Source organism: Lissotriton vulgaris, unplaced genomic scaffold (genome assembly GCF_964263255.1).
Source record: "Lissotriton vulgaris unplaced genomic scaffold, aLisVul1.2 SCAFFOLD_3888, whole genome shotgun sequence".
Taxonomy (NCBI): domain Eukaryota; kingdom Metazoa; phylum Chordata; class Amphibia; order Caudata; family Salamandridae; genus Lissotriton; species Lissotriton vulgaris.
Window position 1 is genome coordinate 125,916 of NW_028248917.1, and position 61,585 is coordinate 187,500.

At 45.1% G+C, this 61,585-nt stretch overlaps 1 pseudogene; it reads right to left on the minus strand.

Moving 5' to 3' along the window:
* Positions 1-2,578: 2,578 nt before the first annotated feature.
* Positions 2,579-3,812, minus strand: LOC147663768 (uncharacterized; annotated as a pseudogene).
* Positions 3,813-61,585: the final 57,773 nt, after the last annotated feature.

The following is a 61,585-nucleotide window of genomic DNA, read 5'->3' on the forward strand; positions in this document are numbered from 1 at the left end:
AGAAGGGTGCAAGGCAGAGGGGAGAAGGGTGCAAGGCGGAGGGGAGAAGGGTGCAAGGCAGAGGGGAGAAGGGTGCGAGGGGGAGAAGGGTGCAAGGCAGAGGGGAGAAGGGTGCAAGGTAGAGAAGGGTGCAAGGCAGAGGGGAGAAGGGTGCAAGGCTGAGGGGAGAAGGGTAAGGGTGCAAGGCAGAGAAGGGTGCAAGGCAGAGAAGGGTGCAAGGCAGAGGGGAGAAGGGTGCAAGGCAGAGGGGAGAAGGGCGCAAGGCGGAGGGGAGAAGGGTGCGAGGCAGAGAGGAGAAGGGTGCAAGGTGGAGAGGAGAAGGGTGCAAGGCAGAGGGGAGAATGGTGCAAGGTTGAAAAGGGTGCAAGGCAGAGGTGAAGTAGGGTACAAGGAAGAGAATGGTGCAACGGGGAAGGGGAGAAGGGTGCAAGGTGGAGGGGAGAAGGGTGCAAGGCGGAGAGGAGAAGGGTGCAATGCAGAGAGAAGTGTGCAAGGCAGAGGGGAGAATGGTGCAAGGCGGAGGTGGAGTTGAGTACAAGGAAGAGATTGGTGCAAGGGGGAGGAGGAGAAGGATGCAAGGGGGAGTGCGAGAAGGGTGCAAGGCGAAGGGAAGAAGGGGGCAAGGCAGAGGAGAAGGGTGCAATGGGGAGGGGGAGAAGGGTGCAAGGCAGAGGGGAGAAGGGTAAAAGGCAGAGGGGAGAAGGGTGCGAGGGGGAGAAGGGTGCAAGGTAGAGAGGAGAAGGGTGCAAGGCAGAGGGGAGAAGGGTGCAAGGCAGAGAAGGGTGCAAGGTGGAGGGGAGAAGGGTGCAGGGCAGAGGGGAGAAGGGTGCAGGGCAGAGGGGAGAAGGGTGCAGGGCAGAGGGGAGAAGGGTGCAGGGTAGAGGGGAGAAGGGTGCAGGGTAGAGGGGAGAAGGGTGCGAGGCGGAGAGGAGAAGGGTGCAAGGTGGAGAGGAGAAGGGTGCAATGCAGAGAGAAGGGTGCAAGGCAGAGGGGAGAATGGTGCAAGGTTGAAAAGGGTGCAAGGCGGAGGTGGAGTAGGGTACAAGGAAGAGAATGGTGCAACGGGGAGGGGGAGAAGGGTGCAAGGCGGAGGGGAGAAGGGTGCAAGGCAGAGAGGAGAAGGGTGCAAGGCAGAGGAGAGAAGGGTGCAAGGCATAGAAGGGTGCAATGCAGAGAGAAGGGTGCCAGGCAGAGGGGAGAATGGTGTAAGGTTGAAAAGGGTGCAAGGCGGGGGTGGAGTAGGGTACAAGGAAGAGATTGATGCAAGGGGGGGAGGAGGAGATGGATGCAAGGGGGAGTGCAAGAAGGGTGCAAGGAGGATGGTGATGAAGTAAAAAATGTTCCCCCCCCCCCCCCCCGGAAGCATTTCTGCAGACGCACACCACTTTGTGAGAGAGAGAGAGAGTGGAGAGAGAGAGACAGACAGAGAGGGAGAGTAGAGAGAGGAGAGAGTGGAGAGAGGGAATGGAGAGAGAAAGGAGGGAGAGAGAGAGAGAAAGGAGAGAGAGACAGAGGAGAGAGAGTGGAGAGAGAAGAATGGAGAGAAAGAGAGAGAGAGGAGCGAGTGGAGAGAGAGGAGAGGGAGAGAAGGGAGAGAGAGTGGAAGAAGACAGTGGAGAGAGAGGGGGAGACAATGGAGAGAGAGAGTAGAGAATAAGAGAGAGTGGAGAGAGAGGAGAGTAGAGAGAGTAGGGAGTAGAGTAGAGAGAGTAGAGGAGAGAGAGGAGAGTAGAAGGAGAGTAGAGAGAGAGAGTAAATAGAGGAGAGAGAGTAGAGAGAGAGTGAGAATAGAGAGAGAGAGAATAGAGAGAGAGAGAGAGAATAGAGAGAGAGTGAGAATAGAGAGAGGGAGAGAGAGTGGATAGAGAGGGAGTGGAGAGAGAGGGAGTGGAGAGAGAGAGAGAGGGAGTGGAGAGTAGAGAGGGAGAGGAGAGTGGGGAGCAAGGGAGTGGAGAGAGAGTAAAGAGCGAGAGTAGATCAAAGTTCATCTTTCTTTACAACCTTAAATAGGCCGATCTTTTGTTTGCAAAATTACATTAAATTGTATTAGACGTATACAATAATCCAGTGTACTAAACGTATCTTAGTGCTTTCATTGGGGACGTAGTCACTAGGTAGGACAAATATTGACAACCTATACTTATTGACTAAGGGCTCCCTGTTCTGTTGACAGGATAGATGATCATAAAGGCAAGATAGAGCACTTGCACTAAAGTTATCTGGGTGATGCCAGTGCCCAAAAAGGCTTAGCTCAATCACAAGTCACATATAGCCTCCCAATATAACCTATTCAAGGAAATAATGCAGTTCATCCTCTGTATTATGACCCAATTCAATACACAGCGCACTTTCACACATTAAAAGCACGCACTTAACTTTTTCATTTCCCCCCTCCCCACCCTATTTCCAAAAACAAAGGGAAAGGGGTAACGAAACAAACCACCTCTTGGAGCAACACCAGGGGCACACTAAGTCTCCTGCACGCACAATCCTCCCGCACACGTCTCGCCTCTGAACGTGAAACCGACACTAGTCTGCATCTGCTGCCTCGAGGGGTGGGGAGACCACGGCACCGAAACTAAAGACGCGCCCCGAGCACCGTGGGCACTCTGAAAGGAGCGAAAAAAAATACAATACAGCGCAATCTGCATATCCAGCCCGCCTCCTTCCGTCTCAAAGTCAATTCCCTGTTGCCGCCTCTCGGGCGAGCTGCTTCATGATCAATGCCAATGAACCACATATTGTCTGTATCTCTATGATGCTCTTTCATGTGAAAGGTCAATGGGTGTCTGAGATCCCTATTCCGTCTTGCGTGTACATGTTCCTGTATGCAAATTTTTAGGGCTCTTTTGGTACTTCCTACGTAGATTTTATTGCAACCACACCCAAGGATGTATGTCACGTACTTGGTGTTACAGTTAATCAAGTGGTCTATTTTGTACTTTTTTTTGGTATTGAAATAAAATTCCTTGGTTCTGTTTCTCCCCAGATTGCACATATTACAGTCATTGCATGTATAGAAACCCTTTGCTGTTGGCGTTAACCAACTTGTTTGCCTCGGGGACTCTATGTAACTTGGGCACAAGATGTTTCGAAGATTTTTGCCTCTTCTGTAGCATACTTTGGGTTTCATAGCCACTAAGTAAGCCCTGTAGGCTTGGTATATCTGCGAGAAAGTGCCAGTGCCTCCTCAAGATGTTATATACTTTACTGCTCCGATCGGTGAACTGGGTGCTAAAGGCCAAAGATCTGTTAGTGTTATTTTTTATAGATATGGGGGCTAAGGTGGTTTTTCTCATCACTTTCATCACCCTTTGGTTGGCCTTTCTGAGAGTGTCCAAAGGGTATCCCCTGTCACGGAAGCGTTTTTCTGTGTCTTTTACATTAGAAAGAAAAGTCTCCTCTGTGCTGCAATTGCGGCGCATTCGGATCATTTCCCCATAAGAGATATTGTCAATAACATGTGGGTGGGAGCTGTCATGATGTAATGTGCTGTTGCAGGCGGTCGGCTTGTGATGTGTGTGGCTGTGCATGATGTTATCCTCCACAAAAAACGTTACATCCAAAAAATCAATGGATTGTCGGTTGTGTACAATTGTAAAGCGAACATTGAATGGATTATCATTAAGGAAACCAAAGTATTCCATCAAACCCGGGGCAGGCCCATCCCAGATCATGATCACATCATCGATGTACCTGCCCCAGAATATTATGTTGTCCATCCATTTGGCCGCATGTCGTCCCCAGGCATGCTCCCGCTCAAACCAGCCCATGAAAAGGCAGACGTAAGCGGGAGCAAACCTGGAACCCATCGCTGTTCCCTGCGTCTGGAGATACCATTTGGAGTCATGTAGAAAAAAAAAATGGGACAATATGATCTGTCATTTCAAGTAGGACGCCATTATGTAATAAATGGTGTGCTGTCCTTTTGTCTAGAAAATATTCTAGTGCCATTATTCCGAATTCTTTTTGGATACAGGTATAAAGGCTGACGACGTCAAGGGTGACGAAGGTAAGAGTGTCAGACCAAGTAAAGCCCTCAAACATTCCCACGATGTCCTTTGTATCTCGTAAATAAGCGGGAAGATTTTGTACCATCGGTTGTATGAAGGTGTCCACGTATTCTGACAATTTTTCTGTCAGTGAGCTGACCCCTGAAATGATAGGGCGGCCAGGTGGAAAGAGGCCACCCTTATGGATTTTTGGTAGAATGTAGATACAGGGGAAAGAGGGGGCCACTACTGTGAGGTATCTACACTCCTCTTCACTGAGCATACCAATCGCCAGCCATTCCATCAATCTCATGTTAATGTGGGTGGTCAGGGCCTCTGTCGGATTACCCATCAGTCTAGTATAACAGGTGGTATCAGATAACTGACGATCTATTTCACCCATGTAATCTTCCCTGTCCATAAGAACCACGTTCCCACCTTTGTCTGCCTCACGAATAACAATGGTGGGATCTGATTGTAGATTTTAGAGCTTCAGCCTCTCTTATTGTGAGTTGTATTTACGGGGACCAGATCGTGAGGGGCTTTCCAATAGTTGGTAAAAACTCTGGGTGACCTTTTCCCGGAAAGTATCTATATTTGGGTGTGTGCCAGTTGGAGTAAATTTGGATTTAGGTTTTAGTCCACTTTCAATTGACATATTTTCCACAATATTCAGTTCACTTCTGACACACTCAATATCAACAAATGTCTCAAGTTCCACAGTCATCATTCCTTGAATAGTATTTATTTCGTTCACAGTATGTTCTGTAGCAGAGTTAACATTGTTTAAGTTCACAAGGTAAGGGGGGGGTTGAGTGAAAAATGATCTTTGAGTTTCAACAACCTTGTAAATTTCAATAAATCCACAAACAAATCAACATCCCCTCCAACTTGATTCGGACAAAAACCTAGTCCCTTACTTAGGACTGAAATATCATCATGCTTCAAGATTCTTTTGGACAGGTTGACAACTATAGGCATTTCTGACCTCTCCCAATCTGTCCTTGCTATTGTTGTTGATTCTCTGTCTTGGATCTCGTCAATCTCCCTACTGGTTCTAGATTTGGCTTTTTGTTGTTTCTGTTTACGTTCCTGCCAATTCCTCCCTCCCCTTCTTGTTTTTGATGTTCTTTGTGTATAGGTTGTGCCCCTAACCTCAATCTCTCCATCTCCAATAAAAAATCACTAGATCTTGTTTCTGTTTCAGATGTACCTAAGGGCTCAACTGAGGAGATGGAGCTGGCGGCCGATGATCTTGAGGTTATGCTGCTAGCAGTACTCAGTTCTAAGGTATCTTCCCTTAGTCTTTTACCCTCTCCAGGGATTTTCACATTGTCATACTTCTGGGAGACAGTATACACCCTCCCATCCTTATAATCTTTGTTGTCCCTTTTGATTTTTTTCAACTGCTTATCCCTTAGATAAATTTGGTGATTTTCCAAGACCCCATCCAATATAGCATAGTTCTTTTTTACTACGTCCTTCAATTCGGACAGTGCTATTTCCTTTTCTAGTTCCTCTATTTCCTGTTGGGCTTTCGCTCCCTTCTTTTCTGCATTTTTTATTAGAATGCGCATCATGATAAAGCAGGCATTCCGGAGATTATTTTCCCAATCTTCTAATTGCTCTTTGTCGAGGTCTTCAAACGTGGGGAAAATTAGTATTTTAAGCCCACGTGGTATTTTTTCATTATCTATATACTTTCCCAGGGTGGTACCGTCCCACCATCTGGACAGTTAGTTTTTCTTTAATTTCTCCAATTTCTGAAATTTCGCTTTTAAGCCTTCTGTTTTAGGAGTTACTATACTGGTAGTTTTGGCCCCAGATGTAAATAAGTCCTGCGTAAGTTCTTGCCGTCTGTCTTTGAAACTGAGCATAATTAAAAACCCCTATTTTCGGGGTTCTCACTTGGACAATTTCCAATAAATACAGGGTGTGTTAGTGCTAGCGAATGTGATATACAATTAAAACAACAAAGACCCAACGATGGAACCTTCTTTCTAGCAGCACCTAACTAACTATAACCCTGCGTATGTATCTTCCCCTAGAAATTAAATTGGGGTTTGTAGGCACACTGAATGGCACCCACCGCAACAGTGCCTATTCCCTAAGGAATTCAATTTGACATAAACAACAACAAAGGTGCACCACAAGATATAGCAAGGAATATATGTTGTACAATGAACCGCGAGCTATGGTATTTTCTTGAGTTTCAAAATCTTTTATTTCAAGGGTGTAAATGAAGCACCATACAGCCGACGCGTTTCGTCCCACACAGGGGACTTCTTCAGGGCTGTTAATACAAACATATGAACAATAGAAAATGTATGAAAAACACATTTGACAAAACATGTACAAACATTTACATTAACAATACATGTACATTACAAAAATATATAAAAAGCCTCCTTTAAAACATTTTTTACTGAAAAACGGCTTGAAACAGACAAGGCGTAAAGAAATGGAGGCCTAATTTTCCAAGACAAAACACTGATCGACAGACAGCGTAAATTTAAAGAACTCAAATGTCAGAGGGGTATAGAAACCAACCCCATTCCAAATACCCAGCTTTAGTCAGAGTCCAGACATTGTTGTTTATATTAACAAAAGAAAGTATTCTTTAAGCTAATAGGCATTTAAGGAAACAGGAGAATATAGAAATGGGGAGAGGAATGCGAGTAATAGTCAAAGAGACATGAGTCAAGGCTTAAGTCACATCTAAAAAGCAGCTAGAGTGCGAAAGCACAACAGAGCGGAGAAGGGGAACTAGGGCGGGGAAAGCAAAGAGTCAGCTGAAGAATACAAGTAGGTGAGGGTGTATACCTTAGATTCAAGATAATGGCTTCGGAAGTAGTTGTAGCGCAATGTTCAGAAAGTCTTGTTGCACCAAGTAATTGAACGAAGACGATATATATATTTGTATTTGTTTACAACATAAGAGGTAATCAAATGGAAAAACAAGGAGAAACAAATTAGTAGAGTCCTAATTGTAACGAAGGGGCTTAGTAGCCTCCTAGGGAAAGATGGGAAAAGTCATCAGAAAAAGACTTACAATCCAAATCTGGTCCAATGGGTTCCAGGATTGGAATGGTACTCGTATAATAGCGTAAATGCTCAATGTAGGAACTTGCCACCAAAGCAAAAAATGGGTTACAATAAACCAGAACGATCTGAGAAAATGAGAATCGTAAAGTTCAAGGATGCAACCAGCAATCATTCAGAACATACTTATACAGTGAGAGGAGAACATCAGAATAGTTAAACAATAATAGAGCTAAATAGGGGAAAGGATTAGGACAGTAGCAGTTTGAAATTGAAAACCTTATTACAGTATTAAAGTATTGATGCGCAATTGGGAGTGATATATGAAAGATTGCGCCTGCTACCTGTTCAGGTAGAAGTCTCTATAATTGGTCTGTTTCTACACAAGTGTTCCATACTACATCACTGTATTCTTTAGCAAGAGCACAATAAGTACACAAGGAAATTCAGCTAAGACCCCCAAGTAAAGAACCCGTTAAGTAAGTGGACCAGTCAAAGTTAACATCCACATTTCCACACTTGTGCTTACCTATCTCAGGAACTAAAATCCTCCGTGACTCCAGACGTGTATTGAGTCAGGGCAGGATAGATGAAGGACAAACGATGCCAGGTATGTATATATCTATAAAGATATGAGTGCTTGGTAAGTGCAAGAAAAGACTGTATAATCAGCAACATACGGGTAAGAGTTCCCCTGCTCTGCTCTGTTGTGCTTTCCCACTCTAGCTGCTTTTTAGATGTGACTTAAGCCTTGACTCACGTCTCTTTGACTATTACTCGCATTCCTCTCCCCATTTCTCTCTTCTCCTGTTTCCTTAAATGCCTATTAGCTTAAAGAATACTTTATTTTGTTAATATAAACAGCAATTTCTGGACTCTGACTAAAGCTGGGTATTTAAAATGGGGTTGGTTTCCATTCCCCTCTGACATTTACGTTCTTTAAATTTTTTTAATTTTTTTTAATTTTTAGAAGACCTTTATTGACAGGAAGATATATATACAACCATATGCGCAGCCCGAAGGCAATTCCATCAGGATCAAAAGCAGGAGCATTGTGGTCTAATTTTCAATTTAGTCAAGTCAAGTCAAAAACCACTTTATTCGATTTTGTTAAAAATCATAAAAGCATACTACAGCAGTTAAAAATCGTTCCAAGAACATATTTAAAAATAATTTTTTTACATATTAAATACAATTTAGTATAATAAAATTCCATATGTTACAGTACAAATTAGTATAAACATTTTTCATATGATACAGTGCATTTTTGGGACAGTAAAAAGGTCAGTTTGGAAAGACTCATCATGTGCAAAAAAGCAAAAGATACCAAATTCATAACAGTCCCCACAGTTAGGCTTGTACTTTCCTCCTCCTAATTCGAACAGCAGCGACGAGGTAATTTGCCACACTGAACATTACCAGGGGTGAGTCAAGCATTTGTAGGTACAAAAGAGCAGGTTTTGCTTGCATAAACGCTTTCCCCTTCAGTAAGGGTAACAGATACTTTTGCCTTGGAACATGATAATAAGGGCAGAATAACATAAGGTGCATATTATCTTGTATGGAAAAGTTGTCACATTCACATACAGGTGCATCCTCGAGCTTGAACCATCCCTGTTTGTTACAGAGAATCAAATAAATCTGGTTAAATCTAAACTTAACCAGAAGCCATCTGTGGAACGGGATATTGACTAGGGCAAGATACGGTTGGATGGCAATACAGGTAAGTGTCATATAATGCGCTCTGACCGTGGGTTTTATTAACTGGCGTTGTTCTCTCTCCAAAGACTTAAGTTTGTAGAAATTTTCCTTAACCCAAGCCAGGTCCGCTTTTTGTAAATCAAGCGGGGAGGAAAAAATCTCTGGGCGTCCCAGTTCTACAGAGCACTTGTTAATGTATGCCAGCCAAGCAATATCTTTAAACTTATCCAATTTTAAGCAGTCCAATAAAATTTTGTGGTTGAGGCCTAAGTTATTATTTGTCCACACTCTTATCCACAAAAGTATAGGTGCCATAGAGAGGACATCAGTAATGTATCCCACTCCAAGCTCCTGATGGACTGAAAAAGTGGCTGTTGATACGGGGAGTCCTAATATTGAACATAAAAACTTATTGACCTCCGTTTGGATGGTTTCAGTTTTAACATAACCCCATAATCCAGCCCCGTACCTAGCTATAGCCAATGATTTTGCTCTATACAAGGCTAAAAGTGCACCACTTGGTTTCCCCCCTAGTCTCCTTGAGAAGCTTAAAATAGCGTTAACGGAGCTTCTCACTGCTTTAGTCTTTGCTACTATCTGGGGGATCCAGCTGCCCTTAGTGTCGAAAATTACTCCCAGGTAAGTGAAAACTTTAACATTACTGATCACTTCCCCTTTGCAGAAAAAGGATTTAGTGTTATTTATAGCTGCCCCAAAGACCACTACATGGGATTTCGTATTATTGACCACAAGGTCAAGAGAGGACATGAAGTCACTAAATGCATTAAGAAGTCTCTGGAGGCCCAGATGTGTCCTAGCTATTAAGGCAGCATCATCTGCGTACAAGAGCACTGGGATGTATGTGTCTCCTGCACGCGGAATGTCCACAGATGCAGCCAGAAGAGTTTTTTCCAGAGAGTTTATATATAAAGTGAACAGCATAGGGGTAAGGATGCAACCTTGTCGCACACCCCGGCCTGATTTAAACCACGCTGTGCGATGTCCCTCTTGGTCCATTCTAATGGAAGCCTTGTGAAGTTCAGCCAAGAAGTAGACCAAAGGGGGGGTCCAAACCCATTTGTTGCAACATGGCCCACAACTTGGCTCTGTTCACAAGATCGAAAGCCGTGGACAAATCCATATAAGCAACGAAGATTGTCCATTTTTTGGCCTTAGTGTATTTAGAAATTATCATGTTCAAGTTCAAGCATTGGTCCTCTGTCCCTCTACCTAATTTTCAATTTAAATCTGAAGGATATTTAGCATCAGGAGATCAAAAACAGCACATTGGTTCCGTTCTCATGAAACAGGATTGATCAGAGTACTATGCAGAATATCGCCAGAACCATACCTAGCCGCAATTAGAGACCGTCATGGAAGGGGCACGGATCAGGAGGTACATTGAACCACAAATAATACTCAGAAAACAATAGTCCACAGTCAGGAGGTTAAAAATATAACCAGTCCGCATTAAGACACAGTGGATAAGACTTCCCGATCACACAAAACCCAATCCCACTAAAGAAAGACATATAAAAGAAAGAAAAAGAGAGAGAGGAGAAAAAGACAGAGGGCCATAGAACTAAGGTAACCTAAAGCATTCCCATCCCCGAATCCCACCCTGCATACCAGCGGAAGGCCACGGCCCACCCCCCCCCCCCATAGGCATGCCTGTCGCCCCAAGAAGAACCCCAAAAGAGGGAAAGCGGAGGAGGGCCATAGCACCGGCCCCTTGTACACCCCCAGCTCAGAAGCAGAGGCCCACTCAAAAGGAACGTGGGCCCCAACCCACGGTCACCCCAATCACAAACAGTCACCAGTATGAACGACAATCCACTTCGGCACAAAAGTCACAGGAAGGTAGTTCAGGTAATCAGAAATCAGCCCTGGCCAGTACGAAGAAAGGGCAGCAATCGATCCAACCGGCTTTCAGGTAGCAGCAACAAGGCAGCAGTGGCAGGCTGGGCCATCCCGGGTCGAGACAAAGACCAAAGCGACGTTGCAGGAGCAATGTCCCAGGACACGTCCAAGTTCCACAAGGAGGCAAGGCGACGGTAATACGGCAATCTATCCGCCGGCAGGTAAGTAGTTTTGGGAGCACAGTCACAGTTCGTATCAACTCGCTCCACGGCACCAGCTCCAAGTGTCCAGCACATCCGGGGGGTGACCATTGCAGCTACCGGGACAAAGGCAGAGTCTCGTTCTGTAGTGCACCCTGCTGCGTCCTGTGGTGCCTCGGCAATGGAGGAGGTCTGCTGTAAGATGGGTGCAGCCGCCCGCAAACCCTGCACTTCAGCGCGCCAGTCTAGAAGAGCCAGCCAGATGTCCTTTATTGTGGGCGCCATCATCGCACTTCCAGCACCTATGGACCCCGGGGCTCACACGGCGAGGAATCTATCACATCAGCTGTTCAGCGGCAGTAAGCAACACGCTGCATAAACCGGAGCCCGGGGGACACAGCACCACACGCCTCTTACCGAGTTGCGACACAATGTCTGCCGAGGCGAGCTGCTCCTCCGTCCGAGCCCCTTTTCAGATCACAGACGCCAGCAGGGTGTCCTACCACAGTGATCGATATCGCACTGCAGCGAGGAATCCAGGGAGCGACGTCGGGAGCAGTTTCGGTTTCGCTTCACGGGCACCAGTGCCTGGCAGCCGGGTGAGGCCGCTGTTGACGCGTTGCTGGGCGGCTGTTGTGCTACCCGAGGTCCCGGCGTGGCCAGCTGGGAAGGCCAGAAACTTGCAGGCGGCAGTGCGTGGCCATCTGAGGCGGTAGGATCGTCGGAGGAACGCGGTCGGGATCCACCACGATTCCGCTACAATAATCCGTGGCTGGGGTGCAGGATATTTGCCAGGAGATCGCCGCAGCTGAGGGCGAGCGGCAGAGCCGGGCGTCTATGCGGCCATTTTGGCCGCCGTCTTGGCTCCTCCTCCGTTCTTTAAATTTTAAGCTTCTGTCGATCAGTGTTTTGTCTTGGAAAATTAGGCTTCCATTTCTTTACGCCTTGTCTGTTTCAAGCAGTTTTTCAGTAAAAAATGTTTTAAAGGAGACTTTTTATATATGCTTGATGGTAATCTAGGCCGAGCTGTGGCAGCATTGAGGTCGCAGGTACGATTCTGGACCGCACTGCCATTATCGGTGGCGGGCAGGGTGGCCATCTCTAAGATGGTTGTCCTCCCAAGACTCCTCTACTACTTTACGAATTTGCCCTTTCTGGCGACGGCTGATGTGTTTCGAGCTTTGAACACCATGCTAACGGAACTGGTCTGGGGGCGGGGTAGACGCCACATCAGCCTGGTGAAACTGCAGCTACCCACAGCGGCCGGCGGGATGGGAGTCCCGGATTTACAGGCGTACTACTATGCATGTCAATTACATTGGCTGGCCTACTGGCTGGCGGGACACAACCTGCATGAAATAGGCATGTCCGAAGCGGATAGGGAATGGGGTGCAATACACACCCTATTGCTGCCAAACGCTGCGATCCCCGGTAAATCTCCTCCCTTGCTCAAGTTGGCCATTACCTGCTGGAGGAGGGCCATACGGTACTCGTCCCCCGCCACCTCCTATGCTCCCACGATACCACTGCTGGGGATCCCACTGGGGTCGGGAATATTGTCTACCAGGGCACTCACTACGTGGACCGACGCCGGGGTAACACAAGTGGGTGACCTATTCAGCGATGGGCATATGATGTCCTGTGAAGATTTTTGCACAACCCATCACACGCCTGGGGGGATGTTCTTGATACATGCAGGGGTGCGCAACTACATCACACGGCATTGGGCACCGGACGGCAACGAACCAAATATGAATCCACTACACACGATGCAATACCTGATGGGTTCAGGGAGTCACTTAACAAAATGGATTACGAGTGGTATACGTACTGGGAGGGCGATGTCGTTGCAGCCACTGCGAGACGCGTGGGAGAGAGATGCCGGCCGAGTGTTTCGAGATAAAGAGTGGGAGCGTGTCCTTGCATTCCCCAGGAAAGTTTCACGGAACCCAAAATTTAAATTCATCCAACTCATGATTCTACACCGCGCATACCTCACGCCCCACCGACTACACGTAATGTTCCCTGACACACCAGATTCATGCCCCCGGTGCGGCGTGGAAGATGCGAGGATAATACACATGCTATGGGAATGCCCGAAATTAGGATATTACTGGGCAATGATACACAACGCCTCACACAAAGTGTCCCCCAACAGAGAATACAACACTATATCCACTAGCTTACTAGGACTGGGACCCGTAGAGCGTAAGAAAAGTGTAGCCACACGGTTTGTTGACCTTGCATTGCTCATGGCCAAGCGCACTATTACCATGAGATGGAAATCGAGCAGGCCACCTGACCCAGACGTGTGGAGGGCGGAAGTAATAAGGTGGGGTAAGGCGGAGGGAATGGCACTACAGACAGAAGAGCGCAAAGGCTTGCGAAAGATTCCTATATCCCTTGAATGGAACACTGTTATGCTGTCCTTTGAAATGTCGGATGGGAATACTGCCTCTGAGGGGTCGATGATGGATGACTGAAATGTGGTGAGTGCATTGTGGACACCGCTTATTTGGACTCCACTACACGCCCGAATGGCAAGGGATGGCAGCTCATGCACAGACACAGGTGCATTGACTAGGGAGATATTCATATGAAACAGTGATGTACCTTACAGAGACCTGGAGGGCCTTGCGGCACAGGATTGGATTCACGAAGAATAGGTTTTAGGTTATACCGCCATGTCTAAACTTATGCTATGCCTGAATGGGAGTGCCTGGGGAGGGATGCTGGGTGGGGGAGTTGGGTAGAAGAGTTGGGAATAGTGTAACAGAATTAAACAAAAAACAGAAAAGCTGATATGAGCAAACACAGTACTATGGACGTACAACACTGGATACTCTGACGAATAACTAACTGTACTGTACTGATTATGTGATGTTATCCTGCTAATAAACAGTTAAAAAAAAAAGCAGACTTTTTATATATTTTTGTAATGTACATGTATTGTTAATGTAAATGTTTGTACATGTTTTGTCAAATGTGTTTTTTATATATTTTCTATTGTTCATATGTTCGTATTAACAGCCCTGAAGAAGTCTCCTGTGTGGGACGAAACATGTCGGCTGTATGGTGCTTCATTTACACCCTTGAAATAAAAGATTTTGAAACTCAAGAAAATACCATCGTTCGCGGTTCATTGTACAACATATATTGCATGCTATATCTTGTAGTGCACCTTTGTTGTTGTTTATGGCAAAGCTGAAAACTGTTTGCAAAAAAAAAGAACAGCTGCAAACTCGGACTGATGTTTGTGTCGGTGTGGAACAATATGCGTTTCATAAAACTGCCGTTGTTTGTTTACTTTGCTTGTTTTGCTGTCGAGCGAGGGGTTCGGTCTGCGCAGAGATTTTGAAATATTTAATCGTTCTCTGTGCATAGTAACATCTGATCAGCGTGTGAGGGTCCGCTCGGTTTTCTGTCCTGTGGGAGGAGCTGATAGGCAAACTGTGTCTTTTTGTCTAAAAACCCGAAGAACGAGTGTCGCATTTGTGTGCGCCAAATAGAACACCAGGTAGTGTACAGTAGCGTAGCAAGGGTGCCCATGAGTCCTGGTGCAAGCAAGGTGAATGTCCCCATTGACTACTGTTAAAATAGTAAAATAAAGCACTGTGGGTGTTCAGTCAGCCCCTCACGGCACTGGGCCCGCGGTGCTACTGCACCTTCTGCACTAATAGTCTCTGGGAAAGGTGTAGGGTGTTAAGTCATTTGCCCTGGTGCCAGCAAAGAAAACCAGGGTTGCAGGGTTGGGTTGCAGATTACTGCATTAGGCCGTTAACTCTGTTTGACCTTGGTGCCACCCCACCTGCTGCGCTGTTCATAGCCGTGCCAGCGACACTATGCCCGGCAGAAATTCATTTTCTTAGTCAAGGAAAAAAAAGGATATATTTTGCAAACTTATTTTTTGCAGCAGAAGCCATTCTTAGTTTGCAGTGAGTCCTGTGCCATTAGTGTGCATTTGTTTTTTAATTCAGAGCATGTTGCGTTTTTGGTCCTTTGCCTTCTACACAGTCTTAAAGTATCGGATGAAATGTCCCAGAATTCAAAGCCAGGTCTGGCTGACACATGACACAGGACCCCTTGCAAGGCCTGTATGCCCTCATGCATACTGCTTCCCGCTTTGCGCCCTCACTGCCCTTGCGCCTTCACTCCCCTAACGCCTTCACTGCCCTAACACGGCGTAACGCCTTCACATTGCCCCCGGACCTTCGCACCACTCTGCATGAGATGGGTTTCGCTCCTCCCCTTCCTTTTCAGGTTGACAACTGAAATCTGGGTCCTTGAGATAGAAATCTCTAGTAGGTGGAGCATAGCAGTGCAATAGGACATTCATGCAAAGGGTCATAGTATGGTAGGGCAAAATGACTTTTCACCCAGGGAGCCAACAGACCTTGCACTGTGCTGGGGGAAATATCTAAAGCTACATGCTACATCAGTAGACCGTATCTCCAACATTTCTGACGCTAAAGTTCCCAGATAGCTTTCATCCCTATTCTTCTTCCCCTCCCAGGAGCATATCAGATTTATATACCTACTGCAGTGGTTGACTTCTAGCCTTCCACCCTTGACTGGTAGGGAGGGATTACTTTTTCTTTTTTTAATATGCCTTCTGCACTCTGTGAGGGTGCATTGTTTTTCTCACTCTCCTACTTGTGTTTTCTTTATATTTTTGTATATTATCTTTAAAACAAAATTTATTGAGGGGCCAGCAGTTGCACACTGCTACAGGTCTGTTTGTTTTTGGGCCTGTGCTTTCCGAGCCCCACTTTTAATTTTTTAAGATTTGCTTCTTTTAAAACAAGCATTGGCATAGCAAATAGGTCTCGTCTTTGGGACCTTATAAGTGTTTAGCCATGCAACAGTTGACTTTGGTGCACCTAGAATATTGTGCTGCATAACTAAATACTTTAAGGTCCCAAAAGCGAACCCTATTGGCTATGCCAATGCTTGTTCAATTAGGAAGGGCTGGTTCCATTTGATACCCTATGATCGGATTACGCTATTCCGAATCTGAACGCTATCAATACTTCCAAATTAGACATTGGGTAGCACATCTGTCGATCCATCCGCGGCAGAGAGGTTCCTGACACCGTACGAGATATAGCTCCTGGGTAAACACACAGACAGAAGTCATATCGGAACTATACGTTTTGCTCCAGCCCCCTTTGGCCGGCGATAAATCCCCCTCCCAGAAGCGCTGGGAATCTGAACTGGGCCAGCCATTCTCCCCTAAGTAATGGCGCAATATTTACCACTGAGCCAGACACACCACTTACATGGCCAGCACTAAAACGGCTGTCAAACTTACTTCCTATTGATACTTACCTCTGGTGCGACTTCACAGGGGCAACCCAGCCCGCAGTAATGCATTCTGGCATCAATGTGGGGCAAAAGGCACGTTCACTCACTCACTTTGGGATTGCCCTGGACTCAGCATGCTGGTCTTCAGTCCTAGATGATATTGACACTCACCTCAATTTTCTACTCGGCACCCCAGATTTCCATCATACACCCTACTAGACCTTCCTAACCCACTCACTTATCCTCTCATCTTGCAGGGGTCACCAGATTAGCATAGCGCTGGGGGGTGCTCATCAGACCATCCTGGCCCTTTGGAGCCCACCCACTGCCCAACTCATGTGGCTTGGTTTAGAGCTCTATGGGACATACTGGCGATGGAAACACTCACCATCACACTGACGTCACAGAGCGAGACCTTTAGAGCCATTTGGCACCCCTTCCTAGCTTTAACTAAGGAATTTAGAGAACTGACCTGCCCCAGTTATTCGCTACTGCGCTTGGCTGACTTACAAGCAACTTAAATGGTCGAACACATATGTGAACCTTACAACTACCCTAACATCATAGCATACATAGCAAGTGGTACCTGGGGCTTGGGGGGGGGGGGTATAAGGGTGGATTGGGGGTGGGGGGAAGTTTTGTTCCTTTTTAGGTCGTTTGCTCGACTTTTAGTAAGGGGGTTTTCAGAGTGCTACCAGAGACTTTTACTTGCCTCAAGCTTGCGTGCATGTGCGCAGCCACCATGTGGGTAAGTAACGTTCGTGCATGTCTTGGCCCCCACTGTGCTCCTCACTTATTTTGGCTTCAATCTGCCATCTGGCCTTCCTCGCGGCACCCCTCTGCCTCTCCCCCATCACAGAGCTCGTCTTTACTCCGCCTCAGTTCCACCCTGCGGTCGGGTGCGCTTCACTTCCTCATACTAAAAGTAAAGTCCTTGTTTGCTTTCTCTGACCCCAATCTGTCGTCTCTTAATTTCTGTGAGCCTCCTCTGTCCCTCTTTACTTTCGCTAACTCCCTTTAACGCTCCTTGATTTATTTGTCCCTGATTGCTTGTTTTTGTTTTTTTAGCGTGCGCGCACACACAACTCGAGGCTTGTTCCTAGAGAGGTGCGTAGTAATGGCAGCCTGTTACGCTGTTGCCACAGCGAGATGAGCTTCAAGTGTGCTGTCGCAATCTAGCTTAACTGTGTCCATTTCGCCTCTTTGGTGCGGCATGAACGAACCCTATGAAATTGTGTCATTAAGAAATAAAACTGACTCTAGACTTGTCAGCTTGGCGCTAGGTGTTTCAGCATGTAATCGTGCATATCAAATTGCATATCATAGATATGGGCTCCACACGGGTGAGGACAGGGAGTGACTCTGAAAGTGCGGAGAGTAAACAAACCCATCCTTTCTATATGTTAGGGGTGGTCGGATTTGACCCCATTCATAAGTGTTCAATGTAGATTCCACAGGGCTGCGTAGAATGCTTAGTTCTACAAACCTTCTAGTGCCCCTGTGAGACTTATGTACCTTTCCCTAAAACCTCTTACTGGGTAAGTCATGGTATTTTGAGACGCTCCCTAGGTAGCTGAAAAGGGAAGCTCCCCCGCGAATCATTGCTTGGCTTACTGTTTGGTTAGTGACCACGCCCCCTCTACTCAGCGTTCTGCTCCGTGAGGTTCCCGTAGTGTTCTGAGATCCTGCTTTGTCCTATCGATCCAGTTTGTGCTCTTTTCCAGCTCCTGAGATTTCCGCCTTTGGGGTCACGGTATTTTCTGTTCCTGATCTGTGTCCTGCCTGTTGTTTTTCCTCCCGCCCTGCTCCGTTACCTTTCCACTTCTCAGCACGCCCTTCCCCGGTGCCTAGCGTCCCCTTCCGCCTTGATTCCCCGCCTGCCCTTCTCTCCTCTTTTGTTGTCAGTTCCTGGCTGGCAATTCAGCTCTGTGTTTATGCTCCGCGGTCACTCTTGTGATCGGAGGGGTTTTGTGTATGTTTGTTGTTTGCGCTCCACTCCGTCTTGAGTTTACGAGTGGAGCGTGGCTGGTCTATCGCGTCTTGTTGTACGTACGCCCACTCCGTTCTGCTCTTCAGTTACTAGTCAGACGGGGTGTGTCTATTGTCCGTGTTTAATGTTGTTTGTCCCCTTCCTCCGCTTTGTCTTAAGCTTATGAGCCGGAAGTGGGGATTGTCTGTGTTATATGTTTGTTACTCGCTCCACGCTGTCTTAAGTTTATGCGCTGGAAGTGGGAAATTCTGTATCACTTTGTATTTAGCTTTATAAGTGATACTAGTGTCATCAGCTGCGCTTGTGGCCCCCATTCCTGCTCTGTCTTCAGTTTATGAGTAGGTCTGGAATTGGGTGCATTCTACCTTGGAGATATCCTTGCTAGTTGTCCCCCAGGTTCTCTGCTGTATCTCCTGGTTCTTGCATGGACTTCTAGCTTAAAGCCCTGACACTCACCTATGAGGTAAGTGGAATGTTATGTTGAACACTTGTGTATCAGACCTGTAAAGTACTGGTGAGGTTAGTATTGTTGTACATGTATTTTCCAGTCTCCTGCCATCAAGACTGCAGCTACTTCACCTTGCTGGGGGAGAGTGGTATACTCCCTGGGAAAATTCCCCCCCACACTTTTTGGTAGCAGCTGCCTTGTAGCGAAGTTATACCTTATCGCTTTGGTAGTTGCTGTCTGGAAGTGTGTGGGACATTCATCTTTGCTCCTGTGGACGAACAGCCTCCTCTACCGAGGGGGATCCTTGACACTATATGTAGGATACATGCCATTTGGCAGTGAGTATGTTTTTGGCAGTTTCGACTATTTATGGAATGCATAATCAATGGCATTGAATACGAATTTCCTGATATTTTATTTACAAGAGTGAAATGAGGAGTAGTAAGCTCATACACAGATTTAATGTGTGATTCCACTGAAAGGGCACAGTTTAAGAATGTACATTCTCAGCAGGGATCTGAGCTGAAGCCTTTGTGTGGTGTGAGAGAAGCTGGAAGCTTGTAATGTTTATACATATCAAAACTGCCCTAATTACATGGTCTCTGTTATCTGATGCCGTTTGCTTGGTGCAATTGTCTCACGTTCCCAAGGTCTAATTGCGTTGTTTCGTGTGAGATACCTTAGTGCTTGAGTTTCAACCCAGAGCGCTGTGGCAGCCTTCGACCTCAACCCAAATCTGTGTGTTCCCACCCAGTACCCACAGGGACAGATTTTGAGTGTACTGTTAAATGTAGGATCCCTGTGCAAACTGTTCCTTATTATAGGCCCATTTATAATTAGCTCCCAGTGGTACCCCTTTAATCCATCTCGGACAGGGAAAGGTTGTAGTCAGACAGCAGGGTTAAAGCCGCGACCTCGAGTTAACACACTGATTTGTTCAACAGAAGTGTTGTCTCGCGGAGGTATTTATTTACAATGAGAGGCTATACCAAACGGAGTGTGTACGTTGCTTACATTTTCTGACTGTTATTGCTTTAGTTGTATTGAAGACATGATATGCCTTTGTGCTGCCTCTCTCCCTCCATCAGACCATGCTGCCTTTACCCGCTTCCTCCTACCCTCCATCCCACCCTCAGTCCCTTGGTCCATGTTGCCTTTGCCCACCTCCCTCCCACCCTCCTTCCCTGTGGCTTTTGACACCTTCTTCAGTATTTCTATCTTTGTTACTACTTCAAAGTTTCTTTTCGGAGTGTGTATTTCACTTATATTTTTCTGACTATTGTTGTTTTAATTGTGTTACAGAAATGATATTTCTTCATGTTGCCCTCTCTCCCACTGTGTTGCCTTTGCACCCCAACCCCCGTCCCTGTGACTTTAGACCCTTCTCACCGTATCTCTGTCTTTGTTACTGTTTCAAACATGCTCCACAGTAGTTGAGAAAGTTTTTTTCAGAGTGCACTCTCCGTTATATTTTCTGACTTTTTTGTTTTAGTTGTATTACAGACATATTCCTTTATATTTTCCTCTCCCCCTCCATTTGTTTGTGTTGCCTTTACCCACCCTCTCTCACCCTCCATCTGTGTGCCTTTGCCCTCCTTCCTCCTCTCTTTTACTCATGTGGATTTTGCCCAATGGCAGCCCCATAAATAAAAGGTGGTAGGGCGGGACGGGGAGGGCAGGAGGGGTCGCCCGGTAGGTCGCTTTGGGGTTTTAGAAATAATATATTATTTTAAAATTAAAAACATACCTTCAGCCGACAGCCCCCTCCAGTGTCACACCGCCTTTCCTCTTCTTCCTTCAGCTTCAGCCTCTGGGATAGACTCCCACCCAATCCCCTTGCTTAGTGTTTAGCCATGCAGCAGTTGATGTAAGGATATTGTGCTGCATAACTAAATACTTATAAGGTCCCAAAAGCGAGACCTATTGGCTATGCCAATACTTGTTCATTTCCTTAATGGAATCCAAAAGTTGCATTATTATTCTGTGATTCAGACAGATTTTCTCTTGGAGTATATTGTTTTCTTGATTTGCCAATAAAACAGAATTAAACAAAAAATATAGATTTTAGTAGTTCCCAATCTGTTCTTTAAAAACTCATACTTCACAGCTCGGCTGGTGGGTCCCTTGCAATACCACTCAAAAAGAATAAAAATGTGTTATTGAGAAGCTTTAAGTTATTCCATCAATTAAAACCAATACCGGTGTTGAGATCGATAAATACTATAGCAATGTACACCCTGATGTATGCACGCATAGCAGTGGCAGTACCAGTACATGCATATTTAATTATGCTGTAATCTATGCATGCACAGTGATGTCCATACCAGTAAATCCATTGTCGATGAACACAGTAACTTATGCACGCAAGACGTCAATCAGTCAATGCAATTTTGATGTACGACGTAACATCTGTACATATAATAATTAGAATATCGGTAAATATGATCTCAATGACCGCCATTATACATGTGCATGCAGTCACAAACTTGTATCATTGCTGTCAAATTCATCCGAGATAACCTTCCCATCAAATGCAAGTCTAAGATACATGATCAGACAGGCCCTGCGACCCATAGCCAAGGTTGACAGGTCACGGGTGGGAGTTACCCTTAGCCCAAAGAGAAACTCGCTCCCGGGGAAAGCCCTGATCGATCCCACAGATAGGTAGTCACACCACCAATGGGAACAAGAAGATTTGCCCCAATAAAACACGTTTGGCCAACAGCACGCGTTCCCAAAATACCACTAAGTTAGATGACACATGTAGCTAGGAACACACAGTCAATCAGGACACGACATGTATACCATATGGGGTGATCATGCGCTCACCAATCCAGACATCTGGACTCGCACACACTGGCCTACACTAGCTCTCCCGAGGTTGAGAGTCATCTGTGTTTCCTTTATCAGATGGTTGTACTTGTTGTTTAGGACTATGATGCTTTTCTAAGAATGTTGAAACGTTTTATTGTACACACAAAATGATATATATGTGGCCAAAACCTCTGTACTCCGAAACTGTCTTCAACCCGCCTCTGTTGATACTTTTCGGGCAGCTGTGTTTAATTAAACCAACTTGTTCCTGTTTTGCCAAATGTAGCTTGTCTTTTCATTTAATTAAAGTAATTTCATATTCGAGCAACATTTTGGCAAGCCAGATAGGAGAGATTGGTTTGTCGAACTCGACTGCTATCGAAGGAAGAACCCAGCCTAAACGGATTCACATTTGCGTGGAGATATTAGTGAGAAGACACCATAATTGATTAGAAGTTTTGCTGAATCCACGGGCAGGAGGTCCGTATGAAGACAGCCGTCACAGAGTAAGAGACTACATCTGATCCTTAATCCCAGTTTGTGGCATGTGACAAACTAGGACAAGCATATAGAGCACTTTTGCTTTCCCCCTAAACGGCACTCCAAAGAAGCAGAAGGTAGCTGCAGTTTTTTTGCTTAAACCATTGAGTGTGACACAACCGGCGCACCCCCAGCCGTTGGTGTTATAGAGGGTCACCACCTGAATCTTATTTATTTAGGGAGTTATTTTAGGGACTGTCTGTTTCTTAAGACTGATTGGTCCTTGAAAGAAGTGAAGGGTGTACTTTTTTGCATGGACTGCTGGTCTTCAGGCATTCTGTATGCTCTAGCCCTGAGTGAGACATAGGGTGTAATTCGAATGTTAGGAAAAAATACAGACCTTGGTGAGTAATCTGTAGCTTGTGTCTGACCACGGAGGGTGGATAGTCGTCAGCAGCCCCTGCGCACAAATCGTTGCTATTTTTGTCTGCCGAGTCGATATTGACAGACTGTTGAGCTCTCTTAGCTCTGTGTGTTACATGGAGCATCCCTCTCCTCGGCATGTAGGCGCTGGAAGGGAACTAAGGTTTTTCCATTTTTTCTGTCCAATCTTTTCTCTTCTAGTCGCTGTTAGAGTGTTCAACTTTTTTGCATTATTGATGTGGAAATTTTGCAGATTGTGCTTAATGTTTAAATATTGTCATGTTGTTAAGTTTATGCGTTTCATGAGTGATAACTATTTTTGTCCATAAATCAGAATTCCACATTTACTGTTTCATTGCTAAAAGTCAACTTGCATTGTTCTCAACTAATCATTACACTTAGTTACAGGTTATTATTTCATGTTATTTGTCATGGTCAAATTGTTAAACGTTGTTTGATGCATCAGTATTTTTTTTGTTGCTCTTAACTAGTACATTGTTTCTGGTACTACCCTGTGTACTTAGTTTTCCCACAATTAGAGTAGAATTTTTAATCGTTTAAAGTCTCAAGACAATCAAAAGTTTGTAACTTCCTTAAACCGAGTTCCCTAATCCATCATGGACACTCCCTTCATCCAGATGCAAGCTAGGTTCCCCACATTGGTCCGAAAATTAGGAAAACATTGCAGTGAGTGGCACACCCGTACCAAAGCATATGCTTTCCCCTGGTCTGAGCTGAGAACATTTGATGCCAACATCATAGAGCACACAAAGACACATATTCGCAGACCAGGTATACAGGTCGGAAGAGGGCTAAAAGAGAAGCCCTACTTGAACTATGGAACAACGGCAGAGTGACCCCAACTTGCAACCCACATGAACCCAGAGCTAGTGACATCTGGAAAACTGTCTATAGCTCCTTGGGGTCCAATATCGAGGGCAAACGTGCAAAGTGGGACCCGTCAATGTAGGGGGGGGGAAAGGGCACACACGCCAGAGATCACCCATGCTCTCAAAACCGAGCTCATTCGATTGTCCGCCCGGGCTGCACTGAGGAGAGCCTCTTAGTCATCATGTTTCTAGGCAAAACACCATACCACTTTTTAGTGGATACAGAGGCGGCAAGTCCATGCTTGCAGTAAGAAGCCGACCCTATATCAAAGACTACTGCCAAAATACAGGGAATCTCTGGCCCACCTCACAGAGCACCTTGAGTTGGGAATAGAACACACGGTGTGGAAACAACTGCGGTGTTATCCTCCCTCTCCGATCAATATATTAAGACAGGGCCTATTGTCTACTCTAAGAATGTTTATCCAGTTCACAGAGAATGGGACTATAGCATGGAAACTCTCCCCTAGTGCACATGCCAGCTCCCATATTACATGGACGCCAGCCAGGGTGATCCCATTCCGTTGAGCCCCCTTCAAGGGGACAGTTGTGGGTTATACGGGTTAGCTCGGCAGTGGGCCAGCTGCGCAAACCACCTCTTTATTGGGAGCGGCCAACAGGTTAGCATGTAACTTAAACAAGGATCGGGAGACGCAGAACCATGACAAATGCATGCGAACTGAGTCCCCCAAGGCTAGGTGGAGAGCTGCCCCAAGGTGCATAGGGACAATGGCTGTAGCAACCAGATCACACATGCTCCCAGGTTGGCTGCTTCAGCCTCTGGCACCACCCCAACACTTCCTGAGCAGAAAAGTGGCACAGACAAAGTGGCCCAATGCTGAGTGGCGCATTCCCCGCATTGGAGGTCCCCTACCTGTAGTCTAATGCAGTATCCCAGAAGTCCAGCACATTTGACCCTCAAGGCAGCACCTCAAGTAGGTATCATCAACTGCCACACGGGAAAAGCTCTAGGGCCCAAAGCAAGCAGGCTACAAACTCCACTCCATGCAGTGGTACCCTTGGGGTGCCCAAGTAGCAGGCGAGATCACCCTCCGCAAGACAATGGCGACCAAAAGCTTGCAAATGGCATCTGGCTGGAAGAAGACTCCCAGAGGCATCCGACAGAGTGCCTGCACCAGAGGACAACAAAGCCAGCAGGTCCCAGAGGATGTCACTATTGCTCCCGAAAAAAAACACAGACCCGGCTATTGACACCTTAAAGCATACCACAAATACAAAGGCATAATCCCAGGAGAGCCCACACTGAATACCCATCCACAGAATCAAGCCCAGACCAACTCCATTGCAGATTCTAATCAACCCAAGGGAAATCAGGCAGCGAGTGCCCCGCCACAGCAGGGACCAGATTGTTGCCTGAGCTCATGGCAAGTCACAGCAGACTGGGAGTCCAGAAAGGGCCGGGGCCACAGCTGCCGAATGGAGGGGTAACTGTTTGGGGAGGTAACTACTTCACACAATCACAAAATGCAAACACACAGTAGCACAAGATCAACACCCAACAGGATGTATCCGCCTCACACCATTCTGCAAATACATTTCCTTACCTACATCCACCACAGTTGTGTAAGCTCCCAAATGCTAGGTCAATCAGGAGGCCACAATAGAATTTCCCATCCAGGTGTCCATAGGGGTCTACGCCTGCCTCTGCTGTTAGTCCCCTAGGGAAGGGCTAGCTGACCACACCCCAGTTGGAGGAAAATATGACGAGGGAGCAGGGAGGCCCCCCAACTGGAGCATAAAGGTGGCCACTTGGGACTGCTCACCCAAGTCCAACTTTGGGTGGGCTATGTTGGCTATGTTGGTCTCACCAATTTCAGGGTTGAGCACTAAATGGAGGTCCTCCTTTAGTTCCAAAACGAGGCAAATTTTCTGGAGTTTGGTTCCTCACATGCAAAGGGCAAAGATATCCTCAAAACCCCAAAGAAACACAATCACACGACCCCAGTCTGTAGCAGATAATCCATTGAGTCCATTAACACCACCCACATTGGGCCGAGCACAATGAGTCTCGGCTGCATACGTGACCCTTGTTGGAAAACATGGCAAACAAACGCGATTCCAGTAATTTCCCTGCAAATCTCATTGGGTGTTTATAAAAGACCCTCCGACCACCTCCTGTATTCCTTGTTTAAAGGAAGGCAACACCCAGACCACAGGTTACCGCCCACCAGAACCAACACAACGCATCCTAGAAACAGACCAAAATTCTCAAGCCTTACAGAAAGAAGGCGTAACCCAACACCATTTAGAGAGAACCTCATTACTCACCACCTGCAGAGACCAGAGAAACACTCTCATGTCAACAGACAGACTACCAAATAATTAAGACTCTGCTGCTTCCCAAAATTGCACACAGCCCATGCAGGTCTAAAGGACGCTCTCATACTGATTAAAATATCTTTTTAAGGAGCAGCCCAAAAAGAAAAATACTCTCCCCTCCGTAGCAAGCAGAGCAGAAGTAAAAGTATGAATAAAACTAAAACAAACTTAAAACTCACCATTCCTTAAAAGTGCTTCCACCATTCTTCAGCACCCTGCTAGATAGCTTCACGCTCCAGTATTGCTATAGAATGTACCAATATAAAGAAAGCCAGGAATTGTTATAAAAACTGTCTTAACGCTGTGTTGTTTTCTAAACAAATAACTCACAGTTCTTACCCTACAGGTCAGCGATCTAACCACATGTGCACTATCATTGCAGCAGCTGCCACCTCTTCAGCTGAGGCCTCCAAATGAAATTTCAGTCACAGCCTACAAAAGGACATCCACAAGCCAACTGCTCAAGGGCACAGACTGCAAATTGGCTTCACAGCTGTTTTTTTGATAACTAACTCTCTTCACCAATACAAGACACCTCTGGGTGCCCAGACGACAGACATCTTCCCCTAACATAGCATCCCACATGCACTTCACAGCGCGTTCCTACACCACACATGGTATCAACACATGACCACTGTGGGCACTCAAACCATGAACAGATTACATTTGCTTACTGATACCCCCAAGAAGACCAAATGTCTCATAAACCTGTATCTCTGTAGGATTTGGGCAAAGATACAATCCAGTAGAGTAGAACCACATAAAGCATTAGTAAACATCTCAGGATACAAGGCCAATCCGACATCTTCTTTGTACTAAACCTAGCTACATTCAAACCAAGTTAGATTGGATGCGCAGATAGGGCACTGTAGGGGAGGACACTGGTCCCCAGACTTCATAGAAAAGAGGTTCTTGGAGGTAACAAAACCACCTCTCCAGTGTGCAATTGAGTCCGCTCTGCTTCTTTCTGTGGTCGCCATATGGCACTTAACATATTTAGGGCTGCCCTTTTAAATAAAAAATGGATCCCCTGTATGGAATCCCAGTATAGGGCCATCCACCTCGATAATACTAGGAAAAATAGTCCTATGGGAAGTGTTGAAACTCCAGCACAGACACCCCATTTCAGGAAATCTGGGATACTAAGATAAATAGGTGCACATGGTTGGAAGGGAAGGGACAACACCTAATTGTACGGAAACTTGCATGGTATTCTTTGTGTTTCAGAGGCAAAGGGACGATACTGCCCGGGACCAATATCAACTGTGAAGCGGTGTTGCACATACCAACCTGCAGTGTGGTACCTCCACGCTAATGAATTTTTACTGCCACTATGGCAACTTTGCCTATGCCCAACTCATTCCCGGATGGTGGGGCCTCTGCGCCCTTGTAGTCATACACGCACTGACCCTGGTCATCCCTAGAGAAGATCTTTCTGAGGTGTTCCAACATCTGCTACACAAGAAAACCATTCTGTTGCATCAGACTTGAAGAACTGCTGATTATTTTGGTTGAACTCAGTACAAGAACATTCCGGAAGAATTCAGTCTGTTCATGGACACTCAAACAAAAGCAAATGTCCGCTGTTTACAAATTACCTTGTGGGAAATGATTATGTTTACAAATTACCTGGTGGGAAATGATTAATGACACTGAGCTTGGCCTTAATGCTATCAGAGAAGAACTGAGAGCTGTATGCCTCATTGTGATGCAACATCCGTATATGTTGGACTTGATGACCGTGATGGAGGGAGGGGTTTTTACCAAGATCAGTGCTTCATGTTGTACTTTTATTCCTGGGAATTATCTTGATAATGGAACTCTCACTAACCAAGCACTGTGAAGAACTGGGTTTTAGAACTCAGCGGCGCCAGGCCCACACCCAATGTCTTCGGTTTCACCTGTTTTTGAATACAGAGACACGGGATACTTCTTGGTGACGTCAAGGATCAAATTTATTGGCTGCAACCAGGAACAGAAGTCTACGAAGCACGACACGGGTGGTTCGTCAGAGACTGTACAACTTTAGTATTGCAAGACATCGTCTTTTATGCCAAAAATCACATTCCTGACTAGCATCAATTACTTACGAGCTGTCCAATCACACAATGACATTTCAAAAGGTATCGCATAACGACAAGCCCACTTTCAGTTGTCCAGCCCATCATCAATTATAAGAGAAACCCAACATTCTTGCTCGGACAGGCCGGACAAACCCATAATAAAAAGACCTCAGCCCAAACCTTAAATAGGCCATAAAAGAAGGAACAGAAACAGATGAGAAACAAGATAGAAGGGTGTGTGCGTCTACCATAAACTCAGCAATGTCCTGCTCTTTGATCTCTATCTTGACCAGCTGCCGAACAAGGAACTGGCTCAACAAGGTTAGCTTCGGGCAATGGAGTCAGTTCGCTCAGGTCACACAGAAGTTAGCTAAAGGTGTACGTGTCCCAAAGACTCGCTCGGCCGTAGTCATCGGTCTATGTGAGGGCAACCACAAAATGGCTGCCATACACAAAATGGAACCCGAAGGTTCGGAACGAAATCCCTGAATACACTGTGAATCCATCAATCGAACATGACTAAAACGCTCGTACATACTGCACTCGTCATTTACGGTTTGCTGATACCAAAATCGTCACAATACGATGGCCTTTATTGAACGGGTTCAGAATCACGGAACCTCAGACCCTCCTTTTGCCCTTACATAGGCAATAAACCCAAACTCAAGTCAGTCTGAATCCAGGTCTATATTCATCAGACCATCAAGATGTTGCTGTAGCATCATCCTATTACTTAGTAGCTCTCTCTGGACAGGTCTCCTCGCACCGAAGTAGCACAAAGGCCACACACAGCAGGAGAACACTGTACGCAAAGACAGAACAGGAAAAGGATTGCTAAAACCATCCCAATGACCATCAGAATCTTCCATCCCCAGGTGGATAACAATCCCCCAAACCATCCCATTAACGACCAATCTCCTTCGTGCACATGTGTAGACTCGGACATCTTATGTAGCTTGGAAATGGCTTGGTACACTGTCGGAGCGTTGTCTGGAATGAAAACGCAGCAGCTCGATTGAATCAATTTACATACCCCTCCTCTATCTGCAAGTATGACATCTAACGCAACTCTGTTCTGAAGAGTCATAAGGCGATCCGACTGGAGCTCAGCAGTCAAGTTACTAAGAGCACCGACAGTTTCGACTATGGTGTACTCAACCACTCACGTCAGCTGTCGGATGTTCCTGCTGTTAACCATAGGTCCCCAAAACGGCAGAAAACCCTTCAAAAAATCTCCTAATTCTTGTCCTGCAGTATCTTCCTTACTGAAAACACCTCTAACGACTCTCGTCTTGTGGTAATTGGCCGCAGCTGTATACGTAGGAGGCAACAGGAACGAGACAAAACATGTGCCGAGAAATCAGGGGGCAACCACGTGTACGCTTTATCGTAACAGACAAAAGCTGCTAAAAACGATGGGGAAGACTGGGACGCAAAAAAATATGTCTCAGTGCAAACACTCTTCCCTAACTGAGCTCTCGGATTCTTGCCATTACCTTGCAGACAGTAATGACCCTGATGGGGTACAACCCAAATCGGAGAGGATCTTTTCGCTTGCTGGTTCTCACTCAGACTAACTCCATATCCAGTAAAGTTCCATCCAATATACGCTAGTGTCTCATCTTTCGGGATAGTCTCATAGGAACTAGTAGCCCGATTCATCATCGGCATGTTTTTGCGAGTCTGTAATAGCGAATAATAAGGAATCGCTATTACAGACTCGCAAAACGGGATTCATGTAGGAATCGCAAAATAAATTGCGATTCCTACACATTCCTTATTTGAGTTTAGCAAATTGCTAATCGCAAATAAGGAATAACTCCCCATTCATTCCTATGGGCCTTTAGGCCCATAGGAATGAATGGGGAGTTATTCCTTATTTGCGATTAGCAATTTGCTAATCGCAAATAAGGATGCGATTTCAAGGGTGCTAGGGGTGTCCAGAGGACACCCTGTAGCACCCCTGAAATGTAAATTAGACTCATGTTGCGCACACACATGTCCAAAGGACATGTGTGTGTGTAACATATAACTGAGACAAATGCACAAAAGTGCATTTTTCTCAGTTTTCGCTATTTACCACAAAGTCTGACTTCGCGGTAAATAGCGGGAAAAAATAGTGAATTCGCAATTTTTTATTGGGTCATGAATAGCATTTAAGGAATCTCAAATTGAGATTCCTTAAATGCGTTCGCAATTTGAGAAATCGCAAATTTTTGCGATTTCTCAAATTGCGAGTACATGACCCAATGATGAATTTCAAATGCCATTTTTGCAGGTGCAATTCTGCGATTCGCACCGTTTGCGCCCGCAAAAATGCTTCATGAATCTAATTGTAATTCCTCTAATCATGTCTACTATACCCTTAACTAGAGCACTATTCTTTGGATTGTCTTTCACAGAACGTGGGGGTAAACTTCACGAGCATTGATGAACATTGTTCTGTATGCCCACAAAAACCATTATAACTGAATGGCAGGACCAGGTAAGGAATACCTTTATCAGTTGTATGAGGCATAAGACCACACACCCAACAATTAGTCGTGTTCACTACTAGCTGGTGTGGGTGCAGAAGCTGAACAAAAGAGTTATTAACGAATTCCAATCTTCTAATGGACTCATGTTCAGGCAGAGGGTGAAAAGAATGCGAAAAAACAGTAGGAGGAGGCATAGGTTGTGTAGTGGGTGTAAATGTCACTTGAAAAAGAATATAATATATCCCATCAGAAACATCATTAAACTAAGTAATATAAAAGGACACAATACTAAGAAACACTTTCTGCTCATGACTTTACACATTTTGCTCTTAAAGATCATTCTTTCAACAGGTCTCTCCATCTTGAAAAACTCCATCCTCTAACCGTGCTGTTTGCGGCGGTTGGGTCTTCCGTGCTAAGGAATGCGTCTGTCAGTTCAGGGAACGCCCTAAGACCAACCATAACCGTCGACCTTGTGTCTTCGGCTTGCACTCCCAAGTCTTTACACCGCAACCTTACAGCTGAACCCGGATGGCGGTTCGAAAAACAAAAATCGGTCAAAACAGTTTCTCGGAGGAGAGAGCTTAGATTCAGAAATAGGAAAAAAAGAATATCACTTTATTAGTCCCACGACTCTTGGTCGCAAATTATAACGGCCTTTGCCAGATAATGTCTGATCATGGAACAAAAGTTCAGGTTCAGAAGTGTCCAAACGATTCGACGGAGGCACAGCTTCTTGCAGAAGATCGTCGCTTCTCGCTCAGAGTTTGTTCCAATTAAACGTGCATCGTTAAAAAGGCAGAAAAAGAGGCACGGTTTCAGTTTCAGAGTCTGGAATACCTTTCTGGACCCGCTGGTCATACGGCAGAGGCAAAGGGGCTCTTTTTCAATGTACGCCGTGGATCCAGTTCTTTTTACCGCGCACTCGCACTGCAGATCGCGTTGACAATAACACCAAGTAGGGTCCGGTCCAAGCGGGGCTGATCGTTCTTTGTCCGCTGAAAGTTCTTGACCAGAACCCAGGAATCAGGTTCGATGGCGTGTCCTGAATCTTCAGAAACCTGAGGCAATGTATCATGAACCTGTTGGTGTAAAACACGCAATTTAGCCATCAATTCGTACAGATAGTCAAGCAATACAGGGTGCTCAATTTAGCTGAATTTGGTCGGCCTTGGCACTCCCCATATGTTTGCGGGCGACCAAAAACAACTTCATAAGAACTAAGTCCCACTCGTGAATGTACAGTCATCCTAGTCGACAAAGGTACTAACGGCAAAGCATCGGGCCATTGTAGACCTGAGCTCGCCTGAATCTTGGCCAGTTTTAACTTAAGGGTGCCATTATAGCATTCTACCAAACCAGCTGATTGGGGGTGATTTGCAGCGTGAAACTTTTGTCGAATTCCCAAACCTTCACACACTCTCTTCATCACTTGTCCCACAAATTCACTCCCATTGTCACTCCAGACCATTCTCGGCAAACCGAACCTAGGGAAAAATTCCTTAACAAGAGCTTTAGCTGTGGACAAAGCAGTATTATCTTTTAGGGGATATGCTTCTACCCATCTTGAAAAGGCACAAACAACCACGAGCACATATTTTAAGTTGTTGCACCTCTCCATGTGGATGAAATCTAATTGCAAAACTTCAAACTGATACGTCGGAGGCGCAAAATGACCAGCTGGAGTTGGAGTTCCCTTACCAGGATTATACATCAGACAAACCATACAATTCTTAACCACATTCTCTGCACACTTAGGAATTCCAGCATTTTGCCATACTGGAGCCAACAACTTACAAATCCCTTTCACACTGATATGAGCCATTCCATGAGCCATCATAACCACTGCAAGCATGTACGCATCAGGTAACAACCATCGCTGATGTTCTGACAACTCAACCCAACAACCATTCGAATCCAATCTACCCTTACTTTCTCTTCATTCATTCAACTCTTTCGCTGTAGCTTCAGCTTGAATTGACTTCACACTCTCTATCGTATCTTCACACATTCCAACGTCACCAACCCATCTTGCAGGGCCTGCAACATACATTCGATTCATCACATCTTTTGCTGTTTCTTTTGCGATTTCGACAGCAAATGCATTTCCACGACCAACATCATCAGTAACTTTCATGTGTGCACTGCATTTCACAATCGCAACTTGTAACGGCAAGGTAAGTGACTCAAGAAGTTCATTCACCAACTGACCATGCTGAATCTTAGTTCCATGCGAAGTCAGGAACCCACGCTCTTTCCACAATCGACCAAAACTATGAGCCACACCAAACGCATACTGGCTATCAGGGTACACAGTCACTCGTTTCCCTTTTGACAACACACACACTCTTGTCAATGCAATCAAATCTGCTGCTTGAGCTGAATTATGTGGGATACGTGCAGCTTCAACAATCGTATGCAAAGTCGTACCAGCATATGCCGCAGTCGTATCACCATTCGGAAGCTTGAAGCACGAACCATTAACCCATATAGTACCATCACACTTTGGAAGAGGAGTGTCCCTAAGGTCTATTCTACCTTTTGTTTCCTCCTCTGTCCTAAGAAAGCAATCATGCTGTTCAGAAACATCTGTCTCTACTGAAATCGGCAACAACGTAGCTGGATTCAACGTGCTGCATCTCTTAATGTGCACATGACTCGCTTAGTGTCAACTCGTAACCTGACAACCGAGCACTAGTTAAGTGCTGTGTCTTGGTCCTATTCAACAAGGTATCCACTGCATGTGGAACCGTCACAATCAACGTATTATCCATCACTAAGCCAGCAGACTGTCGAATAGAGACAGCCGCTGCTGCTGTAGCTCTCAAACAACTCGGCAACGCTCTAGCTACCGGATCCAAAGTCAACGAGAAATACGCACATGGACGTTGCTTATCGCCGAACTGCTGTGTCAAAACTGACAATGCACATCCCTCTCTCTCTTGAACATAGAGTGTAAAAGGCTTACTATAGTCGGGAGTACCCAACACAGGAGCCTAACACAATGCATCACGCAATTCTGAAAAACTCTTCTGACATTCGTCAGTCAAAGGAATAGGATTCGGAGTATCCTTAACAGTAAGAGCTATCAAAGGTTTCGCAAGAAGCGATACATTTGGGATCCACTGTCTACAATACGATGTAATACCCAGGAAAGCATGCACTTCTCTCTGTGTCATTGGCACACTCTTTTTCGCAATAGCTTGAATTCTTTCTGGGGTCAATCTTCTTCCCTCCTTCGATAAGAGATGACCTAAGTAGGTCACTTCTTGTCGACAATACTGCAACTTCGAAAGAGACACCTTATGATGGAAATCAGACAAATGACGCAACAACGACAGAGTAGCCTCTTTACAAATCTCTTCATTGTCAGCAGCAACTAACAAGTCATCTACATACTGAATAAGAGCAGCACCATCAAGTAAGACAATCGTATCAAGCTGTGTTTTCAAATCCTGACTATAGATGGATGGACTCTCACAATAGCCTTGAGGATTGCGCTTGAACCGGAAACTTTGGCCTTCTAAAGAGAAGCCAAAAATATCTCTACTCTCCTCGGCAATCGGGATACTGAAGAAAGCATTCTTCAAATCAATCACCGAAAACCATGTGGAAGAAGCTGGAATCAAAGTCAGTAAAGCAGTGATATCTGGCACAACAGGGAATTTCGGAACTTTAATCTTATTCACCTCACGAAGATCTATCACAAACCTATACACAGGCGGTTGTGAAGAATCAGTACGTTTAAGAACAGGCAACACCGGACTATTGTACACATTACCTCTCGTTTCTTCAATCACACCTTTCTCAATCAGATCATAGATAATCGCTAAAAGCGCTCTTTCACCATCACTGGAAATCCGATATTGGGGAATACGTGGCAATCTAGCATTCGCTTTCAGCGTCACAACGTATGGCGGGATCTCCAAAAGACCCACATCATTAGGACCAGTAGCCCAAAGAGAATCAGGAAGAGAAGACAATTCTGCTGGAAGTCGATCTTTAGACAAATACATCGGAGAGATCACTCTCTTACCCAATGTAAGCTGTACTCCTGAAGGAGAACAATGTAGCGTTGCATACAATCTTTTCAACAAATCCAATCCCAACAAGTTCTCACCACAACCTGTCGTCAGAATAAGGGGTGCTTCGAATTCGCAAGGTCCAACAGAAAGAGACAAAGGACTCTAAATCGGATTACTAACTGGGGTGCCAGAGAAACCTACTGAAACATTCGTTAAGCCAGACAAAGGTATGCCAGGGAGTTTAGAGTGCATGATAGAATTCTTCGCAGCACCAGTATCAAACAGAAAAGGCTCTGACACACCTTATCTAATCACTTCAACATAAGGTCCACTCTGATCTACTGGAACTGAAACAACTCCCTCTCTTTGTCTATGGCTGTCCTAGCAATCATTACCGTCCATATTCTCACCTTCGTCATAGTAGTTGTCCGCATAGTACTGAGTCGTCCTACCAGACACACCATTCTGCTGATCAAAACTATTCATCGAATTCTGTGGAGGCAAGGAACGCGCATTCTGGGGAACACACCACGTCCTCTACCTCTAGAAGCTTGCTGAACACCTCGACCTCTCACACCAGAAGCACCATTCGTGCGCTACACAAGAACCGGACAACTATTCTTGAAATGACCCTCTTCTTTGCAGTACGCACACTGATTAGGGCCTACAGGAAAACGCTGTTGAGAAGACTCGAACCTTTGCAGTTTCTCTGATACTGCTGAGGTTGCTGATAATCACGCTGGTTGTTACGAGGCGGATACGCTTGCTGCAAAAGAACCTTCGTCTTCAACTCTTTAGTCTTCTTGTCGGCTCTATCTTTCTCATCCTTATCCCTTTTCTCGCAGTACTGTGCAGTATCCAATATCTGCGCTGACGAAGAAACAGCCCAAGAACTCTCAGAATCCTTCAACTTAGTACACAAATCTGAAAGCAAATTATGCACAAACTTATCTACAAACAACCGTTGACCACCTTCCGTACTCATGTCCTGACCACTATGGTCGATAAACGTCTCTTCAAACCTAGTGAAGAAATCAGACACACTTTCGTCTTTCTTCTGCTTACATGCAGACAATTTGACCCAGTTTACTCGCATAGCAGGCATTAAAGTTTGCATGTAATTAATAATCCTACCAGGGAGTTCCGCAACTAAAGGCTCAGGTTTAGCACCACCAACTTGTCGGTTATCCGCGGCACCAATATTATTCCATGTATCACCTAACTCTTGCGCATGATCCGTATGACGAATCAATCTCCATAAAGGCTGTGGAACCACATTTCCAAACAACCTGTCTATATCGGCTAGATTCATAACACATGAGTCTGCAGTCTTATAGTACCCTGCAGGATTTTTACAAGGATCAGGTAAAGTCTGCTTAAGGGCCAAAACTTCAGCTCGCTTCCAAGGAACATGTACCCAAACACGCTGAAAATGAGCCAGCGCAGCTACGATACCAGCAATGGCATTGGCCTGAACTGCTTCCTTCCACACCGGAGAAACCTCTCTCATTGGATATTGTCGCACTTTTCTCCTAACAGAAGGATCAGGCTCAAACAACGGCTGAGAAGGAGACTCGCTCCTAAATGAAAGCAGCGTCGCGACTGCTCTTTCAACATCGAGACCCACAATCGTTCCCTTCGCAAACTCGGACTGTACACGGAACAACTCAGACGGAGTCTGTCCTAAATCACCATCTTCCCATTCTTCACGAAGGAAAGTACACATTTTATAGAAAACATACCTCTGCTTCGGTGCTTCCCATTGACGGAAAACATCCATAACAGACTCTAAAGTATACCTTAAAGGATTAGTAACCCATTTACGTGCTAAATGAGCCAATACTGTCCGCTCATCGGGACCAGGCAATTGGCAATTGGCTACGCAACTGTTTACGCTCTGAAACAGGGGTCATACTCAATGACCCAAAGAAAGGAGACAAAAGACCAGTAACAGTGTCAGTCATTCTCTGTCGAACAGAAGGAGAAGTTGACAAAAGAACAGGAGACAAAGCAGACTGAGAGGAAACCAGCGTAGGAACAGTAGCAGGAGAAGTAGCAAGTACAGGAGACAAAGTTGTAGGAATTGGAGGCGGAGCAGGTAGCAAAGTCGGCGGCCCTTGAGAAGGCTGCACCAGAGGAATAGGAGCCAACTGAAAAGAAGCTGGTGACTGTGCAATAACAGGAGGCAAAGCAACCGGAGGTTGCGCAACTAAAGGTTGCGGAGGTGCCGTAGCACTCTGCACATAAGGGGGTGGCGAACTCAACAAATGTGACATCAAAGGATCCTTCTCAAAGTCCTTCATTGCACCTTGCTGCTGAGGTGGCAAAGCCGGATAACACTTATCGATCGCCATTTTACGTTGCCTGTGCAACTGCTCACTCGCTTGTTCTTCTTCGTTATCTTTAAACTGTATAGCAGCCTGCATTATCGAGATACCTTTCTCTCTTTTATTTCTCTTCGCTAATTTAATTTCTTTCTGTTTGGCTTCCTTTCGCCATAGGCAGAAAGAGTCAAACATCGCCGGCCGGGCTTTCTGCTTGAAAATTTTAACTTCTAAATTATCTAAAATCTCCGTGTCATAGCTACCATATTGGGGCCACTTTAGGACACCGTCCTTCCTAGTATATGTAATCCATACTTCATTATACGTGATGGGGCCCACGCCATGTTTCAAATAGAGCTCATAAGTCGGAGTTCCAATCGGAGGCACCGGACACTAATCCTCCAATCGGGAATCCCCATTACAACCACAACAAAATATTTTCCAAGTCTGCTAAGACCAGGCATCTTAGCTCACTAGTCTAGCTTCAAACTTCAAGGGATTACCAAACTCGATAGTCTCGCAAATATATGAGTCCTTCGGCTTTGGAGCTTGCAAGTCCCAAATCAAAGATCCCAAGGGGATACCCAAAAAATAAGGACTGGGAGACGCTCCACTCATACTTAACTGAAATATCGATGACGTCGCCAGAAGACTCGTCTATCGTCTCGTTCTACAAATCATCAAAGGACTCCAAGAATGGGCGACAGTCAGGGCAGCAGTCCTTCGTAGCCGTCAGAAAGCGGAGAACCTCGCAGCAAAGACTTTCGGACCACAACGACATACAGGGGTCGATGAAGTGGCAGGCCTTCCACGCGATCTTCAGGCTTGGACCGGTACCGCTGAAGTCGCTCCGCGTTGGGCGCCAACTGAAGAACCGGGTTTTAGAACCCAGAGGCGCCAGGGGCACGCCCAATGTCTTCGGGTTCACCTGTCTTAGAATACAGAGACACGGGATACTTCTCGGTGACGTCAAGGATCAAATTTATTGGCTGCAACCAGGAACAGAAGTCTACGAAGCACGACACGGGTGGTTCGTCAGAGACTGTACAACTTTAGTATTGCGAGACATCGTCTTTTATGCCAAAAATCACATTCCTGACTAGCATCAATTGCTTACGAACTGTCCAATTACACAATGACATTTCAAAAGGTATCGCATAACGACAAGCCCACTTTCAGTTGTCCAGCCCATCATCAATTATAAGAAAAACCCAACATTCTTGCTCGGACAAGCAGGACAAACCCATAATAAAAAGACCTCAACCCAAACCATAAATAGGCCATAAAAGAAGGAACAGAAACAAATGAGAAACAAGATAGAAGGGTGTGTGCGTGTACCATAAACTCAGCAATGTCCTGCTCTTTGATCTCTAGCTTGACCAGCTGCCGAACAAGGAACTGGCTCAACAAGGTTAGCTTCGGGCAATGGAGTCAGTTCGCTCAGGTCACACAGAAGTCAGCTAAAGGTGTACGTGTCCCAAAGACTCGCTCGGCCGTAGTCATCGGCCTATGTGAGGGCAACCACAAAATGGCTGCCGTACACAAAATGGAACCCGACGGTTCGGAACGAAATCCCTGAATACACTGTGAATCCATCAATCTAACATGACGAAAACGCTTGTGCATACTGCACTCGTCATTTGCAGTTCGCTGATACCAAAATCGTCACAATACGACGACCTTTATTGAACGGGTTCAGAATCACGGAACCTCAACTGCATCGCCTACAAATGGACATGAAGGAGGAGAGGGGTGCCCCTGAGTCTCCAAATCTTTTTGTCTGGCTCCCCCTATTGGTGACCAGAGTGTGGGCATCACTGCTTCCTGTTGTCATGGTTGTACTATTACTGTGTTGTTTCCTATAGGTGGGAGTTGCGTTCTGTAAAAACGCAGTCCGCAAACTAGGTTGTATGCAAATAGCTAGGGAAGGAATAACAGACACCCCAGCTACACACTATTTCAAATAATGTGACTTTCATGATGTACAAGGAAAATTATGTAGTTGAAACTTTAACTAGAGGGGGAGTGTTAAGATCAATAAATACAATAGCAATGTGCACCCTGATGTATGTATGCACAGCAGTGGGAGTACCAATAAATGCAATATAGATTTACGCTGTAATCTGTACAAGCACAATGATGTCAATGCCAGTAAATGGAATATCGATGTACACAGTAATATTCAGGCACAAAGATGTCAATACCAGTAAATCCAATGTTAATGTACACCGTAACTTATGCACGCATAATGACGTCAATCTCACTGAATGCAATCTTGATATATGATGTAACGACTACGTATAATGAGAATATCACTAAATATGATATCAGTGACCGCCATGTTACAAGGGCACGCACTCAGGAACTCATATCATTGCTGTCAGATTCATTAGAGATGACATCCCCATCAACTTCTATACAAAAATACGATGTCCGTCTGGCCCAGCGACCAAAACCTATCCAATAACAGGTCGTAGGTGGATTACACTTAGCCCAAAGACAATCTATCATCCAGGGAAAACCCTGATAGATCCCACGGATAGGTAGTCACACCACAAACTGGACCAAAGAAATTGGCCCCAATAAAACATATTTGGGGAAAGGTGCGCGTTCTGAAAATACCACATAGTTAGATGCCACATGTAGTTAGGAACTCTCAACCATTTAGGACACAACATGTACACCGTATGGGGTGATCACGCGCTCACCACACCGGACACTCACAGACTGGCCCACACTAGCTCTCCCTGAGGTCAAGAGCCATCTGTGTCCCCCTTATCAGATGGTTGTACTTGTTTATGACTATGATGCTTTTCAAAGAATGTCTAGCTATTTTATGGTACCCACAAACTGTATATATGTGCGGCCAAAACGTCTGTACTCAAGACTGTCTTCAGATGCACCTCTGACAATACTCTCCCAGCTGCTGCGTTTAATTAAACCAACTTGTTCTAACTTTGCCAAATGCCTCTTGTCTTTTCATTCATTTGAGATAAATTCATACTTGACCAGTTTCTAGACACCCTTTTAAATTGAAGATTAACAAATTGTTCACATTTACATTTCTTGCAGGCAAGCAGACTCCCTGTCAACAATGCTTGTTTTGCCGTCAGACCTTCCCTGGGTTTCACAGCCCAGTAGACTCCCTACCTTACTCTTCGGTTGAAGCTCTTTAACTCTCGGAATTAACTGTCCCTGGATGGATGCCTTTTCATAAAAAGTAGGGAAACTGTTTTTCTTAAATTTAAAAAACTATTGGGCATGGCATGCCACTTAGATCCTACTCAGTTCGACCACTGCTTCTGCCCCATCCATGCCCCCATTTGCTTAATAAACACATTTGCACCCTTTTTACGCCTCTGCTTGGAAGCGCATGTGCTGCATGCGCTGCCTCATCGAGACTTAAAGTAATCTGTATGTTGGGTTGAATTTAATGTCATTTGTCTTTCTGCTTCCTATTGGCTTAGTTGTGGTACTGTTGTTAGTATCTCCTTTTCTTTTGGCTGTTGGTGATTTCCTAACTTCTGTGTTGTCCCGATACAGCGGACCCTAACTACTGTGTTTTATTTTACTCTGCTTGCACTTATTTTAGTGCCATCTGTTTTTCAAGCTGTAGCCGCCGTCTCACCCCCTCCCATTCCCCCTTGATTCTTCTGGCGCCCGGCCTCAGGCATGTCCAATCTGCCCGGAGACGCCAGTGGTTTATGGTTGATTTCTGTTTAATAAGGAAGTGTTTTGAATACAGTGGCTCAGGCTCGCTGTTCGTTGCCTCTTAAATTACAGCCGGATGGATCCGGTGAAGCATCAGATCTAAGTCTAAAAATGTGACATCAACCCGTACACACACATTAAACAGTGAACAGCGCAAACGTTGAGCACTGAAATCGATTTAACGAAACTCACAGTAATAATGATTCTATAATTAGAAGGAGCTATCTAGCTTTTCCATTTTTCCAAATCTGTTTGTCAGGAAAAATAAATGATGAAAGGATGAGTTGGCCTTGCTAGCATTTTAACTTGTGACCTTGCGAGTATAGCACAAGGGCGCTCATAGTACAGACGTGTAATATATTACACGTCACAGTTCAGGGGCCTACACGCAGTGCTGCCGGTGAACCTAACTAGGTGACTCCACTTGCTGTTTTACCACTGCAGCCTCCAGATCACCATGCCAGGGCACTCCAGCCTGACCTGCACGCTCCCCAAGCCCTCGGTCAGCCTGTACCCCATCGGCTGCACACTTAGCACCCCAGCACTTGGTCTGCGCAGCTCTGCCGGTACACCTCAGTCAAGACTGCCAAGGCCCAGACCAGCACTGTGATCCAGACACTGCTGCACCATTGCACCTGCTGCACCCCTTGCTATTCCAACTCCCTCAATGCACCTAAGCCCACCCGTGGCCCTCCCCGTTACATCACTGGGACTGGCATATTATGCAGTCAGTACTTCTCTGTCCTGACAGGTCTCGCTGATCTTACGCGCATGCTTTGATCTGCGAGAGTTTAGTAAGGGACTTTTAAAAATGCTCCCAAAGTCTGCATGCGGATCGGGCACAGTTCATGTGCACCGGGCACGCGCACCATTTGTCCGCCTGCAGCTTTGGGAGCAATTTCACGGCCGCTTTGATGTTCTCGGTGAGAAGCCACTGAGAACATCAAAGCGGCCGCAAAATGCTCACCATTTGCTTCCCCCTCTAAACCAATTTGTTTTGCTTGGCCTGTTGTAACGTATCTAGGGCTCTAGTGTAATTTTCCTGATTCATGCCCTTATATAGGTATAACTTATCATATCCTTATATAGGCATAGAATCATAACCATATTTAGGCACAGCCAATGCAGTCCAAATACGGCATGGCTACTTCCACTAAGCTCCTAGAGTACCACGAGTTCTTGAAGACAACCAGCCTTCAGCAGCACGGGAATTCCCCCTGCTTCAGTATTGATTTGTCCCAAAACTCTTGGAGCGTGTAAAGAACTTCGAGTTCTTAGTGACGTTATTATGTCCACCCTTACGTCAAACTCGGCAACTTCCAGGTATAAATATACCAGCATCTGCCCTAGCAAACACACGGTGGTTTGGAGCAGATCGACTAACTACTTGCCCAACGCCCTGCTGTATGCGAGTGCCGAAGGAAGCCGACCCTCCAGCTGACGCACTGAGATAGACGCTGTCTTTTCTCCGGCCGAGAAATCCAGCTCCAGTGTTTCCCTGCTACCCTTGCGGGTTACTGGGAGATCGAGTCCTGAGAGAGAGATACAAGACCTCCTTCATTCTTAAGCTACACCTCACTTATTTCTTCCCTCGTACTAGACTTAGGTTAGGTACACCGGGGTAGGTGTATTTTAGATGCACCAGTTGAGTACTTTAAGTCATCATTTATCATTGTATGTATTTTATCTATTTTATGTATCTTATGGCTTAGAAACCATATAAATGCTTTTACAGTATTATTTCATAATACTCTTTTTACTGTGCGCACTTTTCTTCATAGTAAGTATTACGATTGTAGCAATTCACTTCTCTTGCATGAGAAAGAAGACTGCTCAATAAATAACCTTTGTATTTAAAACGCCCGTCTCTCTATTTCTCTGCACTTCTGGTGAAACGAAGCATGCACGATTGACTGAGTGAAATAGCCATCTATTGTTTCCGCGACTCTGGAGATATATTCCTTATTCTTGGGGAACAAAGTTGTCATGTTATATGGTTGTCAGAAACTAATGCCTTCTTGTGTATTCGAGAAAGTTTCTAGTGACCTCTGAGCTAGCTGCCATTCACAATTAAGTCTAACATATTCAATAGAGACCTAGTCGACCTAAGTCCTACGTCTAAACTATCGTTTATGTTATTCCAATGCGTAGAGCCTATTGGGAATATAGGAACTACACTACATGGCCCCCAACGTTTGGTAAGGCAATAATTTAAGGCTAGATTCTAGAGTAACTCAGTCGTGCTTTTCACACAGACCCATTTTCAGTAAAAACTCCAATAGAAGTCTGGAGTGGGTAAAAGGTTAGTATCCGCCAGAACTAAATAGGACGAGAATCCTATGTATTTGTTTTTGGTTTATTCAACGTTGAAGGATACAGTGTTCCAAAATATTGTGCACCTAATCTTTGTTTCCTTGAAACTTGCTCTGCAAACTTTCATTAAACAATGTCAACTAACGGCAACAACAACGCAACCGGTGGAGCAGCAGTAGATGCGAATCAACCGGTTTCAGGCGTTACCTGGTTTAATGAAAATGAAGATGATGCAATAACCATCCCAATAAATGTAAGAAAGAGTTTAACTTACAGACTAATAAATAGTGGTGTACCATCAAGAGGTGGTACAGTCATATTTGTGGTAGAGGCACATGAATATCGGCAGACAGAGGTATTCTATTCATGGATAACATTTCCAGCAGCAAATGCTGTAACACACGAGTTCCACTACTACAAAGCAGAGGAACCTCCAGCGGAATACGTTCCTTTCGAGGATGTCGAAATTCCACTAACTTACCAAGAGCATCAGCTCTGGTTTAATGGCGCTCTAAAACATCAAAATCACATTACTAGTCTCAGTCCACTAGGTAGGCCAGGAGCCACATGGCCGGTTCTAGCCAGCTATACACCACATCCTGACATGTCAGACAGAGAACTGTTAGTTCAACTAAAACAATTAATTAAAATACATAGGACAATTGGCCCAATATGTCATGCAGACTTTAACAGTCCAACCTTCTATAAAAATTCCACAGCACACCCCTCACCAGGGGAATACAAACAAAATTACACCACAGACTATACAATCAGTCATTGGTAAATTACCCGCAAAACGGGAACAAATTCCATTCTGGCTGGCTCAACAGATTACTCAAATAGAGGCAGTATTCCCTGATAGTACACCTCATGAAAAACACAGAATTCTGACAATCTGTTTACCAATGGGGATCGCACCACATGTGGAGGACTGTGACACTTGGGGAACAGTCTTTGCTTCAATCTACACAAAAACACATGGTGTTCCGTCTATGGCGGTTATACCAGACGTACTAAGACCAATTCAAAATGAATACGGTCCAGAGCCTGCTTTAAATCTAGGTATGAAATTACTGAAAGACTTTAAGCAAGTCTCGGCTATACTACTAGCCAACATAAAAGGAGAAGCAGCATCTGTGATGATCCGCCAAAAATTAAAAGAAACAGAAATAGCAGACCAGCCTTTTGAACTTGCCAGAATAATTGAAAAATCCTATGAAGAATTAGGTAGAGATAGTTTGGGTACGAAACCACTAAAACAACAACTAACAGAAAATCCTGAAAAGACTTTCATTAAAAATAATTTAATAACTCCTAAAAAGAGGTGGGAGGGTAATAAACAGACCACTCCCAGAGAACAACAGTTTCAGTCCAGAGGAAGGTCTCCCCAATAGAGAGTTAGATCTCTAGAACGGGGGGGGGGTAGGTCTCCACAATGGGAGCCCTCTGAGAAAAGATATAACCTCAGATAGAGGGATAATTTGAAAAAACCTGACAGGTATCAAGATATTGATACACGTCCCTCTCGATCTTTTCAGACTTCCTCGCAGAAATCGGAAAGAAGAGGACGGTCAGAACATAAAAAAGAGCGCGTCAAGTCCAAAGTCAAGGAACCCGCTCACCAAAGTAAAAAAATCTCAATTTTCCAATAAGAAGGTAGCAAGCATAAAGATAAAACATGCAGAGGATCCTGAAGATAAAACTCAAGAACGGGGCGTGGGCCCAAACAATGCTAGACAGTGCAGCAGAAGTGACCATAGCTCGCAAGATCCTGATGAATCTTCTGGAGACAGTGGACACGAATGAGTACACTCAGGTGATAACTGCAGACACCAGAGTTAGTGTACCCCATAAATTATATGAAATCACATTGCTTATAGAAGGGGACATAACTAGGAAAATAAGAACTCTCTTTTGGGAGAAGCTATCTAAAGGCTATGATATTCTTCTAGCTGAGAAAGACTGGCCACCAGAATTTGTTAGGGAGTGCCCACATGGCGAATAAATTATTATACAGTAGTGGGAGACGGGATGCACACCTGTATTTTCACATTTTCAACATTTAAACCATCATTTACTCTGTTTCCTTCTTTTAGCGTGCAGACTTCTAGAGTGCAATGCCCAAACACACTTTTGTGAACACAACACCATTTTGGAGCGTCATTTCGCGCCAATCCGTCGCACAGCATTATCGTGCCACCTCTGGCAATTCATCTAACAAATATACACCTTCATTTAATCCATTTGGTTACTCTTTTCCCATAATTCATTATAATGAATTATGGGAAAAGAGTAACCAAATGGATTAAATGAAGGTGTATATTTGTTAGATGAATTGCCAGAGGAGGCACGATAATACTGTGCGACGGATTGGCGCAAAATAGCGAAGAAATGATTATGCCTGCCTTCTCAAATCATATTCCAATTCATAAAAAAATACACATATGCAAGAAAATGGGCAGTGGCCCAAGCCCTTGCATTATATAAAAATCATGTAGGATGGGATGAGGAATCCCCTCACCATAAAATCCAGTTAAAAAATCAACCTACAGCACAAAGGCAGTATCCTGTTAAGCAAGAAGCTAAAAAACAAGTCAGGGAGATCATAGATCAACTTGAGTACCAGGGGGTGATTGAAACATGCACCTCACAAATGAACAATCCTTTGTTTCCTGTCTCCAAACCAGACAATTCATATCGTCTAGTATTGGACCACAGACACTTAAACTCATGTTATAAAACATATGCAGTACAAAATTCACGCAGTGCAGCACTTATGAATAACATCTTGTGCAAAAAATATAAAACGACATTAGATATTTCAAATGGTTTCTTCTGTCAAAACATTGCACCAGAAAGCAGGTATTTGACCGCTTTCTCAAGTATGGGGGCCCAGAGGAAATTTTGCCGTCTCCCCCAGGGATTCAAGAATAGCCCAGGATTATTTTCAGCCAGAGTAACAGAGTTACTGCAAATGTATGATGATGAGGCATTATCTTATGTCGATGACATCTATCTAACAGACGATGATTTGGACAGGCACTTGAAAAGAGTGAACACCATTATACTTGGGTTCGCATCTGAAGGGTAAAAATTCAACTTTAAAAAATCATGGATTGCCCACCTCACTGTCCTATTTCTTGGATATGAGTTATCAAGTGAAGGGAAAAGCCTAGCAGTCAATTTCTTAGAGAAATATGCGCTGCTCCAAGCACCAAAAACGCTGAAAAACTTACAATCAATTCTAGGTTTCCTGAATTTTGGAAGAACTTACGTTCTGAATTACGCAGAGAGGGTTAAACCTCTCTACTAATTAATAAAACCTGATTTCAAACAAACTAATTGGACTCAGAAACACACAGAAATTTTACGTTCAATACAAACAGTCATGTTAGCTAAAACAAAGCTGCAAACACGCGTAAACGTACGCAACCTTGTAATCCGAGTCATCGCAGGAAGATGAGGATTCACGTACCTGACCTATAACAAAGGTGAAACAGTACCAATAGCTTACAAATCACACTTGTACACACAAGCTGAAATAAAATTCACTTCAACGGAGAAAATTCTGACAGTGGTTCAAACTGCTATAGCAAAAGAAAGAGCCCTCGAACAGGGAAAACGCATATCGGTGGTTACACCTGTACCTGCCTTAGAGGCCGGGACAAGAACGAGCATTCTAAATGCTAAAGCTTTACATCCACGATGGATACAATGGGTTAATTCTCTTGCTGCAACAGACGTTGAATATGTTTTTGACCCTAGCTTGAATACACAAGAATTCCTCAAATACGAGTACGAATGTCCTCTGCCGACCGAAATTCTGCCTCTTGAACATTACGGCAGTATAATATATACAGACGGATCAGCACAGCCCGGAATAGAGGGTAAACAAGCCTATAGTGCTGCGTGCGCGATTGTAAAAGGTCGCTGGCGCCAAGGTAAATTCCGACCTATGGACACAAAAAGTCAATCACTCAGAGATTGCGAGCTGAACTACAGGCTTTCAAGATGGCGCTTGAAAATGCTGATCGCGAATTCCCCACACTCATAGTGTGCGATTCGTATTACTGCGTCCAGTCTTACAATGAATACTTGCAGAACTGGGTTCAAAACGGATTCAAAGATGCAAAAGGTGGCACAATCAAGCATAAAAAGCTATGGGAACAAGTAGTTCTTTTTCAGAAAGAACTACAAAAGACTTACGTGATTCATACGCAGCGGTCACGCGCAGCGGGCGCGCCGATTGTGCGCCGAAGGCGCGCCAAAGGTAAGCCCGTCTGCACCCGTCCGCGACCGGATCGCGACCAGCGCCAGGACCCCTGGCCCACGAAGACCCCGACCGACCCGCAGGACGTACTCAGCCGCCACCCTCAGCGCACTCAACACCGGCCGACGCCCAGAGTACCACCAAGCCACACCACGACGCACCCACGGACCCTTCAGCTGCCACGCCTGCAAGTTCTCCTGCATCCGGACCTGCCTCGCACCAACACCCGCCAAGTCAAACACCAGCAGCACCCACCTCAAGTGCATCCTGCTCAACACCCGCTCCGTCCACAGACACGCCATCGAACTCTGGAACCTCCTAGACGCCACAGCCCCTGACGTTGCCTTCCTCACGGAGACCTGGGTGAACGCCTCTTCAGCTCCCGACATCGCCATCGCTATCCCAGAGGGCTACAAGATCGTCCGGAGGGACCGAAACGCCAACCAGATGGGAGGAGGCATCGCCATCGTCCACAGGAGCACCATCCGTCTCACGACCAGCACCGACAACACCCTGACCAGCGCCGAACACCTGCATTTCCAGATCCACACCAACCCGAACACCACCCTCAGAGGCACCCTGATCTACCGACCCCCTGGACCACGCACGCAATTCAGCGAGGATATCGCCGACTTCGTCAGCCCGCATGCCCTCCCCTCCGCTGACTACATCCTCCTGGGAGACCTCAACTTCCATCTGGAGAACAACAATGACCGCAACACCAGCACCCTGCTCGACAACCTCGCCAACCTGGGACTCAAGCAACTGGTGTCCACCCCCACCCACCTCGCCGGACACACACTCGACGCAGTCTTCTCTTCCAGCACAGACATCGACTTCAGCCACGCCACTGAGCTTCAATGGACGGACCACAGCTGCGTCCACTTCACCTTCAAGAGAACGACGACCCACCACCACCAGCAACAGGCCGCCTGCAGAAGCTGGAACAAGATCACAGCAGACCAGCTCGCCACCTCCCTGAGCCAGCACCCTCCTGCCAGCTCAGCGAACCCCAGCCAGGCCGCCGACAACCTCACGAAGTGGATCAGCAACTGCGCGGACGAACTCGCCCCACTGAGGACCCCGCCTAGCAGACCCGGCAGCAAGAAGGCCCCATGGTTCACCGACGAACTCAAGAGCTCCAAGAAGAACTGCCGAGCCCTCGAGAAAGTCTGGAGAAGGGAACCGACACCGGACAACAGGACCTCCTTCAAACTTGCCACCCGGAAACACCACCAGCTGATCCGCGCCGCCAAGAAAACAGCATTCAAGGACCGGTTGGACAACAACGCACACAACTGCAAGGAACTCTTCAACATCGTGAAAGAGCTTTCCAACCCCAGCGCAGGAAACAACGACATCACCCCATCGCAAGACCTCTGCAACTCCCTCGCTTCATACTTCCACAACAAGATCGCGGACATACACAACAGCTTCAACAACCAACCAACGCACACCATGACCGAACAACCACCCCCACCACCACCCTCCACGCCTGGACCCCGATCAGCACCAAAGACACTATCCGCACGATGAACTCCATCCACTCCGGATCACCGACCGACCCCTGCCCTCACCACGTCTTCAACAAGGCCGACGCTGTCATCGCACCCCACCTGCGAGACATCATCAACACATCCTTCGACACCGCCACCTTCCCTGAGAGCTGGAAGCACGCCGAACTCAGCGCTCTACTCAAGAAACCCACAGCGGACCCCACCGAACTCAAGAACTACCGCCCCATCTCGCTCCTCCCGTTTCCAGCCAAAGTCATCGAGAAGACCGTCAACAAGCAGATGGTCGCCTCCCTCGAGACGAACGGATCCCTCGACCCCTCACAGTCCGGCTTCCGAGCCAACCACAGCACCGAGACCGCCCTCATCGCCGCCACCGATGACATCCGAGCCCTGATGGACAATGGAGAAACAGCGGCCTTCATCCTCCTAGACCTCTCCGCGGCATTCGACACGGTCTGCCACCGCACCCTAGTACGGCGCCTCAGCAACATCGGCATCCAGGACAAGGCGCTGGAATGGATCATCTCCTTCCTCGACGGAAGAACACAGAGAGTCCGCCTACCACCGTACAAGTCAGAGGCCTCCGAAGTCATCTGCGGCGTCCCCCAAGGATCATCTCTGAGCCCCACCCTCTTCAACGTCTACATGAGCCCCCTCGCGGCCATCGTACGCAAACACAACCTCAGCATAATCTCCTACGCCGACGACACCCAGCTGATCCTCTCCCTGACCAACGACCCCGCCGCCGCCAGAGCCAACCTGCACGAAGGGATGAAAGAGGTAGCCGAGTGGATGACGACCAGCCGCCTGAAACTGAACTCGGACAAGACGGAGGTCCTCATCCTGGGCTCCTCACCCTCCGCCTGGGACGACTCCTGGTGGCCTCCCGCCCGCACCCAAACCGACAGACCATGCACGAAACCTGGGCTTCATCCTGGACTCCTCCCTCTCCATGACAAGGCAAGTCAACAACGTCTCCTCGGCGTGCTTCAACATCCTACGCATGCTACGGAAGATCTTCTGGTGGATCCCCACCGAGACCAGGAAGACCGTCACCCAGGCCCTCGTCACCAGCCGACTGGACTACGGCAACGCCCTCTACGCCGGTACCACCGCCAAGCTCCAGAAGAGACTCCAGCGGATCCAGAACGCCTCAGCCAGACTCATCCTCGACATCCCACGAACCAGCCACATCTCCGGACATCTGAGAGACCTTCACTGGCTCCCCGTCAACAAAAGAATCACCTTCCGCCTCCTCACCCACGCACACAAAGCCCTACACGACCAAGGCCCGAGCTACCTCAACAGCCGAGTCAACTTCTACGCTCCCAAATGCCACCTCCGATCAGCCAACCACGCCCTCGCCGCCGTCCCCCGCATCCGAAGAGCGACTACAGGAGGAAGATCCTTCTCCTACCTGGCCACCAAGACCTGGAACTCCCTCCCTCCCTCCCTGCGCCTGACCCAAGACCACCTCTCCTTCAGGAAGAAGCTGAAGACCTGGCTGTTCGAGCAGTAGCGGCACCAACTCCCCCTCCCCCCTCCCCCCCCCCAGCGCCTTGAGACCCTACGGGTATGTAGCGCGCTTTATAAGTGTCACTGATTGATTGATTGATTGATTGAGTCATCCACGTGATGGAGTTCACGTTGCAGAGAATTCATTGGCTGATGATGCCGCAAAGGCAGCTGTCCAAACGGCTTCCGTAGCTACAATTAAGCGTTCAAAAAAAAGAATAGACGGTGAAACGCTAGTAGCAGTAAAAGCCTCAATGGAAGGCAATTATGCGGCGTTGCTTCTAAATTATCCACTTGGAAATACATACATAATTGATGCAAACTCCCTTCCTTTTGCTCAAAGCCCTGGAGTGGGGGACAGAGTAATTCCAAACAGGAAGCGGAGAGTTTTCTTGATTCAAGAAGCACACATGGGAGAGGGTCTGAGGCACCAAGGGATCTTAACTTCTCTAATAGAATTGCAACTGAAGTACTGGTGGCCTGGAATGAGCGTGCAAATTTATAACTTTGCAATGGATTGTCAGAACTGCAACAGAGATCGCAGTCATGAACCGGACCAGGAGACTGACAATACCTCAGTCAGTCCAGCCCAGACACCTCTGTTAGATGGCATTAGACTGTCTACACGCAGGGGTCCCTACGGACGAATGCGATCCCACAACTACTAAGACAAGATTCATTTGGATGTGGCCACAGCGCTTGGCTGACGCCAGAACTGTTATAAAAGATTTGCGAGTCTTTATCGGCACATACGCAATCAGCACTCTACAATCTGACCAGGGACCTGCGTTTAGCTCTCGGGCTTACAAGGAGGCCATGGCCAGCTTGGGCGTTGCATTGCGGTACTCTAGTCCCTTCCATCCTGAGGGTAATGCGGTAGTGGAAAGAAAAAATGGTGACATAAAGCAATCTATAACAGCGAGGGTATTAGGTTCGGGTGATGGGTGGGTCAAACATCTAATAAGTGTCCAACGCAGTCTAAATAATCTGCCAAGAAATTCTCTGGGTGGAATCTCTCCGTATGAACTTTTGTTTGGTACTAGAATGATAATCGAAGACCTCTCATAGTCAGACTTCAGTGGTGGAACAAAAAACCTTTGATATCAAAGATCGTTTGGCTGTTTTACAGGACTTAAATGAAACAAGAAGAAGTCTAAGTAACACAAAGCTAAAGCCAACGGCCACTGAAGAAAAACCACCTGTCCCAGCAAGACCTGTCTGGATCCCAAAGATTGGGGATCTGGTCAGAGAAAAGATCGCGGTGAAGAATGAATTTGGGCCTTCTTACAGAAAAGCAGTACCTGTCTTAGCAATCAACGGAACAAGATCAGTAGTACTACCGCCCCTTGCTGGTAAAAATGAGAACAGAGTTGTATCAATCGACATGGTAAAAACCCAACCATGTGGCTAATAATAAGTAGTAGGCCCAGTGGACTCCCAAGATGTAGCAGAAGACCAAACCTTGCTACAATTCAAGAGGTTCAAACTGAGAGACTAATCACATTTGATGAACCTGCAGTGAATAATGCAACAAAGCCATGGACCTTGTGCCTCTTGAAACCCAAATTGCACCAGTTCGTCAAGATACACCTGTCTACAATGATGTAGCCTCTGACTATACTAATATGAAAAAGGAAGAAGCAACTACAAAGATTAATAACAATCCTGATGCGATTCCAATAATTGACAGAACTGTCTCTGGCTATTTCATCAATGGATTGAATTGTGGATTGTGTTAGGTGTACTTTTCCTCCTGCTCTGGCTCATTTTAGTTTTAAGTTTGGGAAGAATGATTGATGGAAAATACAGTACAATGGACACAGCAAGTCAGAACATCAACTTGGTCCTAAAACCTCAAAAGTCATCTCATGTTGAAAAAAGAGACCTGACATCAGTAAACATCACAGCAATTCCTATACCTGGTGGTGTAGCGTGGGACGCTACTGATTACGACATCTGTGGCCCGGTTGAACTCTTGAAGTATCCACATCAGTTCAAGGTTTCATGAAGTGACTTTGTCTCACCGAGCAGTTTCTCTGATGATTGGGACTTTGAGTCTATTAATAATATGATGTCTAATTTAGAAAGGTCAGCAAAATGTATAGATCATCATTATTTAGAAGGTTCATCTGATTAGGAAGAAATGTATTGCTTTAATAATTTTGGGCACCACTATTTGCATAAATCTGCAAAACCTAGAAATGTTTTTTCTTATAATCAATGGGAACATTGTCCAACACCGCCAAAAGGCAGCTCGAAAACATTTTATGAGAAATTTCCATACTTCTCAGGGCTTAATGTCACAGATCCAGAAACGTTTTATTTAAAAAATGTAAATAAGACAAGAATTAAAAATATGTTGACCTATACAAAAGAGATATATTCTGCAAAATATTATGAACAATTGTCTACATTTGGTTTTGAATTCTGGAAAGATAACATTGAAACAAAAACAATCTGGGGTTCATAAGATTGGTAAGTACAGGAATTAGAATCATTATTCAGAGCCTGAATGATCCCAGAACAAATAATGTTCCTGAATGACACCATTCAACAAACAACCTGTCTTGGCCTAGCCAAGATAAAAGATTTAAACAACCCGTCTATACCAAAGCCTATGCCTGATAATAATAGTACTACAGATGAGGGGTTAGACGTTTCCCATATTTTACACCAAAACAGAACTAATCCTGATTGGAAAAAATGGTTGATCTGGCCCACAGACACTAATAACTGTCAAGATAGATTCCTGGACAAAACACAGGGGTTCAAACAGAACAGGCCAGACCCAAGATATTCCCAGAGACAACATTCAGGGATAATAACATACAGTGTAGGAAAACTATGCCTCGAATGGCTACAGAAATCCACACTACCTGAAATTAAGCAGCACTTGACTTTACTTAAAGAAGGTGCTGACTTGTGGGATTTGTTATGGGGACCTCGCAAACAGCGTCAAAAACGTTTCATATACGCCGGTATATATGCTGCTTACAACGAAGCTTGGAAAATAACGCAAATTGAAACTGCTGAAAAAATACGAGAAATTGATCGTATTAATTTGGAAAAATCACTGTCTGTAGTGGACAATGGGCTAACGACTGTGTCCTCCAGAATTTATTCTTTGGACAGCATTGTATCATCTGGTATTGATATAATAGAACAGGATATGCTAATGTTACAACATGGCCTGTCCCAATTACGTTCTATTGTACAGTTAGGCTGGACGTTACAAAATCTGCTTTCAGGCTACGTGCCTTGGCGTCTAATCAACACAACGTCATTATTTTCTATCTTTAACCTTACAGATAAACAAATCTCTTTGGCACAAAAAGGAGCAGACTATACGGTGCTGAGCATTTAAAAACTAGAAAGATTACCATTAACAGTTTCTGAGAAACCTGTCATTGAATGGATAATACATGGTACCATAACAATACCAATAATTGGATTCCAGTTTCAATACTGCCTACAGCATATACCAGCAGGCCTGTATGAAAGGTTGGGTAAAGGATACATTGTCGACCTGGAATTTAACTTACACACATAGATGTTGGAGTGGGGGTAACAAAGAGGTATGTCAGGATTCACCGGGTAGCTACTGTAGTTTCCTCAAGACAGCTAGTTAGTTTCCCTGCTCAGCCCCGTTTTACACGGGCCAATGTTTGGTTCCCTTGCTCCTCTGGGAAGCTTAGAAATTCTGGGGGGAATCGGGAATATTAAACAGAAAGCTGCTTAAGATTGTAAATAGTTCACCTCCCTAAGATGGCCGCGCAATGTCCCGTTATGAGTAATCTGGGAGGTGCGCCCTCTAGTGGGTATCAGGAAGTCGCGCGCTTCAAACTGCGCACTTCAACAAAGATTCCGTTCGAGAAGCTGTTCCTTGCCGCCGCTCCGCGTCAGAAATTCATGACGAGAGAAGTCGGAGTAAGGAATAGTAGAGAGTTTAGAGATAGAAGCAGAGTATCTCAGAGACAATTGTGAACAGTTAATTTCCCGCAGTGCGCTCTCACAGTCCAGAGAGGCAACAGCGTTTCTGACAGAATTCTGTGGTTCTGTGTTCAGACCGCCCTACATTCTGAAGGGGCAAGAGGTTGACAGTGAGAACGTCATAGCAGGTTCCAGAGAAATTCCTGAATCCTAGAAGGCTCGACTATAAGGAGAAAGACCTTCTATTCAAGAGAAGAGGTTGCAGAATTCGACAAGTAAGGTGTTAACGCTCTAAATAACTGAAGCCTTTGTACAAGAACCTAATTTGACTTCCTTACGGATTGTCACTGGACATTCCCCTTTGCGCTTCCCCTCTTTTTTCCCTCCACTTTCTTCCTCCCTATTTCCTTTTTGCGCGCTTCGGAAAAGACTGGATGGAACAATTCCTAGAACTGCTTTTAAGAATTCCAACCATCTACAGAACCCCCAAGACCAAGTCTGGCAGAAGGCTTCACAGGTATTAGTTCAGTCAGAGAGAGAGAATAGAAGAGTTTCTCCTTGGTAGAGAGACTAATGTTTGTGTATTTTTTCACAGCAAGAAGCTCAGCCAGATATTTATCAACATTATAGAAGAGGGTCAAATACCTTGGTTAGAACTGGTAGGACAAGGTTTGTTTACCTTTAAGAACAGTCTGCGTAGTGAAGAAAGGTTTGTGGTATATTCTCTTTTTTCTCCCTCTTCTGTGTATTAGGCACCTCCAGAGTAGACGGCAGGAAATATAGCAGTCTCTCGAAGATACGGGTGTCAGTCGAAGTTAAGGTATTTTCTTCTCTGTCCAATTCCCCTTTCCCTTCTGCTGGTGGTCTTGCTCTTGAAGCGAGGGTACCGGTGGAGGGATGATTGGGACATTCGTCACTACTGCCCCGCGAAGAGTTGGAGCACCAGAGCATCGTGACAAGGTATTTCTTAGTGGAAAAAATTGTGAGAAATCACTAAGCGGTACACTTCTGAGTCAAGAAATTAATTTACATGGAGCCTATGAGGGTTCATCTAATGACCTTTCTTGCACTTATACGGCACTCCAGCAACACAAATAGAACCTGTTTTCAGGCAGCTTTCCAACGATAGCTATGTTATGTTAAGTGACCACAGCTGCTGTGGCATGTTGCCAGGAACGCCGTATCTCGTCAGTGTTACATCCAGGGTCACTTGTTGTATGCAAGTATTGTATCCAAACAGACAAGGAGGCAACGATTTGGCCTTCATTGAATATCTATTCGAATTGATACATTAAGCAGAATGAAAGCCATTCTTTTACAAAAAACTGTGCCTTTGAATTCGTCTAGAGAAACGTATGATCTGCAAGTTGCCAGGACCTCAGCAGAGATACATACATTAATATCAACAAACTGCCCCGTACATTTTGTAGAAGTGTACGGGGCAAATTTTAAACATGTCATATACCAGTGGCATCGCACATGTATTTAAGACACTTTTTTCGGGACTGTTAGCACCCTTTGAAGCAGTCTTGAGCATTTTTCTGAATTTCGTGCACTCTGTGTTCCGCGGCCTGCCTCTCATTTTGGGACTCGTAGCAGGAATTCTATTTTTGTTCCTTCTACTCCGATATGGCAAGTCCAGTCACCAGCGATACCCAGGTTACCATGGAACAAGCGATCCAGGCACTACGGTACCAAAATAGGATAACACAGGTTCTCGGCTTGGCTCGTCTAAGAGACCTGAATACCACATGGCTTCTATCATTCAGACCAATCTGGCAAGATTGCATCTTACCTGTTCTACGATGCCTGCTCTGCGGAGAAGAATGTGTGTTACAAGAAAGACTGGACCAGTCTTGTTCATTTGTCTGTTTTTAATAAAGTTATTTGAATAACAGTTGGTTCACTGTGTATTAACAAGTTTGTTTTCAATCTCAACACATTGCTTTCATGGTTGAAAAAATCTTTGACATCTCTATCCAATGCATATAACATCAAGTTATTTATCCCAATGCATTTCGGGCTATCCTTCAGCCCTTCATCAGGGGAAAAATCTACAGGGAAAAGAAGAAAGAAATGGCTATCAGCCTTTGTACTTCGGATGTTGTGCGTACATGATAATCATCAAATGGTGTGTAACACAGGTAACGAATTGACTGTGATGTATATGGGCAATCATGCGTTTTAACAAATAGGGTGCCAAGAACAGAGAAATGGTGATATATAATATAATGTCCCCGAATCGAGGTACTTACAGAGATGTGAGCGAAACTCCGCGTAGTGTGCCTGCGGTGTGTCCGTTAGGAAGAACTCCGTAAACCCAGAGTGCTGGCTAATATAAACATAAAAGGTGGACAAACCTGCGGTAACGGGCGCCAACTTTGAATGGTAAACGTGCAAATATGCATGAAAATATTCTAAACGGTGACAAACAGCGTGATATGGTTAGTACAACAAAAGTGCGACCAATAATATTTAGAATTATGTGATGTACAGGTGCTATTGTAGAGGAAACAAAAATTGATTGAAGTGATATGAAAAGAATATATAAGTAATACCATACATTGTATACACTTAAGTGTATATAACACATTGCATACACTTAAGTGTATACAATGTATGGTATTACTTATATATTCTTTTCATATCACTTCAATCAATTTTTGTTTCCTCTTCAATAGCACCTGTACATCACATAACTCTAAATATTATTGGTCGCACTTTTGTTGTACTAACCATATCACGCTGTTTGTCACCGTTTAGAATATTTTCTTACATATTTGCACGTTTACCATTCAAAGATGGCGCATGTTACCGCGGGTTTGTCCACCTTTTATGTTTATATTAGCCAGCACTCTGGGTTTACGGAGTTCTCCCAAACGGACACACCGCAGGCTCACTATGCAGAGTTTCGCTCACATCTCTGTAAGTACCTCGATTCGGGGACATTCTATTATACTTTCCGATATCTACGTTCTAGCGATAACCGGCTGTGCGCACTTTTGTGATCTTTCAGGCTCACGGACGGATCATGCTATTGTAATAGTGAGTCCTTTATTACAACAACCACCGTTGGTCACACACTCAGGAGCAAGGCATCTATAACAAATGTTACTTTCGCGAATTTAAGCACTATAGTTTCTTATCTTTGGTACACACTTTCCCAACACTTTTTTGGCACCGTGAGAGACGCAATAAAATCGCACTACCCGCACGGTCAGTCACGATCTTTTCATTCACCATTTCTCTGTTCTTGGCACCCGATTTGTTAAAATGCATGATTGCCCATATACATCACAGTCGATTCGTTACCATGTGTTACACACCATTTGATGTACAAAGGCTGATAGCCATTTCTTTCTTCTTTTCCCTGTAGATTTATCCCCTGATGAAGGGCTGAAGGATAGCCCGAAATGCATAGGGATAAATAACTTGATTTTATATGCATTGGATAGAGATGTCAAAGATTTTTTCAACCATGAAAGCAATGTGTTGAGATTGAAAATGAACTTGTTAATACACAGTAAACCAACTGTTATTCAAATAACTTTATTAAAAACAGACAAATGAACAAGACTGGTCCCCAGCAGCTACCAATTCTGATGACTGCATTCGTTGAGACCTCACCATTACGACTAGGTGGTGGTGAGGTACGAGATGAAAGCGGCACACAGGTACAACCTTTTGAGAACATTGCTGATCCAGATAACGCTGACGGTAATGCATCTCACATATGCACTATTTCTACTTTTTCGGAAATGGCCCAACTTTCACATACTGTGCTAGACAAATTCTTTGCCAGCCTATCTGAGTTAATGTTTTCTCCTAACAACGAGAATTACTCTTGAGAAACAAGCACACAGCGTTCCCTGAACTTTGATTTCGGCCTTCAGTTTTGATAAACAGAACTTCTAAAATTTGGAACTATTTTTTACTACAACGAAATGATTTTTCTCAATACCAAAATATTTACCTTTTTTTGGCACAGAGTAATCTGCTTACTGTAGAACTATTCTTAGAGAACAAGATTTCTATTTTTTGATACCTAGAGACAATATTTTGAAATTAGCCTCTAACACATGTACAGTATTATATAAATCTGTGATGAAATGGTCTCGACCTTCTCTTCTGTATTAAGAGTCATTTCATAAATGTAAATTTCATGAATCATTCAGCCAGCATTCCGAATGTAAAATTATATGCATTATTTGAATGATACCACTGCTTAGAAAACGTACAGTACAATACTCATTTTTCATGTACAAACCATTTCAAATGCATTTTATGTATTTTTGGGGTGGGATTGTAAACACATGCTTAGAAATGTTGTAACTGCTTAGTATTTAGTAAAGATGGACATTCGACGTGGAGTGGGTGTTGTAACGTATCTAGGGCTCTAGTGTAATTTTCCCGATTCAAGCCCTTATATAGGTATAACTTATCATATCCTTATATAGGCATAAGAATCATCACCATATTTAGGCACAGCCAATGCAGTCCAAATACGGCATGACTACTTCCACTAAGCTCCTAGAGTATAACGAGTTCTTGAAGACAACCAGCCTTCAGCAGCACGGGAATTCCCCCTGCTTCAGTATTGATTTGTCCCAAAACTCCTGGAGCGTGTAAAGAACTTTGAGTTCTTAGTGACGTTATTATGTCCACCCTTACGTCAAACTCGGCACTTCCAGGTATACATATACCAGCATCTACCCTAGCAAACACACGGTGGTTTGGAGCAGATCGACTAACTACTTGCCCGACGCCCTGCTGTATGCGAGTGCCGAATGAAGCCGACCCTCCCGCTGACGCACTGAGAGAGACGCTGTCTTTTCTCCTGCTGAGAAATCCAGCTTCAATGTTTCCCTGCTGCCCTTGCGGGTTACTGGGAGATCGAGTCCTGAGAGAGAGATACAAGACCTCCTTCATTCTATAACCAAGGTACGGAGCTGATTAGACCCCTAGAGAATTCTTGGATAGATTCTTGGCAGAAACTATTTAACTTAAGATACACCTCACTTACTTCTTTCCTCGTACTAGACTTAGGTTAGGTACACCGGGGTAGGCATATTTTAGATGCACCAGTTGAGTACTTTTAGTCATTATTTAACATTGTATGTATTTTATCTATTTTATGTATCCTATGGCTTAGAAACCATATAAATGCTTTTACAGTATTATTTCATAATACTCTTTTTACTGTGCGCACTTTTCTTCATAGTAAGTATTACGATTGTAGCAATTCACTTCTCTTGCATGAGAAAGAAGACTGCTCAATAAATAACCTTTGTATTTAAAACGCCCGTCTCTCTATTTCTCTGCAATTCTGGTGAAACGAAGCATGCACGATTGACTGAGTGAAGTAGCCATCTATTGTTTCCGCAACTCTGGAGATATATTCCTTATTCTTGGGGAACAAAGTTGTCATGTTATATGGTTGTCAGAAACTAATGCCTTCTTGTGTATTCGAGAAAGTTTCTAGTGACCTCTGAGCTAGCTGCCATTCACAATTAAGTCTAACATATTCAATAGAGACCTAGTCGACCTAAGTCCTACGTCTAAACTATCGTTTATGTTATTCCAATGCGTAGAGCCTATTGGGAATATAGGAACTACACTACATGGCCCCCAACGTTTGGTAAGGCAATAATTTAAGGCTAGATTCTAGAGTAACTCAGTCGTGCTTTTCACACAGACCCATTTTCAGTAAAAACTCCAATAGAAGTCTGGAGTGGGTAAAAGGTTAGTATCCGCCAGAACTAAATAGGACGAGAATCCTATGTATTTGTTTTTGGTTTATTCAACGTTGAAGGATACAGTGTTCCAAAATATTGTGCACCTAATCTTTGTTTCCTTGAAACTTGCTCTGCAAATAAATGCTTTTACAGTATTATTTCATAATACTCTTTTTACTGTACGCACTTTACTTCATAGCAAGTATTACGATTGTAGCAATTCACTTCTCTTGCATGAGAAAGAAGACTGCTCAATAAATAACCTTTTTATTGAAAACGCCTGTCTCTCTATTTCTATGCACTTCTGGTGAAACGAAGCATGCACGATTGACTGAGTGAAATAGCCATCTATTGTTTCTGTGACTCTGGAGATATATTCCTTATTCTTTGGGAACAAAGTTGTCATGTTATATGGTTGTCCGAAACTAATCCCTTCTTGTGTATTCGAGAAAGTTTCTACTGACGTCTGAGCTAGCTGGCATTCACAATTAAGTCTAACATATTCAATAGAGACCTAGTCAACCTAACTCCTACGTCTAAACTATTGTTTATGTTATTCCAATGCGCAGAGCCTATTGGGAATATAGGAACTACACTACAGGCCCCGAAATCTCCTCCCCTCGGTTTAACTTTCTCATTCCGGTTTTCATCCTCACACCCTCCTGCACTGCTGCTTCCCCCATTCTCCTGCCATTTTGTTACTTGCCCTGTCTCTCCCCTATTGTAGCCCTGTCATTGTTGCTTGTTTTTTGTTTGCCTTCCCAACTGTTTGTGTTGCTGTATATTTCCTGTGTGCTTTATTTTTTCTCACTTTGTTTGTCTAGCACTCTTAGCGCCCAGTACCATGAGATACGCAGAGCGCTTCACTTTTGAAGTTTTAATTTATTTTATTGGGCCATGTTAGCGGAACCCCGGGCTGTGTTTTGTTGTTGGATCATTTTACATTACTGTCCATTGTGGACACACACAACCCCCCATGCACACAATACCACACACACACAACCCCCCCCACACACACAACCCCCCACACACACGCAACCCTCCCACACACACACAACCCCCCCACACACACACAACCCCACACACACACACAAACCCCCCCACACACAACCCCACACACACAACACCCCCCACACACAACTACAACCCCACAACACACAACCCCACACACACAACCACAACCCCCACACACAACCCCACACCACACAACCCCCCCCCCACACACACAACCCCCCACACACACACAACCCCCCACACACTACGCCCCACACACACAACCACCCACACACAAACAAACCCCCCCACACACACAAACACACAACCACACACATGCAAACCCCCCCCACACACAAACCTCCACACACGCACAACCCCACACACAAACAACCACACACACACAACTACACACATACACAACCACACACACACAACTACACACATACACAACCACACACACATATACACACCCACACACACATCCACACACATACACCCCACACACAAACAACCCCACATGCACACAACCCCACATGCACACACAACCTCACAAGCACACACAACCCCACAAACACAACCCAACCCACACCCCACACACAAAACCACACACACACAACCACACACCAGGATAGCAAAACATAGCATAGCAAAACAAAACATAGCATAGCATAACAAAACATAGTATAGCATAACAAAACACAACAAAACATAGCATAACAAAACACAACAAACCATAGCATAACAAAACAAAGCATAGCATAACGAAACACAACAAAACATAGCATAGCATCACAAAACATAGCATAGCATAACAAAACAAAGCAAAACATAACAAAACATAGCATAACAAAACACAACAAAACATCATAGCATAACAAAACATAGCATAACAAAACAAAGCATAGCATAACAAAACATATCATAACAAAACAAAAAATACCATAACAAAGCATAGCTTAACAAAACACAACAAAACATAGCATAACAAAATATAGCATAGAATAACAAAGCATAGCATAGCAAAACACAACAAAACAGAGCATAGCATGAAGAAAAACAACAAAACATAGCACAACAAAACATAGCATAGCATAACATAGCCTAGCAAAACAAAGCATAGCATAAGAAAACATAGCATAACAAAACATAACAAAACAAAACATAGCATAGCATAACAAAACAAAGCACAATATGGCATATCATAAGAAAACATAGCATAACAAAA